Source organism: Myotis myotis, unplaced genomic scaffold, assembly GCF_014108235.1.
Source record: "Myotis myotis isolate mMyoMyo1 unplaced genomic scaffold, mMyoMyo1.p scaffold_m19_p_2, whole genome shotgun sequence".
Taxonomy (NCBI): domain Eukaryota; kingdom Metazoa; phylum Chordata; class Mammalia; order Chiroptera; family Vespertilionidae; genus Myotis; species Myotis myotis.
The window spans coordinates 20,257,998-20,315,281 of NW_023416324.1; the positions used below are offsets into that span (position 1 = coordinate 20,257,998).

The 57,284-nt window shown below is 44.0% G+C and overlaps 1 pseudogene; it reads left to right on the forward strand.

Annotated features, from left to right (window-relative positions):
* Window positions 1–21,227: 21,227 nt before the first annotated feature.
* LOC118675057 lies at window positions 21,228–47,380 on the forward strand (annotated as a pseudogene).
* Window positions 47,381–57,284: the final 9,904 nt, after the last annotated feature.

Consider the following 57,284-nt stretch of genomic DNA (forward strand, 5'->3'; position numbering starts at 1 on the left):
TGTTCATTCTGTTCAAGGAAGTAAACCCAGCAGAGGAGGCAGAACTCCTGGAATGGTCTTACTGGGATCATCTCTCACTCCATCCAGCCCTTTATCTGTGCGATGGAGATACTGAATATCAGAGAACTAATTATTTCTCCACATTTATACAGGCAGTTATTGAAAGAAATGGGAATAAAAATCTAGAGAGAACAGAATGAAAGGAAGAGGCCAATAAGGAGACAATAAAATAAACTGAAGTGTTTGTTTTGTTTTGAAAGCTGGAAGAGCTCGAATATGTTTGGAGTCTCTGTTTTCTTTATGAAGTACTTGCTGAGTGCTCTCCAATCTAAAGCTGAGTAGGGCATTAGGTTGAGCAATTTGGTTAAAATTGCAGGGTTTGGAGTGAGTCAGAAAGACTTGGGTTTATGTCCTGGCCCTGCCTTACTGGATGAGAAAGCTTGGCAAGTCACACTTTTCTGACCTCTGTCTCTTAACTCACAGATGTAAGAGTGTATGGATTGTGGGAGGATAAAGTAAACAATGATACCAGGTGCTCAGCAGAGCATCAGGTATAACGTGAGTGGAGGGCTCCATAAGCGCTGGCGGTTGTGTGGTTACGGAGACTGTCCCAGTGCTAAGAGGGCAGTCCTCTTCCAGTGTGGAAGCGGCAGTGCCCCTTGGCACCTTCTACCCCACTCATTAAGGAGGCCAGAGATTCTTCAGGACCATCCTCTGATCTGGATCAGAACTGGAAATCACACATCCCCTTGAGGCAATGACTGGCATTGGAGAGGGGCTGGGGAGGAAGAAGGGGTGGTGAGAAAGGCATACTCAGATTTGAGTTCGAGTCCCTTTCTTTTTCTTCTTTCATGTTGTTTCTAAAATCCACATTTCCATATATACACTTTCCCTCCTACCTATTCCTTCCTACATCAAAAACTACATTTATTGCCCTAACCAGTGTGGCTCAGTTGGTTGGAACAGTCTGGCCTCCCTTTACTGGAGGCGACTGGATGGGCCGATCAGGGGGACGGTGCCGGCCCCCCCTCCCCACCCATTGCTGTTCCCTCCCTCTACCCACTGGTACACACCTTGGATGGCCTGGCGCTGTCTGCTCGCCAACCCCACCCCCCACCAACTGGTCGGTCCACCGTTTGGTCAATTTGCATATTACTCTTTTATTATATAGGATACTCATGACCTCCCTTACAGGATAGGTATTATTATCTCAATTTTGTCAATGAAGCATCAAAGTAACTTATCTAACGTCATCCCAGAACTGGGATTCAAAACCAGGTCTGACGCCAAAGCCAGAACTCCTCCCAAACTATGCCTTCTGAAAGCCACCCATATACCTGCCTTGAGCCATTACTGTGATGACATTGGACCAAGTCCATACATATCAGAGCATACTAGGTTTTCAGAGGTGAAAAGGAACCAAATTACTGAATATAATCCCCTAATTATTAAGTAATGTCTATTAAATATTTTATACTGACAAAATAATATTTTATATATAATGTATACATAAAAGATAATAGACATGTGAATCTACCAGTTAGTTCAAGAAATCAAAAGTTAGCATTACCTCCCTTGTCTTTCCTATGCAAAAACTGACGTCCAGGTTTTGGGAAAGTGACTCACTCAAGGAGGTAAGGCTCCTTGGAGTCTCCTCCAGTAGCATGACCATGGGAGGCACCCTCCGGACACTGACTGGACTTGTGGTGGTGATTTAGTCAGCCAGAGGGTTGAAGTTTGCCCTGAGGAGGAAGGAATCTGAAGCTGCTATATGTCACTTTCTCATTGGTTTCCCAGGGGAAGGGAACTTGGGTAGAAAAAGACAAAAATTAGGTGGCATGGACCTATATAGTAGCTTCCAAGCCTTTTCTACTACAGTTCCTCTCTTTGAAGCCAAGCTTGTAGGGCCACCTTCCTCTGCATCAAAGCTCTGATCTGGGGGGAGGTTCAGAAGCCTCAGTGAGGGCTACTGAGGTATCTGTGGCCTCTCATGACACCCCAACCCTGTGGCCCCACATTAGAAAGTCTGAACCCTTAAACTCGGTATCTAGGCTTTAAGCATTTTACACACCCTTTTCAATTTCCTTTTAATTCCCACTCTTATTCCTCCCCTTTCCTCCTTCTAACTAGTTCCTTATTTCTCCCCCAAGGCCACCCATCCCTGTTGGCTCCCACTATGAACCACAGCCAGATCTGATTAATGGCTCACATCCAGAACTGGAAGTCTGCTTTTCTCCGGTTTCCAACTCACTGTGTGGTTTTGGGTGAGCCCGAGCTCTGAAGGCTGGGATTCTTACGTTAGTCAATTCCCCCTCCCAATCACAGGGGACCACTTGGAATGATGTGCTGACTGTAACCAGCTTGGCTAGTGATCTTATTACAGGTCTCTGCCGCCCACGGGGCCTGTGACCAGCAGCTGGGGAAATGCTGATGGTCCTGCCCTCCCAGGAGCCGCCAAGTCTAGGGAACACTGGGCCTTTGTCCCAGGGTCAGGGAAATCCATTTGCTGCGGATTACAGCTGTGACAGAGGTTCCAGGGATATCGAGGGGAAAGATACTGAGAACAGCTCTCCAACTGGAGCTGAAAGCCCTGGAGTAAAGTGGGCTGGGTTTTCCTCATGCAATCGGAAACCAGCAGGAAATGAGAGGTCTAGTCTGCCCACAAAGGCTGCTGGTGTCATCATTCCTGCAGTGGCTTGTGTATGGAGACTCTGAAAAGGCGGGATGATGGGGCTCCTTTGCTATGGCTCTGCCTCTCCTCTGAGGTCGCTTCTCCGTCCAAGGTATAAGTCAGTAATAGCAGTGTTCAGGCTCTCTAGACTTTGGGGCCAGAGGGCAGACCACCTTACACCCCCATTTGCCGCACACACTTAAGTATCCTGATTTGCACCAGTCCAATTGCGCCTTTGGCAGCTGTCTGAGGCTACTGATACATTGGAAATAGTCCAAATGGATTCAGCTCAAGCCCCCTCAAAAAGTTCTCCCTCCCCCCAATCCTCTGCTTGTTGCCCCCTTCAGTGTCACTAGAAACCAAAGTAAGTAAATGAGGGCCAACAAAGATAGAAATAAAGGACGAGAAGTTAAAACTGACCGTGCAGTCTTAGACAGCAAAATAGTCTGATTTCACTGTGAAATAGACCCCGTACGTTTACATGGATATACTTTTTCTGAAACCTCCTTATTTTCTTCATAATTTATAGGAGGCAGATTGTGTCAAGTGTTTCTATAAGCTGGTTGCTGGTTGTTTGAAGAATATGGAGAGGAAAGGGGGGGATATGGGCACCTTTGGAAGGCACATCTAGTTAAAGCCATGTGGTGCCAATGTGGTGTTTAGGGAGTGAGACTCAGCAGCGTTAGTCTCCCTACTCTGAGACACGTCAACTATTCAGCCTGCAACTTTCTCTGTAAGGGGCCAGATAGTCAATATTTTAGGCTTTGCCAGCATATGGTCTCTGCCATGACTACTCAACTCTGCTGGGCAAACACAGCCGTAGACAAGTTGTAAGTGGAGTGTGACTGTGTTTCAATAAAATATGAGTGACAAAAATATGTGGTGGGCTATTTTTGGCCTGGGGGCTGTAGTTTACAGGATCCCTGTCTGTGGCAAACCCGTTTTTATAGATCAGTGTTTTTATATATGGCAGACAGTGTACCTGCAGCCTGTTGGTTAGCAGCACAGGCTTTTGTGTTGTTAAGACCTGGGTTCAATTTCTAACCACCAGCCCAGTATCCTCGGCAGCTTACATTCTTTTGGGCCTCAGTTTCTTCAGCAGTAGAATGAGGTCGCATTTCCCTCATGCGGTGGTTCTGTGGATTAAATGAGATGTCTGCAGAGCGCCGAGGACAATACTCAGCAATGATACATGTGATAAACGGCAAGGATGCGAGTCCGATTTGGGATTTGGAAAGTGACTCTTCTACCACAGTAAATAGTGAGGATCCCCTAAGTTATTTTTCATCATTGGTCATAGTCACACTTAAAAATCTCTTTATACAGAACCATGGTCTGTTTTCCCTATCTAAATTTTGGCCTTTTTATTTTTTTATTTTTATTTATTTATTTATTTTTTTAGGGCAGCTTTTTCAGAAGGCCCTTTAGGGACTTAAGATTTAAAGAGTCAGTCTCTAGAGCAGTGGTTCTCAACCTTCTGGCCCTTTAAATACAGTGCCTCATGTTGTGACCCAACCATAAAATTATTTTTGTTGCTACTTCATCACTAATGTGGCTACTGTTATGAATCGTAATGTAAATATCTGATATGCAGGATGGTCTTAGGCGACCCCTGTGAAAGGGTCCTTCCACCGCCAAAGGGGTCGCGACCCACAGGTTGAGAACCGCTGCTCTAGACAGTGATGAAAAATGGATGCTCTAGAGCCAAACTGCCTGGGCTCAAACTTCAACTTCCTAGTTTCGTGACTCCGAGCGAGTTACTAAATGTCTTGGCTTCAGTCTCCTTAACTGTAAAACTGGGACAATAATACCACTTTGTAGGGTTCTTTTATTAGATGAGTTAATATATGTAAAGCAGTTAGAAAAATGCCTGGCACTTGGCAAACACTTAATAAATGTTAGCTGCTATTATTATGATGATAATAATTATTATTGACATTATTAAGGATTCTGTAGAAAGAACTTTTACTTTGGGGCTTAAAGAGGGATGCTATGCTACTGGTTGCCCAGAGGACAATTACATACACAAACTTGGATCCAATCACTACGTTAAGTTGGTGCCTAACTTTAAGACATCCATTGCCTCAGTCTCCCAGCTGGTCATCACACACTATGTCCAGGTCTTTTTTCTTCCACTTCAAATACTGCCTGTTATGGACTAAGCTGTGTTCCCTCAAAAAGATGTTAAAGTCCTAACACCCAGTACCTCAGACTGTGACTTCATTTGGATAGAGGGTCATTGCAGATGTAATTAGTTAAGATGAGATCACCCTTGAGCAGGTTGGGCCTCTAATCCAATATGACTGATATCCTTATAAAAGAACGTCATGTGAAGAGACACATACACTGAGAGAAGACAGCTCTGTGGAGATGGGGCAGGGATTGGAATTATGTTTTCATGAGCCAAGGAACGTGGTGCTAGAAGCTAGGAAGAGACCAGGAAAGATTTCAGAGGGAGCATGGCCCTGCTCACACTGAATTTCAGACTTCCAGTCTCCAGAACATTTCTTAAGCCACCCAGTTTGTGGCACAGACTGGAAAGAGAGTAGGTTGGGGCGGAAGAAGAATTAAGTTCCAGAGAATAACCTCAAAGTTAGAAAAATATTTTTAAAAAACCTAATGACAGTAAATTCTTCGCAGTATGGTTTCAGTCAGTTCTTCCTGGTTTATTTTTAGTAGAGCTATGTATTCCTGGATTTGTACATAGTAATCTCAGTAGCCAAGACTAAGAAAAAGATCTCTATGAAAATATCTCCAAAGGCACAAACTTCAAGTTAAACAAATAAAACAAATAAGTCCGGGGGATATATGGTGACTGTATTTGAAAGTTGGCAAGAGAGTAAATCTTAAAATTTCTCACCACAAGAAAAAAATTCTGTAACTATGTGTGGTGATGGTTGTTACCTAGACTTATTGTGGTGATCATTTTTCAATATATACAAATAATGAATCATTATATTGTATACCTAAAACTAATTACTGTTGTTCATTAATTATAGCTCCATAAAAACTTTCTGCATACTACGTCTCTCCACAAAGCATGCCTGTTCACATGTGCACACATACACATACACTCACCCTCTTTTACCCCGTCCCCTAACACCCCCACCCCTCTGGCAACTACCGGTCTTTTTTTGTGTCTATGAGTCTGTTTCGATTTTGTTCACTTATTTTGTTCTTTAGACTCTACAGATAAGTGAAATCATATGGTATTTGCCTTTCTCAGAATGACTTATTTCACTGAGCAGAATACCCTCTAGGTCCCTCTATGCTGCTGCAAATAAGATTTCATCCTTTCTTATGACTGAGCAGTGTGCCATCGTGTGTTAAGTGCCACAACTCTTTTATCCACTTGTCTATTGATGGGCTGCTTCCATATCTTGGCTACTGTAAATGCTGCTGCAACGAACAAAGGATTGTATATATTCTTTTAAATTAGTGTTTTGGGTTTCTTTGAATAAATCCCCACAAGTGGAATTGCTAGGTAATAGAGCATTTAAAAAATATATATATGTGTGTGTATATGTATATGTATATGTATATGTATATGTATATGTATATGTATGGGGCAAATGAGGGAAAGAAGGCCCCAGAGCTGGGCCTCGGAGACTCGGGAATTGTTTTGTGATCCCAAAGCTCTGAAACAGCCGCCTTGACAAGTTGCTTGGGCGGAAGTGGAGCAGGAGGAAGCCTCTTAGGAATGGCAGAGTCCTCTAACGGTGGACTCTGTATATATATATTGATTTCAGAGAGGAAGGGAGAGGGAGAGAGAGAGAGATAGAAACATCAATGATGAGAGAGAATCATTGATAGGCTGTCTCCTGCATGCCCCACACTGTAGATCAAGCCCGCAACCCAGGCACGTGTCCTGACCAGCAATCAAATCATGACCTTCTGGTTCATAGGTTGATGCTCAACCACTGAGCCACGCCGGCCAGGCAAAGCAGTTTTATTTTTACTTTTTGAGGAATCTCCACACCGTTTTCCATAGAGCCTGCACCAATCTGCATTCCCACCAACAGTGCTTGAGAGTTCTCTTTTCTCCACACCCTTGCCAACATGTGATTTGTGGATTTATTGATAGCCATTTTGATATCTCATTGTGATTTTAATTTGCATTTCTCTGACAATTAGTGACTCTGAGCACCTTTTCATATGTCTATTGGTCAGCTGCATGTCCTTTTTGGAGAAGTGTCTTTTCAGGTCCTCTGAACGCATTTTAATTGGATTGTTGTGTTTGTGGGTTTTTTTCGGTGTTGAGTAATATTGAGTTCTTTATAAATTTTGGATATTAACTCCTAGTATTTTCACATATGTACATACATGGTTGGTCCTGTCAGCAGGGTCTATAAAAGAATTTTTAACTATTTAATTGAAAAGGAAAACAAGTCGAAAGCAACTGCCTCAGAGACCTTTGGAGAGAAGGGATGAGGACACCTACCTTTCCTGAAAGCTTGCCATGTGCTGAGCACAGTCTCGGGGAGGCAGCATAATTTAAAAGGAAGAGGAGAGCTTTGTATTCAGAGAAAGCTATTTGGATTCCTGCCTCTGCCCCAGTTGGGAGATCTTAGGCAGGTTACTTAACCTCTGTGGCCCTCGGTTTCCTTATCTGTAAACAGGGTTAATGCTAAAGATTTTTAAGAGTTATTGGAAAAAGTAAATAAGAGAATGCAAAAACACTTAGCACTGTGTGCAGCACAGAATAGGCATTTAATAATTACCACCCTCCCTTTGCCTGATCAATCCTCCTAGCATTATTTTGGAGCAATAATTATTGATGATGAAATGGGTTCTGAGTGGTAACCTGCCCAAGATCATAAGCTATTAAGTGCCATAAACCAGAAGAGTCTGAATCTAGAACTCATGTCCCAGTTGTAATATGGGAGTGCCTTGAGTGTGGAGAAGGGAAGACTAAAAATTTGAGCTTTTAATCCTTATGATTATTAAACAGGCTTGATTATAAGCTTTTTACCAGAGTTTAAAAAGTTCCATTCTCAAATCTTAGAAATTCTTCTAAGAAAAGAAAAACAAACAAACTACCTACAGGTATAACTGGGAGAAGCGATAACCAGAATAGACTTAGCCACAGAGTGTGTGTGTGTGGGGGGGGGGGGGGGGAGGTGGGAGAGGGTGTTTAGACAAGTGCACTCTTATATTTATGACTGTTGGGAAGGGAGAGGGAAAGCAAGAAACTAGAAGCTAGTTAGCGACTACTATTACTAGATTAAATTCCTCATTTAACTCCAAGCTCTGTAAAAATGCTTTAGAAATCCAGAAAGTAAGTGATCAACAAACATTCTTCCTGGAGCTATTTTCATGTATTAATTGATTCATCAGTTCTCAAGGTACTGTCTTTGGGTTAATATTAGGACATTACATGGTAAACAGGCGTACAGCTTGAGATTTCGGCTTCCTCTCCCCACCTCCTCCTCCCACCTCCTTGGGCCCTCGCTGCTTTGGCCCAGTCCACCGTTAGAGGACTCTGCCATTCCTAAGAGGCTTCCTCCTGCTCCACTTCTGCCCTAGCAACTTGTCAAGGCGGCTGTTTCAGAGCTTTGGGATCACAAAACAATTCCAGAGCCTCCGAGGCCCAGCTCTGGGGCCTTCTTTCCCTCATTTGCCCCAAATAATGGCCTCTAATTGTGATTAACATTCCTCTGTGGCAGAAACACGCTGCATGTCTGTGGTCGGCCTCTGATCTGCTGTGACCACCAGCCTTTTGCTTCCCACTGTGTTTGGAATGCTATGTTCAATTCCATTGGATACCCTACATTTGCTTGTCCTCTCTCAGCATACCTGTTGGCTTTTAACTTCTTGCGTTTCTAACCCATTCTGTTACTCTTTGCAAGGCAAAACTATCTAAATGGGGTAGATCCCCTTAAATCTTCCACTCTTTCCAGGCAAGTATAAGTTTACGCTACGTATTTTCTCATATTTATAACAATTAATTTTGATAGCTAGAATAGGCTTAAGTGGGACTTCGGAGTGGAAATTGTAAGGAGATAGATTTCAACTAAAAAAGAAAAAGAAGTACTTACTAACAAGTGGAGTTGTTGAAAAGTGGAGTGGGCTGCTTTGTGAGGTGAGTTTCATGTCAGTGGAGCCATCTGAGCAGAGGCCGAGCAGCCGCGTGGCAGGCGTGACTCATGTGGCATTGCCTCCACCCCGGGGTCTCTTTAACACGAGTTGTGAGTAGTTCCATGAAACTATTTTACTGAATGTTGGAAATTCAACTGAGATTTTAAGCTTTTGTTTATTTTTAAACGAATACATTTAAACGTTCTAAATGCTAATCTTGTTTTTCAAGCTGTAGCACAGCTCCTAATGTCTTCGTCATTCTAGTTACTAACAAAAAAAGCAGATTCAATTAGTATGAACTTCCTGATTCTCATCATGGAAAAACTACTGTTCTTACTTCCTGTATGGAGCAGCTACAAAGCGACAAGGTGTTTGGACTCTCAGAAGACTGGTTAACCTCACAAATAGCTCACCATCCACCCACCCACCCACTCACCACCCAGCCATTCATCTATCCATCCATCTGTCCATCCGTCCATCATCCTTTCCATATTTATTGAACAATTATTGTGCTTGGCATTGAATGGAATACAAAAATGATTCCGATATTAACTCTGTTCTTAAGCAGTTAACAGTTTAAGAGGAGAAATAAGAAAAGTACACAAATAAATATGACAGGAGTCGGCAAACTTTTTCTGTAAAAGCCAAATAGTAGGTCATTCAGGCTTTGCAAAGCACATATGGTCTCTGTTGCATATTCTTAGTTGACCCTCCCCCTCCAAATCATTTACAAATAAAAAAGCTATCCGTTCCAGGACTTTACATAAACAGCTATGGGCTGGACTTAGCCTTTGGGCCCTAGTTCGCTGAGCCCTGAAAATGTAATAAGGTATAAAGAGATAACCTTCAGTTGAATCAGCTGGAAGTATCATTAGAGGTGGGTCTTTAAAGATGAGTTTGACTAGGACTTTGGAAATGGGGGGGAGTATTCTAGGTGGAAGGAGGACAATTATACATTGTCCTCCATTTTCTATTCTTAGAGCAGAGGTTTTCAAAGGGTGGTATCACCTGGGAACTTATTAAAGACTAGAGGCCTGGTGCACCAGATTCATGCACTGGGAGGGGGTGGTCCCTCAGACTGGCTTGTGCCCTCTTGCAATCCAGGACCCCTCGGGGAATGTCCGCCTGCTGGCTTAGGCCCGATACCCCAGGGGATTGGCCTAAGCTGGCAGTCAGACATCCCTCTCGCAGTCTGGGGCTCTTGCAGTTGACCCTCACTTCTTAGTGCCTGCCTGCAGAGGCTCCCACCACTGCTGCTGCACTCGCCAGCCAGTCGTGAGCCCAGCTTGCTGCTCCTTAGCGCTGTCTTGAAGGCGGGATGCTGCTGTGAACCCAGCTTCTGACTGAGTGGCACTTCCCCTGTGGGGACTCACTGATCACCAGGGGGTAGCTCCTGCGTTGAGTGTTTGCCCCCTGGTGGTCAGTGCACGTCATAGCGACCGGTTGTCCACCATTTAGTCTATTTGCATATTACGCTTTTATTATATAGGATACAAATTCTCAGATCTACAGTGGTTCTCAAACGTTAGCATACATGAGAATCACCTGGAGGTTTTGGCAAAACATTGCTGGGCCCCGCCCACAGATTTCTGACGCTGCTAGTCCAGGGACCACACTCTGAAACCCCTGTCTTGAAAAATCTGTTATATCTGCACACAGGGCATGATACTTAGCAGAGTACCAGCTTCATTCCATTTAGTGTAGGTGCTCAGAAAGGGACTTTGAGCCGTTGTAAACTGGTGATGACTTTTTTCTCTGGGGCAAGAGCCTGTTAGGCTCACCTATGGAGGCAGCAAGTCCCTGTGATGGCTGTATGGTTGGGAGGAGATTCCCTTCTGAGTCCTGTTTCCTGGCACACATTCTGTCTTGCTCCTGATACCTCCATACACATTCATTTATTCCTCCTCACTTGGATTCACTCTCATATATGAATTACTATGCCTTGTTCTGGTATATATTTTTGCCACTGCTACAAAATGGTCCCTCTGCATGATGCCAGGGACTACCTTCTTTAATTAGTGGAGGCAAAAGACAGTGTTGCTATTTTACCTTTTGAATTAAATGACTTCTAAAAGTCAGATGTGGAGCTCAGAGAGGCTGAGTGGAGGAGGGAGTAGAAGAGAGAGAGGACATAGAGGAACCTCAGAGGAGGCTACAGGCAACCAGACACAGGAGGAGTCATTAATCTGGCAGACAATGAAGGGCAAAAGGCAATTAGCTCGCCGGGGGTTGTAGCAAGCCAATGAAGGTGCAGTATGGTAACTGAGGGTAGTGTAAAGGCAAGGTCATTACTAGGGAACTCAAAAGGAGGACAAGGTAAAGGAGGTTAGAGGTAGGAAAGCCATCTGGTCCAACAGGAAGGGAACGGAAAGGGCTCCTGGTCGCATGGATATTAATGATCCAGTGGGAGTGTTCAGGTGTAGCTGTACACTTGTCAGGGTTCTACATACAATCTTGAAAACGAACTACTTCACCTCTCTCTTTCACTCTTAATCCCCCTGCCAAGTCTAACCAGGCAGAAAGTCTGAAGATCGGCTGGCTGAATAATAGAAGGACCACATGCCCAAACATGGGCAGTTTTCACAGACACAATTCTAAACTTCAGTTTGGGGGCTCCCTTCCACATTTCAAAGCATGCTTGTTTTCTCTCTGTCACACAACTCATTCCCATGAGCATTCTCACATTCTGTTCCTCTCAGGCACTCTGCAGGCATTCGAATGGATTCCTCTCTGCCTCTACATGTTCTCCAGACACCTTTACTTATCCTCACTTGGGGTAATTCTCGTATATTAAGCACTACCTCCTGCTTCTAAAAATCACTTCAAATGTCAAAGTTGCTTCCATAGCTTCTATTCCTGCTGTCTGCAGGAACTGCTAGCTTTGTCATTCTTATAAAAAAGGAAAAGGTACCAATATTGGCTTGACTGCATAAAGAGCCCAACCCAAAGCAGATTGTCCTACCGTGGGATGCAGGTTTGTGTCTGTGGCGTCCCCGCCTTCAAGGCCATCCCATTTATCTCTCTTTGTTCCACTCCCTCTCTCTTCCTGCACAACGCTGCGATCACACACATACTCTGGGTTGGGGAAAAAAAAGGACAGCCTAATTTCCTGATGATTATGTTGTTACCTAGCAACAGCCAATCAGAGACTGAGCTTTTTGCCTGCAGTATTTCATGCAAATAGTTTGGAGAAATTGCAGGGTAACCCAGACTGCTTACTCTGTCTTCCCAAGGGACATATTACAGAATAAAATCAACCCAAGAGGGGACTATTGGAGCCAGGCCCATGCCTCCGAAGCAGGCCATCTGATCCCTTTCCTCACCCCTTCTGCCCTGTGCCTCCCTAACAAAAGCATGGAGTTCCACAGACACTCAGGGAGGCCAGGAAGTTATGAAGAGGCTCAGCAGCAGCCATTCTCTGCCCTGATCTCTGTACTGATAACTGGAGCCCAGAGCAACCTCTGATACTCTGGAAATCCTACCTTCCCGGGAAGGCGAAGAACCCTGCATTCTCAGTAGCTGTCTGTGGAGGACATGGAGGAGAATCCTCCACAGCCATTCTATTCAGAAAGAAGCTAAAACCTGGCACTTCTAGCCTGATTCAAGAGCCTCATCTATGCCCCTGCTGGCCGGTCTCACAAGGGGAAACCCATTGTTTACAACTGCATTCCTCCTGCAAATCCTAATTCTAATGGTTGAAAAATGAGAGAAGACCCCTTAAAGAGATGTTGTTTTCCCAACAAGCACTGAGCATTTGATGTAACACACTGGCAGGAGCCACACATACCAACTCTCTGCAGGCCCAGGGGGCAGTTCACTCAGATCTGGACTGATACCATAAAAGGTAGACTCAGAAGACCAAGGGTTCAGGCCTGTCTCCTCTCTGGGCCTGGCCAGGCTTCGGATTGTAGGAATCAGATTTCAGTAGTTTGCTTTGTTGTTGTTGACTCCTTGCTCGGTAATCCAGCATGAAGGCAAGAAAAACTGTGGCCTCAGCTGCTGGATAGCTCCTCACTGTTTCTTAATATGGACTCTAGCCAGCAGTTTTGCAAAGGTGTGTTTTGGCTACACAGGAACAGTGAATAGGCCCCTATCCTATTAACTTGCAATTTTTACATATTTGTAAGACAAGAAATAATTATAGGAAGGTGACAGCTCTTCAGCCTCTGACATTCACAGTTTAGCCATCCAGAGCCGTATTATGGAAACTAAGAAAGGAGCTGTCAATCTGCTTTGTTCAGAAAGGCGGAGCTAAGGAATTCTACCCATCTGGAGGGCTGCATGCCTCCATCCCCACCCTGGTCCTATGGTAAATTCATAAAATTCATGGAGTTAGGCACTCTTTCCTCATAACCTTGGAATGCATATTATAAACCTCATTTTACAGAAGAGAAACTGGTGAGTGATGTGGCAAAGTGGCAAAACTGGGGTTAAAAAGCAAGTCTTTTCACTCTAAAGTCTGTATTGTGATGTCCAGATCATTCTAGATTGTGCCCCAATCTTTTTTTTTTTTTAAATATATTTTATTGATTTTTTACAGAGAGGAAGGGAGAGAGATAGAGAGTTAGAAACATCGATGAGAGAGAAACATCGATCAGCTGCCTCCTGCACATCTCCTACTGGGGATGTGCCTGCAACCCAGGTACATGCCCTTGACCGGAATCGAACCTGGGACCCTTGAGTCCGCAGGCCTACGCTCCATCCACTGAGCCAAACCGGTTTTGGCTTTTATTGTGCCCAAGTCTTTAGAGCAGTAAAAATGAGACAACAGAAAGCCACTTTTACAGTAAAAAAAAAAATAAAAAAAAATCCATCTTTTGCATTTATTATTGGTATCCAAAGATCTTTCATCTGTAGTTAAATGTTAAACCTTGAGTGGTGACTCTTACCTCTGGCCGCACATTAGAGCCACCAGACAAGCATGTCAGAAATATTCATGCTGAGTCCCACTCCAGACCAATTACTTAATTAGAAATTTCTGGGGGCAAGCAGAGAGGCAGTGTTTTTCTACCCCCCGCTATATTGTTCTTTTTTTTCTTTTCTAATACTCACCCAAGGATATTTTTCTTTTTTTGTTAATCCTCAGCCGAGGATATTTTCCATTGATTTTTAGAGAGAGTGGGAAAGAGAGGGAAAGACAGAAAGCAATATCGATGTGAAAGAAACACATCGGTTGGTTGCCTCCAGCATTCGCCCTGACCAGGGCCGGGGCTGGGGGGGGGGGGGGGCCTGCAACTAAGGTACATGTGCCCTTGACTGGAATCGAACCAGGGACCCTTCGGTCCACAGACCGACGCTCTATGCACTGAGCCAAACCAACTAGGGCAACATTTTTCTATTTTTAAAAATATATGTCTTCATTGATTTTAGAGAGAGGGGAATGGTGAAGGAGAGATAGAAACATTGATGAGAGAGAAACATTGATTGGCTGCCTTCTGCACACTCCTCCTTCCCCAACTTCCCCAACCCCCCACTGGAACTGAGCCTGCAACCTGGGCATGTGCCCTGACTGGGAATCCAACCAACGACCTTTTTGATGCATGGGACGATGCTCAACCACCTGAGCCACACTGGCAAGGACAAAGCAGTGTTTTTAAAAGCTTCTGAGGCCTAGCCAGTTTGGCTCAGTGGATAGAGCATTGGCCTGCAGATCGAAGGGTCTCAGGTTTGATTCCAGTCAAGGGCCCTGGTCAGGGCTCGTGCAGAAGGCAACCAATGTGTTTCTCTCACATTGATATTTCTCTGTGTCTTTCCCTTTCTCTTCCACTCTAAAATTCAATGGGAAAAATATCCTAGGGTAAGGATTTAAAAAATAAAAAAATAAAGCTTCTGAGGAAGAACACAAGAACTTTCTTATAAAGCTAAACATACACCTACCCTAGAACTCAGAAATTTCATCCCTAGGAATTTCTTCAGGTGAAATGAAAACATAGGTCCATAAAAAGTCTTGTACAGCCCCAGCCGGTTTGGCTCAGTGCATAGAGTGTCAGCCTGCGGACTGAAAGGGTCCTGGGTTCAATTCCAGTCAAGGGCACATGCCCGGGTTGCAGGCTCGATCCCCAGTAGGGGGTGTGCAGAAGGCAGCCAAAGAGGATTCTTTCTCATCATTGATGTTTCTCTCTCTCTCTCCCTCTCCCTTCCTCTTTGAAAAAAAAAAAAAAAAAAAAAGAGTCTAGAAAACAACAACACTGAAACCCTGGAATAAATGTCCATGCTGAAATAAAATTTCCTAGAGTCCGGCTAAATCTCATGGCCACACTGTGGCAGACGTCACACTGGATTTAAATAGGACCCATCATTTGACATATGGTCTGATGGGACAAAATATTTGAAATCAGGACAGTTCTGGAAAATCTGGGCATTATGGTCATTATACAATAGTCTTCTCAGACTCTGTAATTTTCTTTAGCTCCGTTTCCCCCTGGCAGACCACAAATCCACAAGGATAATGCAAGTCTTTAACTATGTAGAGAAAGAAGCTGGTGTGTGGTACCCCAAAGGATCTGAATGGACAATTGATTTCAAGGTGGTGGGGAAAGAGTGAGGGGAGGAGTGAAAGGGGGAAATAATGCAGTCAAGTGCAATATGGAGCCCCTATTCCCTGAGCTGCCCATTTATTCTGCATAATTGCTTCATTTCCACTGGCAGTGGATCTCAAAATGAATTTCATTACTGGTGCCTTGGATATCATATTGATTACCAGTTTCATCGATTCTTATCTTGCTAATTAGCATATAAATTAGACATTTGGGGGAGGCATTAGGCAAAATTGAATTTTCTCCTTAATCTTCTTTCAGAAGGTAAATGAAAATGGATGTGGACTGTGAAGGCCCATGGCCTTCCTAGGACACAATCTAAGTGCTGTTCACATCCAAGGAACCCTCTTGCTGTTAGACTGGTGGCAGTTTTAGAGTCTGAAAATATCAAACATTGGGGAGGATTTGGAGCAATGGTCACTCTCATAAGAGACAGCAGAAGTGTAAATTTATATAACCACTTCAGAAAACAGTTTGGCACTTCACAAGAAAGTTGAGCATATCCTTATTCTATGACCCAGCAATTCTATTCCTATGTATACACCCATCCTAGAAAAACTCTTACATAAGTTAATGAGGCAACTTATATGTTATGGTGGTATTGCTTGTTGAGCCAAAACCTGGAAATGTCCAAGTGACCATCAAAAGTAGAATGTAAAAATAAATGGTAGTATAGTTCAATAGAATACTATACAACAGTGAAAATGAATGATGTACAGTCACATGTATCACCACAGACAATTCTGAAAAACAGAATGTTGAGTAGCAGAAAGACCCAGGAGAACGAATACAGTATGATTCTATTCATACAGAATTTAAAAAGTCAAAACTGAAAAATATATTGTAAAAATAATAGTATATTGTTTATGGAATTACTTATATCTGGTAAAACTATAGAGAAAAGCAAGAGAGTACTTATCACAACAGAAGATACCACTGGATGGATGAAGAAGGTAGATGCAACTAGGGAGATGATCAGTAAACACTGTTCACTTCATAATTATTCCTTAAGTTATATTCATACATATTACACATTCTTATGCATAAACATTTCACAGTAAAACCAACAAAAAAACATATCAAGTGTCTACTGACACAAAGGCACTGTAGATGCAAAGCTGAGACTGACTCATAGCTATCCCTATTCTGCTTAAATGACTTACACTGAGGTCAAAGACTGTAATGTCACTAAATCTAACACACATTTTATTTTATTTGATTTATTTTTTAAAAAATACATTTTATTGATTTTTTACAGAGAGGAAGGGAGAGAGATAGAGAGTTAGAAACATCGATGAGAGAGAAACATCGATCAGCTGCCTCCTGCACACCCCCCACTGGGGATGTGCCCGCAACCCAGGTACATGCCCTTGACCGGAATCGAACCTGGGACCCTTCAGTCAGCAGGCCGACGCTCTATCCACTGAGCCAAACCGGTTTCGGCCTAACACACATTTTAATTCCCTTTTTCCTTGACATCTCATCAGCAGCATTCAACACTGCTGACCATCCTCTCTCCTTGAGAAAGTGTTTTACTTCGGCTTTCATGAAACCATATTCTCCTGGCCATTCCTTCTCAATCCTCTCAAAGGATTGTCTCTCACCACCTAACCATTAAATGTTGGAGTTTCTCAAGATTCATCCCCAGAATCTGTTTTTTTCATATTCTATTCTCCCTCCTTAGACATTGACACCCATGCCCATGACTTCAATTACCATCTATACACCAAATATTAGGTCTCCTGCTCAGACCTCTCCTCTGAGCTCTAGGCTGATGTATACCATTATCTAGTCAAGATTTCTACTTGGATGTTTCAAAAGCCTCTAAATCTTAACCTGTTAAAAATGAAACTCATGATTTCCCTCCAAAATGGGTTTTCTGATATTCTCTCTCAGTGAATGGCACTACCAGTAGTCTTAGACAAATATTACTCCAAGCAAATAGCATCCCCCCTCTTTTTTTACAGAATGAAAGAACTCACTCTCTTTTCTTCCTAGAAAAAGGTTAAAAGCAAGAACAACTATTATGGTTATAGCTCCATGTAGGAATGAAACCTTTTAAAATACCAACATCATCTGGCAATTTGGGCTTCTTACATAGAAGGAGCTCAATAAAGTTAGTTCCTTTCCCTCTAATAAAGAGTTTTGCTGAACCACAATACACTATTATATAGTTACTAGAGGCCCGGTGGATTAAATTCGTGAATGGGTAGGGTCCCTAGGCTTGGCCGGTAATCAGGGCTGATCGGGGCATTCTGGCTGCTGGTTGGGGCCTTCCTTTGTTTTGCGCTGCCCCCTGGTGATCAGCGCACATCATAGCAAGTGATCAAACTCCCCATCTCCTGGTTGAACTCCCAAGGGGACACTTTGCATATTAGCCTTTTATATATAGATATTCCTCTCATTTCCTTTTAACCCACTGTACACATTTTCTTCCCCCCTCCCCTCTTTTTAAAAAAATATGTTTTATTGACTTTTTACAGAGAGGAAGGGAGAGAGATAGAGTTAGAAACATCAATGAGAGAGAAACATCAATCAGCTGCTTCCTACACACCCCCTACTGGGGATGCGCCCGCAACCAAGGTACATGCCCTTGACCAGAATCGAACCTGGGACCCTTCAGTCCACAGGCCGATGCTCTATCCACTGAGCCAAACCAGCCAGGGATCCCCCCTTTTTATATTATATTTTTTGTACACAATAGGTTTTTAAATAGTTTTATTTTTCTTCATTTTCTGTTTTTCTCCTTATTTCCATCACTTCACCTCTCCATGACTCACTCTGAAGATGGTATTTCAATCAACAAGTATTTATTGAGCACCACGGTGTGCACCCTGGGACAGAGTCTTGAGCAAGACAGAGTTCCCATTCTCATGTGAAGACAATAAAAAAGTCAGATAGTTGCCCTAGCCGGTTTGGCTCAGTGGATAGAGCATCGGCCTGTGGACTGAGAGGTCCCGGGTTTGATTCTGGTCAAGGGTATGTGCCTTGGTTGCAGGCACATCCCCAGTAGGAGGTGTGCAGGAGGCAGCTGATTGATGTTTCTCACTCTCTATATCTCTCCCTTCCTCTCTGTAAAAAATCAATGAAATATTTTTTAAAAAGTCAGATAGTCAAATGTGCTAATTAGGGAATGAAAATTGGGAAAGTGATAGAGAATGACTGGTGGCTACTTTAGATTGGTGGTCAGGAAAGGCCTGCTGAGGATGCTATGGTTAAAACTGAGATCAAGCTACAAGGACACAGTCATTGCATCCCAGAAAAACAGAGTGAAAGGGAGGGAGGAGGGGGGAGAGAGAGAGAAACATCCATGTGTGAAAGACACATCGATTGGTTGCTTCCTGCATGTGTCCTGACCTGCCCCAACCAGGACTGGGAATCGAACCTGCAACTGAGGTACATGCCCTTGACTGGGAATCAAACCTGAGACCCTTTGGTCCTTGGGACGATTCTCTAACCACTGAGTAAAACTGGCCAGCATGAAGTAACCCCTTTTATCTATAGAAATGTTTTCTGAATTAAGATAGTTCTGCCTATCATTCACATAGCTACACCAGCTTTCTTTTGGTGTGTATTTTCATGGTATTTCTTTTTTCACAATTTTTTTAAAAAAAATTTCAGATATTCTGTTTACTTATATCAGAGTTTCTCTACCTTGGCACTATTGACATTTTGGGCCAGATATTTCTCTGTTGTAGGGGGCAGTCCTGTGCATTGTAGTTTAGCAGCATCCCAGGTTACCAGATGTCAACAGTACACCCCACACCCCAGGTTATGACAATCTAAAAATCTTCAGACACAGTCAAATGTTCCTTTGGGAGCAAAATCACCCCCAGTTGACAACCATTGGCTTATATTTTAGGGGTGTTTTCTGTAAATAGCAGACAAGTGAATTATTATGCATTGTGACAATCTTTGTCTTTTAATGGAAATATGAAATTTATTCACACTTTATATGACAAATTCTCTCAGTGTTTGCTTGCCTCAAAATGGCTTTCATTTCCCTTCTGCGATGTTCATCTAAGCTCAGTGTTCCTCTAACTGGGCACACTGATGGGAAGAACAGAAAGAATGTAAAACTTCAAAACTAGTAGAGACACACTGAAGCCATCTTACTCTTTTCTACATAAGTGTTCCTAGCTTGTCTGGTTATGTCAAGCAAGTTAAAACAGGGCACCATCTCTGAGCAGATGCTGCTCCACGGGCCCATGTCTTTGCAAGTGGAAAAGATCTTTTGTGGGAATCAGAAAAAGGCACTGCTTTCTCTAGGTAGAAGCAGCCCTGAGCCAGTCATAGGTTCTGGCAACTGGACTAGGTTTGGGTTCCACTCACCCCTTGGCGGGAGGTCCTTGTAAAACAGATAATCAGCAGAAAAAAAAATTGTGGAAGCCTTGATCTTTCAGTTTCCATTGTTATTATTGAGAAGTTAGCCACCAGCCTGTGTGCTTCTTCTTCGAAGGTAACCTGTTCATTAAATATTTATCTGTCGTTTCACTATGATGTGTGGATTTCTTTTCACTTACCATGTTGAGTCTGTGGATGTTTTTGTATGTTTGAAAAATTCTCAGCCATCATCTCTTCAAATATGCCTCAGTCATAAACTAATTCTCTTCACCTGCTGGGACTCTCATTAAAAGCTTGCCAGGCCTTCTCTATCCTACACGTCTGCTATCCTGTCTTATAGATGTCCTATCATTTTAGCTCCTTGGCTGCGTTCTGGACAATTTCCTTCAACTCGATCTTTCAGTTCAGCCATGTATAACCTGCTAATAAGTGTGTTCACTGAGTTCTTAAATTGGGTTATTGTATTTTTCAGTTTTAGAAGTCCTATTTGGTTCTTTTAAAAATGTTACACTTTTTATAGATTTCTGTTCCTGCATATATTTTCAAGCTCATTAAAGAAAACCTCCTTAAATGTAGTCAGCACAGCTGTTTTATAGTCTGTCTAATAATTGCAATATGTGAAGTTCTTGTGGGACTCTGTGTTTTCTGCTGTGTCTGTTGGTTATTACTCAGGGTATCTTGTTATTTTGTAGAACTGGTTATCTTTGATTGATTCCTGTCTCCTTTGCTCTGTAAGGCCACCAGAAACTCAGTTTAATTTCACAGGCATTTCTTCCAGACTAGCAAATATCTTTAGAGAAAAAGGGGCTTTGGGTGCTCAGCTTACGCTCTGAGTTCTTGCTTTACCCTAGATTTTGGCCCAGTACTATCTTACTGTTTTGTTAGCTCCTCAACACATTTAAGAAAATTAAAAAGAATATGTCTCTCCACTTTTCTAGCTGTCCTCAATGGTCCTTATTAGCCCACTATTACCAGAAATAAAAGTTCCTAGATTAAGTGTGATGGGAAGCCTATGATGACTTTGAAACAGGGGTGAGAAGTAATCAACTAGTCTATTCTGGCCACATTCTGCCAGACTCTGTTGACAAGTAAAGGGATAACCTTTAAAACAGTGACCAAAAAGAAAATAATAGTTTGAATTATGTGGATTTGTTTTGTGCATGATGTCTGCTTTACAGATATGTGTTTGTTCTCCTGCTCTCTCCCTGATAGACAATAAGCTCCTGAAGATTAGAGACCAAGAGATTAAAATGCCTGCCTTGGCTCCGTGGTTAGTGCGTCGGCCTACGGATGGAAGGGTAGCGGGTTGATTCCTAGTCAAGGGCACGTATCTCCTACGCTGGTTGTAGGTTCACTGGGGACTCCTGTGGGAGGTAACCAATGAACGTCTCTCTCGCATCAATATTTCTCTCTCCCCCGCTCTTTCCTCTCTTCCTCTCTCTCGCTTTCTCTCTTAAAATCAATGGAGGAGCTAGCCTCAGGTGAGGATTTTTTAAAAAAAGAAGAAGCTCGTCTTGCAGTGTTGGTCATCATCCTGGGGCTTCAGGCACCTGGGGAGAACCAGTTCTCAGGAGTTCCACCCCTTCCCTCATGGTGGTATGGCACCGCCTGAACACCGAGAGCAAAGAAAACTACTCCACGTCAAGTTTGAGGATTTAATCAGAGTGCCAGGACCTACGGGCAGGTAAGCACAAATACAGAGTGCGATACTATTCAACAACGTCCAGCTTAGGAGTCAAACGCTCCTCATCCACCCACTGCTGACAGACGTATGAATTGGGGGGAAATTAGAAAAGTATGCATCAAGAGCCATAGCATTTTATACACCTTTTGTTCTAGTAATATTTATGAATTTGTCTTAAAAGTAATCCTGGGTGCCCGCAAAGATTCAGCTACCTAAATGGTCATCATAAGAAGGAAAATTGAAAACTTAAATTCCATCAGAGGGGACTTGTGACTGTACCTTCATATAGAATACTGTAATTAATGACACAAAAATGTTCACAATATGGTGATAAAAGCAGTTTATAAAAGAACGTATGTGGCAAGATCCTTTAAAAAAAAAACCACACACACCAACATATGTACTCATAAAAACTAGAAGAATCTAAAACAAAATGTTAGCAGCATTACTTTGAGGTGGTTGGATGTTTCCCCCCCTTAGCTTTAATACTTCCTCACCACCAAATCTTCTATAATATATTATTTGTATAACAAGAAAAAAAAATGGGTTATTATAAAATAGTGGATATATCTGATCGGCCATCTCAGACCAGCCATTCTAGGTTCAATCCATCTATCACTGATTAGCAGAGAAGTCTATATTCTCCTAATTCCATTCTCCTCTCCACACTGGGTCCATACACAGCTTTTCTCAGTTTTTTTGGCCAGCTTGAATACAGTAACGTTCATCCATTAGCAGTATGAGTAGGAGGCTCATAATATATATTTGTTGAACTGAACTTATGGCTAAAAGCCAAAAATTTAATGGCAACAGAATGTTACATACTTAAAATGTGATTGTTTTCTGTTAGATAATCTCCATTTAAACTATCCTTATGGCATTACAGTATCTCTCACAACCAAACTAAATAAAAGTATTTTGAGAGAATACCCAAAGGGGAAGTTATTATTACTGACTCCATGTCTTTTCCAGGAAGGTCTGTCTGGTGTATATTTAGTAGTTCTGCACAGTGCTGGTCAATAAGGCTTAATAGTGCCTCTGCCTCTGAATTGTCTCTATTGCATGGAGAGAATCTAACCTGCCCCCACTCCTTTACACAAAAAATAAATGCCTGGAATGAGCTGGAATTTCCAGGAAAAACATAGCTGCTCAATTGAAGTCCCTGTGGGATTACTGCACTGATGTCATTTTTAATATGCCTTACTCTTCCCTTCTGGCTGGCACGATTCTGCATCTGCTTCCTCACTGGTTCACTGCTTTTCCTTAGAGAGCAGGCTGTCTTTGTGAATGACTACCTCAGGGAGCATGTGCAGGACGAACCCAGAGCCTCACTCCATGGGATCCTGAGAGAAGATAAAAAACGGGCTGAGAGCGGCAGCTGAATGGGGCAGGGCATGCTGCTTCTCGAAGCTGAAAAGCGCAGCTCTGTAAAAGAGTAGATGAGAGCACCTAATTGGGTTTGACCCCACAGGCTGTGTGTGCACAGGGAGGGCTGGGAAATGCAGCTTTGCACTTGAGAAGGGCAGTGAGATTCCAGGACCGCTATTCAGACACACTTATTCACTCAGCTGCTTGATTCAATTTTATTTGTACAAAAGGTCTGTGGGGGCAACGGGCAGACTAAGCCTTGAGAGATCGTGGGCTATGCAAATAGAACCTTAATGGAAGGTTAAATCGGCGGATGTTCCCGCAGCGCTGTTTCCATTTGTAGGGCTGGAACTGGCAATAGGGAGGATGAATCACTCTTACTATATTTACACGCCTCTTGACAAAAATGCAGTCACTATAATAAAACAGGCCCAGTAATACTTAGTAACTAACAATAAAAATACCTTCCTATAAAGAGAATGAATGTCATATTATGGTCATCATAATTATGGCTGAATAGCCAGCATGATAAACCAAGGCACCAACGACGGGATGCCTCCTTTTTTAATTTTTTTTTCTTTTTCTTTTCTTTTTTTTTTCTTTCTTTTTTTTATTTTTTGTTAAGGTATTACAAATGTGTCCTCATTCCCCCCTCCTTTTTTAAAATTTTTATCACCAGAGGAAGAACCAAGCCTTTCTTTACCTGGTAGCTTCTGCTTATTAGGATTACTACTCCAAAATAATTTCTAAACATGCAGTGAACAATTATGTATTACCTATTTAAATTAACTATCTAGTACATTCATTTCTTAAACATTAAGATCTCAAAAAAAATGATTTTTTTTTGTGTACTATGGAAAAAGTAAACGATAAGGAAGCTGAGCAGAGATGAGAGTGATGCAGCCACAGCAAAGGAATGTTGGCAGCCACCAGGACACAGAAGAATCCAGGAACGGATTCTAGAGGGAATGCAGCCTTGCCGACCCCAGCCCAGTGAAACTGATAGTGAACTTCTGGCCTCCAGGACTGTGAGAGAATAAATTTCTGCTGTTTTTAGCCATGAAGTTTGTGGTTATTTGTTATGCTAGCCACAGAGAATTAATACATTGAGCATAGTCATTTCTTATACTGCTTAGTTCATTTTGATGACAAGTATCATGACTTAATAAAGGTGACAACTAGTATGTCATGTATACCAGTAATAATAATTTCAGCGAGCACTTGTGTAGTGCTTACAATGTGCCAGGCACTAGGAAGCATTTGAAATGTATTTACTAATTCAGTCTTCATAATGAGGGCGTTCTATTATTATCTTCACTTGTAAGTGGGAACTTTGAAGCACAGAGAAGTTAGGTAACTTAGCCAAAGCCAGGTAACTAGTAAGTCGTGGGGCCAGGACCTGAACCCAGACAGCCTGGCTCCAAAAGTCAATGCTATTAAACACGATGCCACATAGGGCTTTGCACCTATGAGAGATTCAACAAAGAACACTGTGACAATGTCTAAAGTCCTTTCAAGCCTCTGGCCACTTCCTCTTCTCCATGTTTCCTGCTGTGTTCACTGTCTTCCAGTGAAAGTCACCATGCACAATACAAAATTCCAGTACATTAGAGCATACTAGTAAAAAGAGACACTGGCTGGTGGGTATCAGATGTGGGCCAATGTTACACATTTCAATCCAGAGCATTTTACAGCCAAGATTTTATTTATTTTTTATTTTTTGTTAATCTTCACTGGTGAATAATTTCCCCACTGATTTTTAGGGAGAGTGGAAGAGAGAGGGAAAGACCGATGTGAGAAACACATCAATTGATTGCCTCCTGCATGAGCCCCGACCAGGGCCCGGGCTGGGAGGAGCCTGCAACCAAGGCATGTGCCCTTGATCTGAATCAAACCCAAGACCCCTTGATCCGCAGGCTGATGCTCCATCCGCTGAGCCAGCTAGCTAGGGCTCAAGATTTTAGATCTCATATCATCCATCATTTATAGCTAAAATATGAAGGCTCTCTTATGATATCTCTGACATCAATAAAATATATATTAAAAAAGAAAGAGAACAGAGAAAAGGCAGGTTGCATTGTTTTCTTGGGTCTGTATAATTCCTGTGAGGTTCTCTCTTCTGTCAGGAAAAGTTTTCCTGGCAACCATATTTACAAACTCACTTAATTCTCTCCCTTCCTTTGATTTGCCGGTTGGTATAAAAATTAGTTTGCATTGAATTGCGGAAGCTTACAAATTAATCAGTTTAAGACTCAAAATTTTAGAACTTGGTTTCTGGCCAAAATTCACTTCTTAAAGGGCCTGTCCCCTTTCTTTTGCAATTTGAATCTAATTCTCTTCAGTTAAAATGTTTTAAAGACACATTTAATATGTATGCTGGATGTTCTTAGCTATAGGTAGAAAAAAGAATATTCTCCTAAGGGCATCTGGCCTTCTTAGTTAGGAAGATTAATAGCAAGGAGGTACCTTAGTTCTGAGCAAGCAAGGAGTGAAATTCCCCAAGATGAGCCATGAAAAAGCTAGAAGAGTCAAAGACTAAGACAAAAAGTCTGGGCAGCATGAAATGATGAACTCAGGCTTAAGATTCTGGGTGGTCAGAGCTCGGGACCTGAATAACAGATATGGGACATGAATATCAAGAATGGAGTGTCTGCCCTAGCTGGTTTTTTCAGTGGTTAGAGCGTTGGACAGCGGTCTGAAGGGTCGCAGGTTTGATTTTGGTCAAGAACACGTACCTTGGTTTCAGGCTTGATCCTCGGCCCCAGTTGGGGTGTGTGTAGGAGGCAACCAATCAATGTATCTCTCTCACATTGATGTTTCTCTCTTGTCTCTATTCCTCCCTTCCACTCTCTCTAAAAATCAATGGGAAAAATATCCTTAGGTGAGGATTAACGAACAAAAAAGAATGGAGTGTCATTAATTAATTCACCAAATGTCTATTAAGCATTTAATGGTGCTTGGTGCTGGGATAATATGGCAGTGTATAAGACAGACCCAACTCCTCCCTTCATAAAGATTATAGTCAAATATTTAAATAGTGAACCAATGCTGGCTTTGTTATTGAACCATGTATCTTTGGGCTAGAGGCTCATTATATGATTTCCTACAAGAGCCAGAACTGGTTTCAGAGCATGGTGAAGCAGAGACTTATAGACAGAAACTATAGCTATTCTTAAACATATTTATCAGAGAAAAGTCAGGTTACATTGCTTTCTTGGGTCTGTATAAATTAACTAGAGGCCCAGTGCACGAAATTCATGTACTGGTAGGGTCCCTAGTGGCTCCCTCCCTTCCCGTGGCCAGCAACGCCCTTTGGTCAAACTCCCAGATGGTAGAGGGAACAAGTTGCATACTATGCTTTTATTATGTAGGATGAGCCTCCTATCTACTATGTTCAAGGAGTGGTTTGAGGAATTGAAGCTATGGATATAAAAAATACATGGCCTCTAGCAATTACAACAATGTTGTAAGTGCTATAATGAGATGTTAAAGTACAAAGGAAGGTCAGAGAGGAAATACACTAATTCATTAAAAGCAAGTTGGGAAATGCTTGAAGAGAATCTTAAAAGATAGAGAAGTCTGTCGTTTCAAGCTGATACATTTGGGGGTAATTTATTATACAACAGACGATTGCTACAGTGCCTATGGAGACTATACTACCTACCAGCACAAACAGGCAGCCATGGAGAACGCCTGATCATTTAAACTTTGTTTCGTGACATGTACCACAGATTATGCTCTAAATCTCTTCACATGTTTAATCTCACGCATTCTTTGGCTCCCTTGGTCCACGTTGGGCGTGGAAAGTGAAAACAAGCATTCTGAATGGGAATGACACAGATATCGGAGGAAGCAACACAGTCCAGTCTTGTCCGATGTCCTCCACAAAGGAATCCAGGTTGGCTGGTGTTAGGACTTGATCAAATGGCCAACTAGTATCAAGTGGTGTCAGGACTTGGTTGTACCTGGTCAAAGGGTTACTCAGAGGGACGAGGAGTAAGAGGAGCAAGAGGATGAGTAAAAGTTGTTTTTGAGAGAGCAGTAACCATGAAAACCAGAAAAACTTATTTTTTTTTTTTTGCCAGTTACACATAGTAATAATAAAGCCAAAAAATGAGACAACATAAAAAATTAAGTTTTTCTGGTTTTCATGATTCATACGGATAGATTAAGGAATAAAGCAGGAAACAAAGGCAAGAGTGGAATATGAGCATTCAAAGCAAATGTGATAAAGATGGCCACATGGTTCAAAGCTGCTGGATGGTCCCTGATATGGGGGTGAAGGGGTGGCATCAGCCTGCTAAAAAGGCATCAGAGCAGGGCAGACAAGATGTGTTATACCTGTTCAACCCCACGTTCTGTTTCAGTAGGTTGAAAATGGTCTCCGTAGCTTCTCATAAGCAAATGGGAATATATGACTACAAAAGGAATAAAAATGAACTCATTTCTTATTTAAATTGGGAATAACAACAGATCAGGCCTGTAATTCTATCAATAATACTCTCAAGATATGATGCATGTGTTTCTGGAAGTCATTCTGGGTAAATAATTCCTTGCCCCAGCCCAGCTGGCATGTTTCAGTAGTTGAGCATTGACTTATGAACCAGGGGACACGGTTCAATTCCCGGTCAGGGCACATGCCCAGGGTTGCAGGCTCAATCCTCAGTATGGGAAATATAGGAGGTAGCCAATCAATGATTCTCTCACATCATTGATGTTTCTCTCTCTCTCTCTCTCTCTCTCTCTCTCTCTCTCTCTCTCTCTCCTTTTCCCCTTCCTCTCTGAAATCAATAAAGATATTTTAAAAAATAATAATTCCTTACCTCTTTATTCTCTTCATACTGGCTATCTACTTGACCTTCAAATTATCCCTCTTTTGCCCTTTATACCAGGAGTCCAAAATGAGAGGACTACAGGAAAATGTAACTGTGTACCATGACACAGCAAGGACATAGAGCTATGCAACCAAAACAAAGGATACAGCACTTTCCCAGCTTCAGGAGGCAATACTGATACCTTTAGGCAGAACCAGTTCCATATTTGTGGGGACCAGTGCAAAATGAAAATACAAATCCCTTGTTAAAAAATTATTCAGAATATCAAGATAGCAACAATGGAGCATTAAACCAAGTATGGGGCCCTCATATACGCGGGGCTCTGGACATTGAACAGGTCACATGGCCCTGAAGCTGGTCCTGTTCTAGGGACAGTATAGCATGGTCCTTTAGAAGAGCTTTAGAATCAACACTGGAGCTAAATCCCATCTTTGCCGCTCATTAATCATGTGATTTTGGGCAATTTACTTAGTCTCTCCATGCTTCTAAGAGGTTGTATGATTGTAATCCAGTATTGTGAGGATTAAGTGGGATAATGAATAGATGTATAGAAAGTGTTTAGCACAAGGTTAGCAATAAATGGAAGCTGTACTATTATTGTTCAATGAAATGCACAGGTAATTATCAAAGCAGTACGTTTAAGAACTGAATTGATGAACTGCTACTCAGGATATGAAAGAATGAGAATGATATTTTAGGATAATTAAAATAATGAAGCAGGCAGGGAAGATCAAATCTTCCACCTTCTCTAACCACTTTCCTATTTCTCTTTTTCCTTTTATTGCCAAACATACAAAGGGTGACCTACATGCTTTCTTCATTTCTTATCAGCATCTCCTGCCACAATCCTCTTTAATCAGGAGTTCAGTATCTCCACTGCCATCCCCTGCTGAATTTAAACTATTCTTTTCAAAAAGTTACAATGACTCCCTGTTTACTAAATATAATTAACCTCTCCCACTTTTTCTGTACAGTTTCATACTGCTGACCAATTCCTCCAGCTTGAAACCATTTCTTCTTTTGACTGCAGAGGTACTACACCTTCATGGCTAATAGCATGTCTAATCAGGTACCCAAATGGTCATGAAGAGAATGCATTTGTTGGGTGAATAAATTATTCTATGGCTTCTCTGATTCCTTATTTTCTATCGTACTGACCCCATTCCTCCTCCCTATCTCGCTAAATAAATGTGGGAAATCTCCAAACTTCAGCCCTTGGTCCCCTATACTATTGGTTCTATTTCTATGCCGTTACCACTGTTGAACTAAGCTAATCATATGGCTTCAATGATCACCTTCTGAATATAAGACCCCCTGACTTCTCTCCTTTGAACACTAGCCCCCACTTCCAAATACTTACGGGATGTGTCCACCTACAATTTCCTGTGTCACCTCAAGATATCTAGCACTTACTCCTCCATTTCTCCCCCAAATTGGCTTTCCTTTCTGTCTGTCCTATTTCTGTTAATCTTGTCACCCGTGTTCAAGGCTATATTTGATTCTTCCTTATTTCTTGTGCTCCATAACCAGTTAGTTACGCTTCCTTTATAATATTTGTTAAACCCATCCTTTTTTATTTTCACAGACATCACTCTAATTCAATTCCATATCCCCTCATACCAGACTATTTTAACAACTACTAACTGATTGTACAGTTCTCTTTCTATCCCTACTAAAGTTTATTCTCCACACTGTTGAGAATCTTCTTAAAATACTACTTCCATGACCTCACATTTTCCTAACCAATCATCTTTAGACTTCCCATCATACAGGATAAAGTCCTAACTCTTTAGTTTGGTACCGATGCCTATTAAAATCTGGCTTCAACCAACCCTTCCAATCCTACAACTACTTAAACTTTCTGATCTTGTCAGATTGGTCAGTCAGATCAATTGGCCTCTGAAAACTTTCTTCCACATCCTGGCCCTATGTTTTATGAGTGTTATTTTCCCTGTCTGAAATCCCATCCACATTCATTCTCTTTATATAACAAAATTCACCATGTTGGTAGAAAAAGTCTTCCTTGAGAATCAGAGACCATAATGACCTTTCTCTTTTTACAACTCCTATAATACCACAGTTAGCACTTTGAAAATGTACTTCATTTCTGCTTTACCTGTGTGATTTCATTCAATCTTCACAACTATATGAAAGGTAGGTAGCATTAGTACATATGAAAAAATGAAGTCCAATAACTTGCCCAAGTCACATAGCAGGTAACTGGTAGGACTGGGATCTGAACCCTCATTTAGCTCTCTCATTTTCCTGTCTCTTCCAGAGCACGGATACGGCACAGTATTTGCACACAAGCAGCAACTTGGTAAATAAGTTGATTGAGAAGACTGTTTAAATAGCAACACTGGTGACAGAATTGTCCATCTTAGCAGTGCACATTAGGTGTTACTGCCCCAAGGTCACCTTCTTTATACGGCTTGATCTGTAGTATAGTTCAAGACAGGGATTTGCCAAAAATTCACCACAATCCATTCTAAAAATAAATTTTGGTTTGAGCAAAGCTAAAAAAGTCCTTGATCTGATCCAAACAGGTGAGTTTGGGGGATGAGGTCCACTTTACTTCCTCGGGATCCATCCATGTTGTTTGCAAATGATCAGAAAGTAAAAACAGGCCAGCTAGTTGATGGCTTAGAGGGTAAAATGGACCACTTATAGTTCTAGAGGTGGATACTAAGACAGTAGAACAGGATTTTCTTGGCTCAGATGGCGAAAGACCTCAGTAAAACAAGCTCAATAAAAGTGAATCATGGGTGGAAACAGGTCAAAAGAGGGTAACAGTAAGGAGGGAGAGAGAACAGAAAAGAGAAGTACTGAAAATACTCCTAGAGATGGTGCTGTCCTTTTCCACAGTTGCCGGAAGCTGTCAGAGCCAGCCCGGCCCTGCACGGCTGCTGCCATGTAACAGCAGGCTCTATCATTTCTGCCTGGTTCCTGGTGTCAGTTCTCAGCTGCTTGCCCTGACCCACATCACAGTCCAGACCTTCTCTTGCCTCAGATCCTTTTAGCTTCTGATCTAATCACTCATTTCCCCAGGTCTCACAATTTGACCAAATGCAGATTTCACATTCAGCACTGCCTCCCTAGTCATGACCTTTATTTTCCTCTTACTGTATGAGTTAGACTGCCCTCCCAGATGATGCCTGTAATGCCACACATTCTGCCCAGTTTTCCAGCGCTCTTCCTTGGAGCTACTGCACACTGTTCCTTGCCCACGCCCATATGTTGGCTCCTTACTTGGGAAGATAGGAGAGAGGCTCAGAAAAACTGATGAGGGGGAAGAGCAATAAGAAGGAAAACACCACTGGAAAACTGTGATGGGAATTAGAAATTCTAGGTTACTTTTGGAAAGTTCCTTTATCAAGAAAGGAAAAGGGCCGTGGCTGCAATCTAATGCCATTGCCTAGAGATACCACACTTTTTAAGTCTCTGAAAGGCAAACTCCTATTCATCCTGCAAGACCTTGTTTAATCGTGTTCTTCTCTGGAAAGCCTTCCTGGACCCTCTCCGACAGCTACATGTTCCTTCCTCTCTGCTCCTACAGCTCTTCACACACACACACATCTATATTCTGCTGTCATTGCTTTTGCAGGCAATTGTACTTGTCTCCCCCATGATTTCTTTGAAGACAAGGACCGATTATCTTGTTCATCTTTGCATCCCCAAGCCATAGAGTGCCTGGCATTTACGTAGTGGTGGTTGTGTGATCACAGAGCGACATGAAAGTGCAATTTGCACTTCACCTGCAAAACTCAAATTGGTTCCTGGTCCTTTTCATGTGTGACCACGTTTTTCCTTGATTTAGAAGAAATGGCTTCAGACTCAGAGAAAACTCTATTGATATCGCTGGCACATTAGCCAGGTTTTCATCTGCACTTGTGATAGAAACATCCTCCCCCCCCCCCCCCCCCACACACACACTTCGGAGAGGCTCTCAGAGCAAGCTTAGTATTAGTGGCACGCGGCTATCCCACCATCTCTAGTGCAGAGAAAGCGACATTACACTGGGCGCCTAAAGCTGCCACCAGGCTCCGTGAGCTGGTGATGGTGGTGGCAGCCGTGGTGGGCAGAGGGGGCATAATTAAAACAACACACTTCCGTAGCAGACCTAAGAGGAAAGCGAGGGAGGAAGGTGAATTTAAACCTTCCTTTATTTAAAAAACACACAAAAAAACAACTGTTAGAAACTCACGCAAAACAGATGCTTCCTCTGGACATGACAGCCCCGATCCACGTGTCCAGCAGTGACTTTCCCCCATGAGTGTCAGGTCCGCACCCAGCACGGAACAGAAGCCAGAGCCTTTGGGGGGCATATTCCCCCCCAAACCGGGCACACCTCGGGGCCTGCTTCTCCTTCAGGGGACTGTCCTCTCCTTCCAGCAACGACAAACCCCAGTTCCCTGGGCTGGTGCTCCCCCCTCCTCCCACTCCCACCCCAGCACCAGCCCTGCCTCCTCCCACGGGGGCCCCAGCGTGACTCCGGGTCAAAAGTGCCAGCGGCTGCGGGTCAGGCCCGACCCCGGGTTCCCCGCGCTCTGCGGGGCGAGCGGAGAGGCGCAGGCCGCGCAGGCCACGGGCGGCTGAGGCGCGGGCCTCTGCGAGACGGGGGCTCGGTGCCCCCGGGGGAGCTGTGCGAGTAGCGGTACTGCAGCCGGTTCCCCGCAGCCTCCCGCACGCAAGTCTCGGCCCCGGAGCCAACCCCGAACCCCCGTCGCCACCGGGTCCCCGCCCGGGCGCAGCGCGGCCAGTCGGCCCGCCGGCCAGGACTGCACGGTCCCCGCGCGGGCTGCACGCCACGGCCCCCGGGTCCGGCCGCCCGCCCCCTGCTTGCCCGTGTCTACGGCAAAGTCCCGCCCCGCGCGGCCCGGCGGGGTCATCCAGCCCGGCCCGGCCGTGACAGCTGGGTGCCTAAAGGGTTAAGCCGGCAGCGCGGCGGCCCGAGTGCCCCGCACGCAGCCGGAGCGCCGCGAGCCTGCCCCAGCGCGCACGCGCCCGCCCGTTACCTGCGGCCGCGTTCGCGCTCCTCCTCCACCTGGCCGCTCTCTCCCGGGGGCCGCCCCTCAGCCCGCCCCTCGGCTCGGCGCCGCGCACCCTGCTGGCTACTCGGACACTGCCCGGGGGGGAGGGGCGTTGGGCAATTAGCATATATTAGCATACCAGGGGGTGTCACGTGGCTTATCCAACCAATGGCCACTCTGGAGAGGCGGGGCTTGGTCTGAACACGCCTAGGTGCTGCTCCGAGCCTGAACCGGTGGCCATGGCAACGGTTGAGGGTGCGGGGGAGTGGGGAGGCACTGAAGCCGCGTGGAGCATCTCCCCTACCTGACTGAGCTCCACGCGGAGACACCGCGGGCTTTTCCCATCCGTGGAGGATGAGGGACTGAGCTCAGAAAGATTCAGATTCAGCAAACACTTATTGAGCGCTCCACGTACCTAACACTTTTCTGCACAATATGATTCTCTGGATAACCCAGTGATGTCGGAACTGTTAACCCCATTTGATAGAAGGGGAAGTGGAGGCGCAGAGAGGTTAGGTCACTCACCCAAAGTCACACAGCCACGCTAAAGGGCAATGTGGAAATCTGCGCCCATTTCTGAGTTCTGGCTCAGGACTCCCCTGAGTTATTTTCTCCAGCAGGGGTCTCCAAGCACCTCCCCACCATTCCAGGTGTACCAAGCAGCTGAGAAAATCTTCATGCAAACTTTGTGCTGTGCTGTAGTGTTTCTTTACAATGACCTTTGTGATTAGTAGGCAGAAAAGTTATGCAGGTGAGGAGAAATGAGGCTCAGAGAAATGATGTGACCTGCTTTAGGTTAAATAGCTACTAAGAGCTAGTGCTTAATAACTATAATTTACATATATTCAAGCTTGCTACTTTATAAACTTTTAAAATTAATCTTCTCAACATGGTGGTATTGATATGACCATTTTACAGATTAAGAAACCAAGGCTTTGGGAACTTAAGCAAATTGTCCAGTTATACAGCTAGTAAGTAGCAGATTTAGGGTTCAAATCCAGGTTTATCTGGCTCCAAAGCTAGTCTCATGGCATCTCGTTGTACCAGGTTCATTTAATTTAGACTTGGAATATAGGACCCCTTCTCTAACAGGAATTTCTCTCCTCCTCTCTTAAGATGTAAATATGTTTTCTCTTAATTCAGCAAAATACCACATGACAAAGTGATATGTGTTAAAGTGACAGAGGCTAACTACTAAAAGGAGAATAGTCATCCCTGCAGGTGGGTAAGGACATCTTATAATTCTCTGCCCCTTTATTTCACTTCTTAGGGATTTGATAGTTCTCTTGGCGGTAGAGTAGTTTAAAAGCATAAGCATCTGCATATGGGCTTTCCTTCTGCTCTTTTCTTTAGTTTAGCTCAGTGGTTCTCTAAGTATTGGACAAGACCATATGCCTCAAACCAAATGTACTAAGATTTTGGGTATTTTAAGGGATTATCAAAGGTAATTTTGAATATATGTACATTTTAATGTACTGGGTTGATTTAAAATCCTGTTTCCACCTAAGCTCTGTTTGGTGTTCAAGATTACAAACATGGAGGCAGAACTACTTGGGTTAAAATCCTGACTTGACTACTCACTAATGTGTGACCTTGGGCAAGTTAACTTCTCTGTGCCTCAATTTCCTCATTTGTAAAATCGGATAGGAATGGTGTGAGAATGAAATTAACATATACAAAGCATTTAACACAGCCCTGGCTCAGAGGTAAAACCTCCTTAACCGGTAGCTGTTATTGGCCAGGGAGCTTTCATAGGAACAGACAACTTACAGGTTCAGAATCTCTCAAGAGTTCCTAGCTGGCTTTGGAATTCTGAAGCTGCCTCCCATCCCTCGTGGCATATTAAACAGCCTGTTGTGCTGGTGAAGGCTTGTTATCTCTCCAAATGACATTCACTCTTCTTAGGATCATAAATAATTCCTGGACTCAAAGGAGTTGGTTTCCCCTGCATGTCTCCTCGCACCAAATTACCAGAGTGCCTCCTTGCAGAAGGGCATCTTGACAAACAGAGGAGCCATAATTCAGGCTCCTTGAAACACTTTTATGAGCGTCTTAATGAGGGAGATGAGCTGTCATCAGGAACTCCTCCCGTCCTTCCCGGCCACAGGAAATGAGCTCTTTGTGCTCAAAGAGTTTCCAAAGCTGAGGCGCAAAGAGTTTTCAGGAAGTGGCCCGGGGATGAGAAGCTGTTGACTCAGAGACTCCCAGGCCTGAACAGCCCCTATCCTGCCATTCTCCTTACAGGGTCGAATTCCTCATAGTCTTATTGCAGCAATTGCACCAAAGGGTGGCTTGCGTGTGGGGTAGTAACCCTCTTTCCTTCCCCTATGCATACATGTCAGCAGTGCCTCCCCCCCACCCAAGATAATGCTGTATAGAACAGTGACTAAGAGCGTTGTCTATGGAGCCAAGTAAGCAAGTGTGAATCCTGCTTCCACTACTATCTGTGACCTTGGGGAAGTTGCTTAACCTCGCTGCGTCGCAATTTCCACATCTGTGAAATGGGAATAACACAGTGTCCATCTTATAGGCTCCTGTGAAGATAAATGAGTTGCTAACATAAAGTGCTTAGAACACCCTATAGTAAGCACTAGATATGCATTAAACAAACACATAAGTCCAATACAGTGTACTTCCTATAGAGGTAACCACAGCCTTAAGAGAAATGCTTTAGGCCCCCTCCTAGTCATATGCTGCTCCCAGCCCACTCTGACTTACAAATACTGTAAGTCAGTATTGCCCAGAAATAGGAAGAATGCATGCTTGGGAGCTCTAGTTTGAACGCTGCCTCTCACAAGGGTTCTGAGAGCTTGGCCAAGTTATTTTACACCCCTGAACCACACTTACATTATTCGCAAAATGAGACTAGTTTCCTCCTGGAGTTGTTCTAAGCATTTCATCAGCGTCCAGCAAGAGGTGTTGAGGGCCTGAACTGGACAGAGGTCCTGTTTGATCAAAATCACCTTGCTCTTTTACTGAGCTGTTTCTGGTGAACATTAATGAAAATAACATTTATTGAGCACTTACTCTGGCCCTGTGCTGAATACTAGTACATCATCTTATCTAAATACTCGCAATAAGATGAAGGCTCAGAGGGATTAGGTAACTTTTCCAAGATCACAGTGGAAGTCCGTGTCAGAGCCAGGATTTAAACCAGGACGGTCTGATTCCCAAGTCCATGCTAATTGGCCCACCATGCCACAGGGCTCCAACTCCAGCTTGGTTCATAGAACTCAGGGAATGTGTGTTTATTTCTTTAGCATTTCTCCCCCATCCATATACCCACGCTCTCCACCAGCACCCAGCAGCGCCCAGCACAGTAAATGCGGCACATGTATTTACTGAATGAGTGAAAGTAAGAGATGGTGATAGCCTATCAGAGTGATGAAAGCCCCCTTTTTTTCTTGGGCTGTCCCCAGTTGGGAATTAAAGCAGCTGGTCACCCTCCTCCCCACCCCCCTAGCATCCTCTTCCTGCTAAATGACCACGTGGAAGGCCTTCCTCCTTTCCGATGGGAGAGTCAGGCTTCTTCGTTTCAGAGATCCGCAATGAGCACAGCAATGACTCAGCCTCAGTGAACATTTGGGGAGATGTCAGGGGCACTGGTGCTGTGTAGAGCTCTGTTAACCTGCATCAGTGGGGTGATTTCCCAATAATGGCCTTGGATAGGTATGCAGTTGACTCTTCAACAATGCGGTTTGAACAGTGCCAATCCACTTTTTCCATGTGTAAGTTCAAAGGTCAACTGTATTTTCCATCCTCTGTTGGGAATCGGCACATGCAGAGGACTGACTTACATTATTTGTGGATTTTCAACTGTGCGGGTGATCAGTGCCCTTAACCCCCACACTGTTCAAGATTCACTTGTATTAGTTTCATGGGGCTGCTATAACAAAATACCACAAACGGGGGGGCTTAAAACTACACAGATTTATTCTCTCATAATTCAGGGGGCCTGACATCCAAAATCAAGGTGTTGGGAAGGTTGGTTCCTTCTTGGGGGCTCAGAGGGGAAATATGTTCAGTGCCTCTCTTCTGGCTTCCAGTGGTTGCCAGCAGTCTTTGGCACTCCTTGGCTGTGGCAGCATCACTCTAGTCTCTGCCTCCCTCATCCCATGGCATCCTCCTTGTGTGTATGTGTTCAGATTCCCCTCTTCTTAGAGGGACAGGAGTCCTGATAGAGTGGGGCTCACTCTAATCCAGTAGGACCTCTTCTTAACTTGAGTACATCTCCAGAGACCCTATTTCCAAATAAGATCACATCCACAAGTCCTGGAGGTTAGGACTTGAACATATCTTTCCTGGGGGGACACAATGCAACCCACAATAATATGTTTGGGGTAGAAGGGAGTGCAGAGGAGATGGAAAACGAAGCAAGGTGTTGAGAGAAAGGAGAGGTGATCCATAAGGGGCAGATCATATTTGCATAGTAGAGTGTGACGCAGGGTCCCATGGGAGTGGGACTAAACCTTTTCTTTCTGTCCAATCCCATTCTTTCCCAAAGATGTTCCGGGCTCACAGACTCACACTATCAGACCTGGAAGGGACTTCAGAGGTTCATTCACTCATTCAACAAACATTTATCAAACACTCTTTGAGGAGCTGAGCATTCAAAAGGAAAAAAAAAAAATGGTCTGAGGAAACTGAGGCCCAGAGAGGGAAGGTAAATTGTCTAAAATGATACACCAAATGAGAATATAGGCAGAGACAAAGTGAGGAATGGGATATCCCAACCCTGAGCCCTTTCGATGCCTACCAGGAAGGCTCAGGCTTGAATTTCTGGTGCACAGACAGATCTAGGTGTTTTTTGTTTTTTTTTAAAGGTGTTTGTGTCCCAAGGCTCATTACCAGCTCCCCCAACCTTCTATAGACCAGTCCAGGATTTGAGGGACTTTGGAATCTCAGACAAAGCTAGAATCATCTCCCCTCTGAAAATGCAATCCTGCAGCCCGTCTTCTCTGTGGTCCAATTCATTGGCTAATCTTTGAAGCACCTTCTTCCAGGTGCCACAGCAGCACTGGGCGTGAGGGAACTCCTTGGGGGCAGAGACAACGTCTTGTTCATCTTTTTTGCCCTCGATGCTAACACAGAAACCATCATGGCATCGGGCTATTTATTTCTCACTGTTTCTAAATCCCACATTCTGGGATGCTTGCAGAGCTGGTTTCAGATACCTGAACTCTACTCTGGAAGTCACAGGTCTTTTGACACGTCCATTTGTCACTACATTATTAGAAGAGATGTCTTGCGCCCATTATCACGGGCTGATCCCAGTACTGTCCTGCCTGGAGCTGTCATCATGTGAGATATCAGCCTGGAGCAGTGAGGCTGAAAACTGGGGCAGGCTGGGGTCAGAGATGGGGTCAACCCAGCAGGAGTTGCCAGATCAGAGCAGGGGTGAGAAGGAGGTCAGATGGGAGATCAAAGTCCAGGAAGTAAGCAGGTACACAGTCCAGGCTCTCCCCAGAACAGTGGCCTGCGGCAGGACTCCCGTAGGCGAATGTCTCAGAGGCAGATCCCCTGAGCTGGCCCTCTGCTAGCAGGTCCCCAGAGGGTTCTTTGTAACTGATCTGAGTTTGAGTTTCCTCCTCACAAAGAGGATACAATTAGTCAATATTATTTGGGAGGCCTTATGTTTACACGATCAGATCAATTTTAAAATCCTGGAAGCAGCCTTATTCTAGTAGCCCCAGGCTTACCGCTACTTTTTAGACTCCCAGTTTTAGGTCTAGTTCTGGCTGTGCATCAGAATCACCTGTGAAACTTGTTCACATACAGACTCCAGGGTCCCACCCCCAGAGATTCCAATTCTCTTAAGTCAGCATGGGCTGCCGATGACAGAGGCTGTCTGGTGCAGTGGTCGAGTGTGGGCGCCTTAGAGCCAGGCTGCTTAGATTTGCAATAGTTTTGCCACTAACCCAGTGAACTTGGGCAACATTTTTAACTTTTCTGTGCTTCAGTATCTTACCTATAAAAGGCAATAGTAATATTCAGTACATTGATTTGATTAGCGATTTAATACATACAAAATCTTAGAATACTAAGTGCTCCATAAATGTTACTTATCGTTATCTTTCTTTTTACCAAACCCTATAAGGGATTTAGAAGCATATTCATTCATTCATTCATTCATTCATTCATTCATTCAATAATTACCAGGTACTCCATTTCCCAGGACCCATACTTAGACACACATAGTCCTCCCAACTTATAGTCCAGGGTCATGGAGATAGGATGTGATTGGCTCAGCTTGGGTCAGGTGCCTGCCCTGACCAATCATCTGTGGCATAGGGGTGGGGAGAGTTACTGGTGTGTTGGGCTCTTGTCCTGGCCCTGTGGATACAAGAGGGACAGGGCCATCTCTAGAACTGAGATACTGGGCTGGCAGTAAAGAGAAGAAATCTCCTATATGTGATTTGTCCAGTGTCACTCAGCTAGAAAATGGCATGCCAAGTCCAACGACGCCTATGTTTTTTCCGTTTTGCTCCATTTCAGGATCATAAAATTGTGGTCATTGTGTTAGACTCTAGCAAGCATGTCAAACTCAAAGGCTAACACGGACCAAATAAATGAGGCATGCGGCCCGCGGGCCGTGAGTTTGACATGCTTGTGTTAGAGGGACACTAGAGGTGCAGCCCAGAGCCTCAGACTCCAATGAGCATTGGAAGAGCTGAAGGCAGTGAGTAGAACAATGTTTCCCAATCCTGGCTTCGCTGCTAAACTGTAAGCCTGTATGAGCCACCAAGGAATGATGCCTTTTCCCTTTCACTATTCGGAAGTCCCCTGTGCATTTCATCATGGCACATGGCCACCTGGCTAGAAACTACTTTCCCAGCCTCCTGTTTTAGCTATGGCCTCCTGTTTTAGATCTGGTCAATGGACTGTGAGTGGTGTGGGCAAGGTCTCTGCACAACCTGAAAAGGAACACTGGCTGTCCCTCCTCTCTCTCCTCTTTCCTGCAGGCTAGGATGTGGACATGGTGCAGATGAGGACACCACAGAGGAGAGCAGGAGCAACAAATTGGAAGGAACCTAGACTTTTGGGCAACCTCATGGAGCTGAACTGCCTAACACCCTGCATCCGCCACTTGCCTCTGCACTGTTTTCTGAGAGTGTATCTTCATTAAGACTTTTATTTTGGAGTCTCTTTATTATGGCAGCTTCCCCTGACCACTAACTAACGCTTAGCCCTAAGATGACCTGGGATTTGATGCATTTTGTGGATATCCTTACCACAAAACCCATCCTCCCCTTCAAGGTGTCCCAAATGAGTCTGTCTATATCATCAGCAAAAGATTATTAGTCAGCATAGGCCAGCAGAAATCACTCCTATAATCTCAACAGCTGCCAACACTCCAACAACAAAGGTTTATTTCTCACTCATGTTAAATGGCAGCTGCAGGTTACTTGAGGTTCTGTTCTGTCTTCTCTGTCTATCTCAGACTGAAGGAGCAGCCCTTGTGTCATTCTAGAGACGGAAGGAAAAATGGTTGAACCTTGCAATGACTCCTAAAACTTCTGCTGGGTTGTGGCATAGGTCACTTATATTTACATTCCATTGGCCAAAGGAAAACAATGACCTAGGCCCGTGGTCGGCAAACTGCAGCTCGCGAGCCACATTCGGCTCTTTGGCCCCTTGAGTGTGGCTCTTCCACAAAATACCACGTGCGGGCACGTGTACAATGCAATTGAAACTTCGTGGCCCATGCACAGAAGTCGGTTTTCAGCCTGGGCGAGTCTATTTTGAAGAAGTACTGTTGATATTTGGCTCTGTTGACTAATGAGTTTGCCGACCACTGACCTAGGGGAATTTTGCTCATGACACCATTACCAAGATGAGTCCCTTTATACTCTTAATATGTCATTACCCCAAAACTTAAAAAGGAGACATTCCCAGCCTCCAAAATGGCCCCCAATGCCTCCTGAGTAGATACGCCATTCTGAACAGGGCTGACCTATGTAACCAATAGGACTGTATGAAAATGATGGAGAGACACTTCTGAAGCCAGATCATAAGACATTGTTGCTACCTTGCTTGTCTTGGATAGTTTGCTCTGGAGGAAGCCAGCTACTCATGCAGCCCTGGGGAGAGGTGTGTGTGGTAAGGACTGAGGCCTCCAACCAACAGCCAGCATTCACTTGCCGTGTATATTACTCACCCGTCTGGGAAACACATTCTCTAACCCCCTCAGATAACTGCAGCCCTGGCCAACAGTTTGACCTTTTGAGACACCCCACCTCAAAATTAAGCAGTTCCTTCCTACTCAAAAATACAAAAATCACTAAGCTGCTCCCAAGTTCCTGATCCACAGACACCGTGAGATAATAAACATTGATTGTCATGTTAAGCCTCTAAATTTGGGGTTAATTTGTTATGTTAATAGATAATAAGGAATGGTCCTGTTAGCCCACCTCCCTGAATGGAAATCATATCAGCATCTAATCTTCAAGCCTACAGCTCCTAGAACAGTGATGGCGAACCTTTTGAGCTTGGCATGTCGGCATTTTGAAAAACCCTAACTTAACTCTGGTACTGTGTCACATATAGAAATTTTTTGATATTTGTAACCATAGTAAAACAAAGATTTATATTTTTTGATATTTATTTATTTATTTTTTGTTTTTTGTTTTTTAATATATTTTTTATTGATTAAGATATTACATATGTGTCCTTATCCCCACGTTACCTCCCCCCCCCCCCCCCCCGGGCTCATGCCCTCACCCCCCCGTTGTCTGTGTCCATTGGTTAGGCCTATATGCTTGCATATAAGTCCTTTGGTTGATCTTTCCCCCTTACCCCCACCCTCCCCTACGTTCCCTCCAAGGCCGGACAGTCCAATCAATGCCTCTCCATCTCTGGATCAGTCCTTGTTCATCAGTTTATGTTGTTCATTATATTCCACAAATGAGTGAGATCATGTGGTATTTATCTGCTCTCCAGTTCCATCCATGGTGTGGCAAATGGTAAGAGTTCCTTTTTCTTCTTCCTCTTCTTAAAGAATACCTTTCAGCATTTCATATAATCCTGGTTTGGTGGTGATGAACTCCTTTAGCTTTTTCTTATCCGTGAAGCTCTTTATCTGACCTTCTATTCTGAATGATAGCTTTGCTGGATAAAGTAATCTTGGTTGTAGGTTCTTGGCATTCATCACTTTGAATATTTCTTGCCACTCTCTTCTGGCTTGCATGGTTTCTGTTGAGAAATCAGCTGACAGTTGTATGGGTATTCCCTTGTAGGTAACTGACTGTCTTCTCTTGCTGCTTTTAAGATTCTCTATCTTTTGCTCTTGGCATTTTAATTATGATGTGTCTTGGTGTGGTCCTCTTTGGGTTCCTTTTGTTTGGGATTCTCTGCACTTCCTGGACTTGTAAGTCTATTTCTTTGACCAGGTAGGGGAAGTTTTCTGTCATTATTTCTTCAAATAGGTTTTCAATATCTTGCCCTCTCTCTTCTTCTGGTACCCCTATAATTCTGATGTTGGTACGCTTGAAGTTGTCCCAGAGGCTCCTTACACTATCTTCATATTTTTGGAATCTTTTTTCTTTTTTCTTTTTCGGTTGGGTATTTTTTGTTTCTTTGTATTTCAAATCTTTGACTTGATTCTTGGGATCCTCTAGTCTGCTGTTGGATCTCTGTATATTATTCTTTATTTCAGTCAGTGTATGCTTAATTTCTAGTTGGTCTTTTTTCATATCCTCCAGGGTCTCACTAAATTTATCGGCGGTTTCCATAAAATTCTTGAAAAACCTTATAAACGTGGCCTTGAACTCTATATCCAGTCGTTTGCTTTCCTCCATTTCTGTCATTTGTGACCTGTTTCTTTGTCTCCGCATTTTTTATGCTTCCCTGTGTTGGTAGAGTGGTTTTGTGTGCTAGATGTCCTGTAGGGGCCAGTGGCTCAGCCTCCCCAGTTACCTGAGGTGGACACTCTTGGTGTACCCCCTTGTGGGCTTTGTGCACAGTCTTGTTGTAGTTATGCCTTGATTGTTGTAGGATCACTGGGAGGAATTGACCTCCAGGCCAATTGGCAGTGAGAATCAGCTGCGTCTGCAGTGGGAGAACTTCTGTGCTGAAGACGCCCTTCTGGGGAAAGACTTGCTTCAGTGGGGCTTTGGTGCTCACTGAGTCTGCGCCCTGAGTGTGTCCCTTATGGATCTGAGGAGTTGCAATCTGGATGGTCCCCCTCTGACCACTGGGTACACTGGCTCTTGGATCTAAGGAGGTGCTAATTTAGCCTCTGCCTGAGGCTACCCAGCAGGAGCTATGAAGAGAACTGCAGATTCCCCTTCCTTTTTTGGAGTTTGGAGGTGCCCTGATGAGGCCCAGCTGTGAAGCAATGCAAGCCGCTGTGGGACCTTGGGCCTTCTCTTGGAAGTTCTGGGTCTGTCTGGCCCAGCTGCAGTTTGTTAGGTAATTTCCAGGTTGCAAAGGGCCAGGACATTCATATGCAAAAGCCTTAGCCTGGGTGGGGCGGTGTCTCAGGGAATCAAAGGGCAGAGCAAGCAGCTATGGCTGGTCCTCAGCCCTGCCCTAAGGGGCCGTGCATTTCAGTGTCCCGGTAATTGCTGCAAGCACCTCTGAGGGAACGCTGCCCTCAAGTTCAGAGTTCTGCCTGCTGCCAGACAGACCAGTTTCTCCCCGTATGAGTCCTGGGTCCCCAGAGACTTCCTGGAACCGGAGTTCAGAGCAGTCGGGAGCTTGTGACTCCCTCCTGATTCAAAAAGACAGCCGTGTCCTCAGGTGCCAGCCCCTTTCCGCACATGCTCGAGCCTCCGTACCTCTGCACTTTACTTCCGCAGCTCCTCTGAGTCTCAGTGTGCTTTTCTCTTTCCTTCTAGTTGTAGAATTTCCACTCAGCCAGCCTTCCTGTAGTTCTGGATGATGTCCGTTTTGTCTTTTTGTTGTATTTTTGAAGTTGTTGTGGGAGGCAGCAATTTCCCAGTGTTTACCTATTCCGCCATCTTAGTTTCTCCTGATATTTATTTTATATATTTAAATGCCATTTAACAAAGAAAAATCAACCAAAAAAATGAGTTCGCGTGTCACCTCTGACATGCTTGTCATAGGTTCACCATCACTGTCCTATAACCTCCACTCAGGTGACCACACCATTTTGCTTGGATTGAACTGTTTATGACTTCATCTCATCCTGAATATTCCTATCCTATCTGTTTGGTCCACAGTGGTACAGAAAACTTTAGGGCATATCTAAATCTGTGTGTCATAAGCCTATTCCTGACTCTACTATCCCAATTTCAAGGAGGTGCATCTGCCACCACCTAGCATCACAGCACTGAGAGCTCATATTTTGACAATAAACGTTGGAAGCATCTTTTCCGAAAATGTATGGCTAAGGTGTCCACAAAGTCTGATAAACGCTCAGTCTTACCATGGATAGCAAAGAACTCTCGACTTTCCTCTCCCAGCCTCCTCTTCCCTGTCTTCCATGGTTCCACAAAGGACATTGCCACCCATCCAGTGCCGGTACCAAGCCTAAGCATCATTCTGGATTTCTCTCTCCTTCTCACACGACCAACAACCTTAGACTCCACCTCCAGAGCATACTATGTATTTGTTAACTACTCATCTCCATTCCCATCAGCCAGGACATTGCAAATAGCCTCCTGACTGTAACCCCTGTTGCCTCTCTCTGTAAACATTCACATACACGTCTTCATGTGACATATTTCATTGCTTCTGGGTAAACACTTAGAAGAGAGCTTGCTGAGTCATATGGTAAGTACCTGTTTAATTTTACAAGAAACTGCCAAGCTATATTCCATGTTGCATTCCCACCAGCAATCCACGAGAGTCCCACTGGTTCCACATCCTCTTCAGCACTTGGGTATTGGGTTTTGCTTTTAAAGCCATTCTAGTAGGTGTGTGGCAGTCTTTTTGTTTTGTTTTGTTTTTTAATTGAGACAAACTTCACATAACCATGAAATGTACAGATCCTACGTGTACAATTCAGTGAGTTTTGGTAAATGTGCACAGCCATGTAAAACATGCTTGTTACCCTACTATATTCCCTAGGAACCCCCTTCCAGTAAGTTGCTACCCTAAAGGCGGCCACTTCTGGTTGCTATAACTATAGATAAGTCTTCCTTTTCCTTAAACCTCTAAAGCAGCGGTTCTCAACCACTTTGGGAGTCGAACGACCCTTTCACAGGGGTCGCCTAAGACCATCCGAAAACACATATATAATTACATATTGTTTTTGTGATTAATCACTATGCTTTAATTATGTTCAATTTGTAACAATGAAAATACATCCTGCATATTAGATATTTATATTATGATTCATAACGGTAGCAAAATTACAGTTATGAAGTAGCAACGAAAATAATTTTATGGTTGGGGGTCACCACAACATGAGGAACTATATTAAAGGGTTGCAGCATTAGGAAGGTTGAGAACCACTGCTCTAAAGGAATAGCATAGTATATACTATTCTTTGTCTGGCTGGTAGCCCTAGCCCTGGCCCTGGCCCTAGCCAAGAAGAGACAACAGTTCTGAAACTTAAGACAAAAATGGCTGATAAAGAAAATGTTCATAGACCTACATGGAGCAAAAATAGTGTAACAATGGGGAAAAATTGTATTCCATTAAAACCTTCTAATGAATTAACCAATTCAACAATAGTCACTGATACATATAACTTGAAGATAATAATCAAACTCTGCAGTTGTTACCAATTACAAATGATCGCCAAGGTCAACATATGACATTAAGCCAAGCATTTCACATTAAAAACAATAATAAAAAGAAACAAGTGACTACAGAAAAACCAAAGCAAGATGCTAACGTGCTCAAGAAACCTGTGCTTGGATCTTATCGTGGCCAAATTGTTCAATCTAAGGTTAATTCATTTAGAAAACCTGTACAAGTCAAAGATGAGCATTCTGCAATAACAAAGAAACTTTCAACTCCTATCTCTAAGGCCACAAAACCTCAGCCTATAAACACCAGCAGTGTAACAGCAAAAAGTCACAGAGCCTCAAATATGATGACTACGACTAAATTTGTGAGGGCTACATCGCAGAAGGAACATGTTTTACATCCTCCTATTAGAAGTCACCACAGTAATACTCATAATACCCAGGACTCCCTGAAACAAGGCATTGCCAATGTTACAGTTTGGAAAGGGTCTCATGAGAAAGAATTACTACAATTAAATACAGTTTTATCTAGTGTCAAACCCATTTCTTTTCAGGAAGTAAAAAGAAATAAGACAGTATCAAGAAGCATCACATCTGAAATGATAGCCAGGCCTGCTTCATCTTCTAATATCAAACAGATAGAATAGTCAAAAACCATTGACCAGTGCAGGCATACTATAGCAAAAGCAACTATTAACAATAGAAGGGCTCAGCCCAAAGAAACCATAGAATAAAGAAAAGCTCGTCTTGTTACAGAAAAACCGGAGAAGAACCAAGCAACGCTCTGAGAGTTTGGAGTTACATTTTATTCACCACAGTGGGCTTAGGGAAATGAATCCAAATTCTAAGCAAAGCTACGAGCAGAACTTCCCTTTTTATGGAAGAGCCAGCCCTTTGTGCACTTAGTGGTTATCTTGCTGGCGGCCTTGAAACTATACAGTTCTCAGTTCTCACGGCCTTGGGCGTATCTAGTCTCTGGCCTACAAGGTCAGACAGCTACGTTTATCTTCCTCATTATTCAAGCAGGCTAAAGCGGGCTAGAAAGCAAAGTTATTTTTTCAGAATAAGAGGCCATCTAAAGAATAGCAGAGAATTCCAAACAGTAGTTTTACAAAATAGGGGTTTGCCTTCTCAGTCTGAGTGAGTGGAGAGCTAGCAAAGGAAAAATGTTGACAAGGCCTCCTAGCTCAGTAATAACCCGCCTGAACCTGAAGGACAGAATGAAAAACCAGTTGGGTCATTCTGGACTGCCATGGCAGAAGAAGAGGAGCAAAGATTATTTACTGAAAAGTAAACAAGACATTTTCTGAATGCCTAAACCTGATTAATGATGGATGCCCCAAAGAAGGCGTATTAAACACACTGAATGACTTGATTAAAAATATTCCAGATGCCAGAAAACTTGTTGAGTATTTGATAGGCCTTGCACGTGTCAAACCACTCACAAGTTCTATTGAAAATATTATCTCAGTCTTTGAGAAGGCCATTCTGGCAGGAACTCAGCCTATTGAAGAGACGCGACATGCAATTGCGGATATTCTAACAATGAAGAGTCAAGAAAAAGTTAAATTTGGAGAAAATCTTGAGGAGGCTTTGCAACCAAGGAAAAAAACCAAGAAGTCATCATTGAAGATATGGGTGTTAATTGAGAGTCAGGAAAACCTGAAATGGAAAATAAACATCTGGTATTTCAAGATTGCAAAAAAGAGCAAGTACACAAAACAAAAGATCAAACCGACGACGTTAAAACCCCCAACACAGAAACTAGGGAGGGTTGCTTAATTCAATGCAATGTGTCTACTACACCATACTTGCAGTTTGATGAAATAAATTCTACATTTAAAGAGCCCAAACCATTGCAACAAAAAAATAAAGATACCTAAGAATAAACTTAACTAAGGAGGTAAAAGACCTGTACTTGGAAAACTATAGGACATTGAAAAAAGATATAGAAAAAAAAAATAAAGAGCTCAAGTGTCTAATACCAGTTAGACGTTCTCAGCGACTTCAAGACAAGACGTCTAAATTGCCCGATACGTTAAAAGACCATTATCCTGGTGTGTCTTCATGGGAACAGTTAACAGAGTTGGGGGATGAAACGGATGCTTTTACCTGCCGCCCTAATGCAGCATGTGCCGGATGTGTTTGGAGACTGGAACAACAGGAGAGAAATAAAGCTATGATAAGAAATACGGATTTTATTATTCCCGGGGTGTTTGTTTGTTGTGGCGTCATACGTCTTAGTCCAGGAGTTGGCTAAGTTACCTAAGTATTCATGGGAGTAAACTCTTTTACAATATTCACATAATAGATGTTGCCTTCTGCTTGTCAGAAAGCTAGATCCTATATTGTCTATCTCAACAGATTAAGATTTTCTCTAAGGTAGCTAAATTTTGTCAACTAGTTTACTATGTTCTTTTAGTATAATTAATGTCATTCTATTTCCAGTGGTATTTCTATAATAATAATACTTAAACTTGTTTTGTAATATAAAAGCTTAACTGTTAAATAATGCCCCCTGAAACATGATAGTTACATACAACAAACAGTTCTCTTCTTCCCACACACATAAATATCATAAAATTATGTCTTTGAACTGATATTTAATAGCATTTATCCTCTACCAGGTCCATGTTTTCAAATCAGTAATTGGCCATTGTAAGAGCTTAGATGATTTTAAAACTGTAATATGAATGTGGTTGAAAATCACATGCTTGAGCTCATTTATGTTCATATATTCCATTTGTATAACAGTACCTTCCATTGTCTTCTCATGTTCTAGAGAGCAGGATTTTTATTCTTTCATTAAAACTGCCTAATATGTAAACAATAAATTAACATATCTACATAAAAAAAAGCCCTAGCCCTAAGCCCTAAGCCCTAAGCCCTAGCCCTAGCCCTGTGATCAGCAAACTGTGGCTCTCCAGCCACATGCGGCTCTGTGGCCACTTAAGTGTGGCTTTTCCACAAAATACCACGTGCGGGCGCACACGTACAGTGGGATTGTAACTTCGTGGTCCATGTGCAGAAGTCGGTATTTTGTGGAAGAGCCACACTTAAGGGGCCAAAGAGCCACATGTGGTTCGCAAGCCGCAGTTTGCCGACCACTGCTAGCCCTAGCCCGCGCCCGAGCCCTAAGTAGAAATAACTGAGTTTCTTAGCATTTGCTTGCTGCTTTTGCTTTAGGTCAGTGGTCGGCAAACTGAGGCTCAAGAGTCCATGCGGCTCTTTGGCCCCTTGAGTGTGGCTCTTCCACAAAATACCAACTTCTGCACATCGGCCACAAAGTTTCAATCGCACTGTACGTGCACGCCCGCACGTGGTATTTTGTGGAAAAGCCACACTCAAGGGGCCAAAGAGCCGCATGTGGCTCGTGAGCTACAGTTTGCTGACCACGGCTTTAGGGCATAAGATAGTTCATTTCACAGTTTTCCTACTTCAAAGCTTGCTTTCAAACATGTTTTACACATGTTTCTGAGGAAAATACATATTTTCACACAGTGAACCAGTATACACAAATATATACATATCTGAAACAAAATTTTACAAAATAGTATTGACTGGCCACAACACATGAATCATGCTAACATTTCCAGTCTATTTCTTTTGTTTTTTATGCCAGTAAAAACCCACTAAATTTATTTCACAATCTAACAGGTCAGGACCCACAGTTGAAAATCTCTGTTCTAGGGTAGATGCAAAATTCTACAAATCCATGAGAACCACCCCTCAAAAGAAATAAGTTAGGTTCCTCTTACCTTAAACTTTCAAAGACAGAGCAAGGAGAAAAAACTGTACTTATTCGGTAGGCAGCCCAGGTTCCAACAACCCACACAGCGCCAGGAAATGTGTTTAAGTACCTAGTCTGAGCCACCTGTATAACTTCCACCTGTGCCTGCCCTGGCCTTGGTGGAAACAGAAAAGCCGTGGCCAATTTCATGATCCAGATCAGCTCTGACCAATGGAACTTCTATCAAGAATGGAAGTGTTTGTACCTGTGCTGTTCAATGCAATCACCATCAGCCTCCTGGGATTACTGGTCATTTAAAACAGTGGCTCTCAACCTTGGCTGCACATTAGAATCACCTGGGAATCTTGTTAAAATCCTGATTCCTGGGCCTCGTCTTCCAGAAATTCTGTTTCTTTGTTACTAATGACGAGGCCAGAAATCAGGATTTTAACAAGATTCCCAGGTGATTCTAATGTTCAGCCAAGGTTGAGAACCACTGATTTAAAATGTGGCTAGTGTGACTGAGAACCCGAGTTTTTTATTTTAACTAATTTAATTTAGGCTTAAATAGACACAAGTCTAGCGGCTTCCAAAGTGGGCAGAACAGGTCCAGATTCTCAAAGTATTTGCCACATCTCTGTAGTGTAGATTTCTGCCAGGCAAATTAACATTGAACATTCTGTCCTCCTAGTAACCTGAAAGGGTTGTTTACCTAGGATTCTACTTCTCTCCGTTTAGGACTCGCGAAGGCAGGGATTGTGGAGTTTTCTTCCGAAACGGAAGGACATGCCTCCTCGACCACTCTGTTCTCCACAGCGAGAAGCTTGAGCTAACGCATGGGAAGGTCTTGCCCTTCTGGTCTACGTCTACTCCAGCCCCAGGAGGCCCTCACTCGCCCCCTGACTCTCACACAGGCTGATGGCCCTGGGACACTTGACTTCTATGTTCCTCCGACCTTTCACCTGGTTTGCTCCTTTTAGCAACTTGGGGAAGAGCAAACACAAGCTAGGGCAGTGGTTCTCAACGTTGGCTGCCCATTAGAATCACCTGGGAAGCTTGTTAAAATCCTGATTCCTGGGCCTCATTCTGCTTCCTGGCCGTACCTATGGCCCCTTGTCCACATTATCTGGGGAAAGAACAAAGGGAGCTGAGTACCTTTTAGGTCTACATCCCTCTCCTGTCATTCCTTCGTGGGTCCCTGTCCTGGGGGCCTAAGTCTTGTGTGGACGGTAAGTGTGTCCCTGAAGACATGACATATGTGCTGAGACCGGCGGAAAGGATCTGAGTTCCTCAGAAGAGGAAGGCGAGGCAGGCGAAGGCCTTGCAGGCAGAGGGGGCTGCTTGGGAGAGGAGAGGTGAGGGCTCTGAGAGTAGGTTGTGTGGGGAGAATGCACGGCAGGGATGGGGAGCGGGGTGACTGGGAGGAGCAGGCCAGGAGCAGCTGTCCTCAAGCAAAGCACATATTTTGTATTTTCCCAGACAACTTCCCAGGACCAAGTGAGATCCAAGGCCCTTTCTAGAGGCCCCTCAAATGCATTCACTGGGGCCCTCAGGGGCCACATCTCGCCACATGTCTTCATGGAAGTCCCACGGGGTATAAGTGGCTCCCTCATGCTTCCTCATCCAATGCTATGCTACTGTCCTCTCACGGGTTGGAAAATTAAAGCTTGACTTCTCTGAGCCTTCATCTCTTCAGCTCTGAACAGAGGAAACAACGCTCACCTCTTCGAGTGCCCAAGAGCATCTATGTACATTGCCTGGTGGCAGCAGGAACTCACCCACGGTCATTTCTTTGTGGCCTGGGTTGAGGACTAGGAAGTGGTAAGAAATCAAACCCAGGCGTCCTGCCCATTAGCTCACACCTGCTCAGGGGCGTCACTGGACCGCCAGGCACACCCAGCAGACAAAGGACACCTCATAAGCCCAGCTGAGCTGCCACCATGTTTGCAATGTGAGGCTGGGAGGCATATGTCCCTCACCCTTCAACAGCCACCAACCTCAACAAACCCTGGCCCTGCCAGAAGGGATTCCCTTCCCAACCCGCACACTCCGCCTGCAGGAGCAGAGAGGGGAACCAGCCCAACTGGCAAGTCCAGGGAAAGAGATTACCCCAAGGGAGGCCTCAGCCATGACATAAATTGGGAGGGGAAAGTAATGAAAAGTGACACTAAAAAAAAAAATGGTTTTTTAAAGATGTTTTTACTTGTCTTAAAAAATAAATTACAAAGGCAAATCAGATAACCAAAGAATGCATGGTCTGTGAGGGAGAAAAGTAGGGCATTGAGTTAGAAAAGGGAAGGGGCTGATCAAACACCACTTTGAAAATAGAGATGCTTCTAAATCAATGGGCCCTAAGGACGTGTTTCCTGAGATACTTGTAGCCAAACACACTCCTTTCACTGAGAATCAACGTACGAGTGGAACCTTAAAACCTGACTTACTGTTTCCTCTGCACAAACTCCCTGACTTACTGTTTCCTCTGCACAAACTCCCTGACTTACTGTTTCCTCTGCACAAACTCCCTGACTTACTGTTTCCTCTGCACAAACTCCCTGACTTACTGTTTCCTCTGCACAAACTCCCTGACTTACTGTTTCCTCTGCACAAACTCCCTGACTTACTGTTTCCTCTGCACAAACTCCCTGACTTACTGTTTCCTCTGCACAAACTTCGTGCCTGGTTCCAGGGTCTATGGGCCGCATTCTGCCTCCCAGGAAGAGGAGGTGAAATGCATGGGCCCAAGTGGTGCCCCGCTTCCCTGCCCACCTCGACATAGAGTTTGAAAAAGCAAGTTGCCCAAGATTCAGTGCAGGTAAGCCAGATACCCAACGACTCGGGCTCTGAACTGTGTTTTTCTTCAATGTCTGTCTGATCCATCCCACACACAGCACTCACAGGTGTTTGTTCATGAAGGCGCTCACACTACGTCCCTGCTTCCGTGACTTCCCAGGCCGCCCAGGAGGAAACCCACACTCTACCAGGTGCTACGAGGCCCTGCCCTGCCTGTCTCCGAGCCACCTCACCTCACTCATGTTGTGTCGCTCCTCACCGTGACTAGGCCGCAGCCGTGTTTGCGTTCTGACAGTCTGTAAGTGACATTCTCTTCTGTGGCACCAGCTCACTGTCCATGCAGAGGTTACTCCCTCTGCCTGGGATCTCTTCCCTCGACTCTGCCTAGTGGTGCACAGGCCAAATGTCAGCATTACTATCTCTTTTTACAGAGTCCTTCCCTATGTCCTGATCCAAATTAGGTCCACCCCTACTATACGCACACAATAGTTCAGTCTCCCATTGACACATTAGAATGTATGGAGTGCCAGCCGGCGAGGCTCAGTGATTGAGGGTCGACCTGTGAACCAGGAGGTCACAGCTCAATTCCCGGTCAGGGCACATGCTCAATCCCCAGTGTGGGTTGTGCAGGAGGCAGCCGATCAGTGATTCTCTCTCATCATTGATGTTTCTATCCCTCTCTCCCTCTCCCTTCCTCTCTGAAATGAATAAAAATACATATTTTTAAAAAAATGTGTGGAGTTGTTTAATGTCTATTAGATGGGAGCACTGACCACATGTATTTTATGTGCATTGTATACCAAGAAGGTAGCATCGCTCCTGGCTCAGCACAGTGAGTGACAAGTGGTTTGGAGAATCAATGAATGGCTGGCCTGAAGAGAGCTGCCAGATTATTTACTGCAACCGCCGGAGCTGAAAGAGTAAAGGTAACTTCTGATCAAAATCGCCTCACAGTGAGGTAGCAGATCATTAAAGGTACCTAAGACCAATTGAATGAGAGGCAAATGGTAGGTTAGCAGAGTATCTTCTCCTTCTGGCCAAGGAACTGAGTTAAAGGGCCACTGGCTTGAAAAGCGAGGAAGAACTTTGAGGAAAATAAGGTTAACTTTTCAAAACAAGGAAGCCTCTAATCAGAAGTCTCCTGGGGAAGCTGGCCACTCACATACCTAGTCATACAGTCACTTGTGGAAACGCAGAATTTAAAGTGGACACTTGAAAGGGAAGCAGCTGGACCCTGCAGCCCCTTGCTCACATGGTGTAGTGTTTTCCAGTGTTATCCTGAGAAGCGCAGCTGTTCCCATAACTCAAGGCATCTTCCAGTCATTCCTTTGGTTTTCTACTGATTATCAGATATTCTCATAAAGGCATTGCATGTCAAGCCACGGCCATTTACGAAAGCCAGGACACTTCCAGGGAAGAGTAGACAGAGAAACCCATGACTCATGTCTGTCTCCCTCCCCTGAACCAGCACTAGCAGCGTCTTCAAGGCAGAAACTGGATGCTGCGTGTCCTGTTTTCCTGGAGCCCAGAGCAGTGCTGAGCACAGAGCTAATGAGCAACCAAGGCATTGAATGTACACATGAGTAATGGGTGGATGAGAGTGTGTAACCTCGCCAAGCCTCGGTTTCCTTATTGCCAAGTGATTCGTGGAGTTTTCTTTTCACTAAAATGAAGTTGTCCCTCCAGGCCAGGGGTCCTCAAACTTTTTAAACAGGGGGCCGGTTCACTGTCCCTTAGACCGTTGGAGGGCTGGACTATAGTTTAAAAAAAAAAACTATGAACAAATTCCTATGCACACTGCACATATCTTATTTTGAAGTAAAAAAACAAAACGGGAACAAATACAATATTTGTATTTGCATGTGGCCCATGGGCCGTAGTTTGAGGACCCCTGCTCCAGGCATTCATTTAAGAAGATACTGTGCTTTTAACCAGACAACCTGTGCTCAGAACCTATGGGGACATTCCTTACAATCACCAGAGCCCGGCTCTCTCTCTTTTTTTCTTTTTAATCCTCACCTGAGGATATTTTTCCATTGATTTTTGGCTCAGTGGATAGAGTGTCGGCCTGCGGACTGAAGGGTCCCAGGTTCGATCCCAGTCAAGGGCATGTACTCTAGGAGAGTCTTTCTAATTACCTTTCCTGTCTGTGCGAGGTACCTCCCCGGGGGCCCAGTGCTCTCCTGCGCTTCTCTCTGTCAGGGTCCTAGTCACATTGGACGGAAATAGTCACTCCGATCCTCTTTTCTAATCAGATTGTGGACTCCTCAAGGACAGGAAGGTCTCTTACTCATTTTTTTAAAAATATATTTTTTATTGATTTCAGAGAGGAAGGGAGAGAGAGAGAGAGAGAGATAGAAACATCAGTGATAAGAATCATTGATTGGCTGCCTCCTGCATGCCCTCTACTGGGGATCGAGCCTGCAACCCAGGCATGTGGGTTTCACTCCCCTATCTACTCTTAAGCACCTTTAATATTTTAAGTATATATTTTTCTTATTCAAATATAAGAGAAGTTGGCCCTGGCTGGTGTGGCCCAGTTGGTTGGGAATCATCCCATGCACCTAAAGGTTGATGCTTCAATTCCCTATCAGGGCACATGCCCCTGTTGTGGGTTCAATCCCTGGTTGGGGGTGTGCAGGAGGCGGTTGATTGATGTTTCACTGCCACATCAATGTCTCTCTCTCTCTCTCTCTCTCTCTCTCTTTCTCCCTTTCATGCTAAAAGTCAATAAAATATCGTGTGTGTTTTTTTAAATTAGAGAAGTTGCAAAAACTTTAGATCAAGCACCCCTAAACATGAGTTTCAGGGAGTGCTAGTTCTGCAAGTTGCCTTGGGATAAAAGTTTACAGTTCAAGTTTGGGAAGCTCGAATTTCTTTATCACCTCTTGAAGAGCCATGATCAATATTAGCATATTAAAACTCTTAAATTCCTGTAACAAAGAAAACATGTTTAACTACAGTTAAATGAAGATTTTCCAAATTTATTTTATCATATATTTTAGTTTTTCTCTCAAAGGTGACCTAAGATAAGGACTTGAGTACAGTTAGTTTGTTGAGAGACAATTTCAGAAAACGAAAGTGAGGGGCTGGGAAAAGTGAGGCAAGTTAGGAAAGAAAGACAATCCAGAGGTATTAATGAACTCATTACAGCTATAAACAATCGGGGTTTAGTTTTGCTAAGAACTCTCTAACGATTCATGTAGAATGCACCACAGAGTTGTCGAGCTTGAGGATAGGAAAGATTCAGCATTCATCCACTGACTCGCATCCCTTATTGTTTGGGAGTTGCTCTAAGGCAGTGGTCAGCAAACCGCGGCTTGCGAGCCACATGCAGCTCTTTGGCCCCTTGAGTGTGGCTCTGCCACAAAATGCCACGTGCGGGCGCGCACATACAGTGCGATTGAAACTTCGTGGCCCATGCGCAGAAGTCAGTTTTCGGCCTGGGCGAGTCTATTTTGAAGAAGTGGCGTTAGAAGAAGTGGGGGGTGTCGGTTGGTCGGGCAGGCGGCCGCGGGATACGCAGCGCGGGGGAGGTACACTGTTTTGAGGTACATTTGTTGAGGTCGACCCCTTCCAACTCTCCCATCCACACTCGTCTATCTGAAGCAAGTATACAAGACGAGTGTGGATGGGAGGGTTGGAAGGGGTTTACCTTAGCGAACGTACCTCAATCAGACTGAGGACGTTTTTAGCAAAGGCCAGCTTAGGAGTGCCCTAATTAAGTTAATAACAATGTACCTACCTATATAGTTTAAGTTTAAAAAATTTGGCTCTCAAAAGAAATTTCAATTGTTGTACTGTTGATATTTGGCTCTGTTGACTAATGAGTTTGCCGACCACTGACCTAGGCCAGTGGTCGGCAAACTCATTAGTTAACAGCGCCAAATATCAACAGTACTTCTTCAAAATAGACTCGCCCAGGCTGAAAACCGACTTCTGCGCACGGGCCACGAAGTTTCAATCGCACTGGACATGCGCGCCCACACGTGGTATTTTGTGGCAGAGCCACACTCAAGGGGCCAAAGAGCCGCATGTGGCTCGCGAGCCGCAGTTTGCCGACCACAGACCTAGGCTGACACCAAGCGGGCAGTGAGGTGCCCTCCCCCCGCCCTTCCCAGAGAGGCACTGCCAGTCTCAATGCAACAGGCAGAGATGAGAAGCTCCGCAAATGGTTGGAATAATAACACCAGCTACCACAAGAGCCTAAAGAGAAAAACAGGTATCATGTCAGGGCAGGTGCTATTATTGCTCTAATTAAGCTGATGAGGAAACTGAGGCTTAGAGAGGATAAGGACCACGCAGTCATATAGTCTACATTTGCTCTTAGAACTGGAAATTTGAGACGCTGACTCAGTTTTTCTTTGAATCATGTTGTTGTTAATAAAACTTTAGCCCTGACCGGTTTGGCTCAGTGGATAGAGCATCGGCTTGCGGACTGAAGGGTCGCAGGTTCGATTCCAGTCAAGGGCATGTGCCTTGGTTGTGGACACATCCCCAGTAGGGGGTGTGCAGGAGGCAGCTGATCGATGTTTCTCTCTCATCAATGCTTCTAACTCTCTATCCCTCTCTCTTCCTCTCTGTAAAAAAAAAAATCAATAAAATATATTTAAAGACAAAACAAAACAAAAACTTTATAGATAGTCTAGAATACCCTCTGCCTGCTATAGTCTATTTTTAGAGGCCAAGCTCGGGAACCTTCGAGGAGCTTGCTTAAGCTCAGCATGTACAGGGAGAGGAAAAGGCTCCAGACTATAATGTTAGGAGGTTTGGAGGCCAGTCCAGAGGCTCTGCAACTAAATCACTGTTCAACTTCAGAAAGTTATCTAACCTCTTTCCGTCTAAGTCATCTAAGACTCTGAGAGATCAGAGTCTGCAATTAATATGGTTATTCTGGCTCTAAGATGCTAACATCTAACTTTACTATTCCTAGTGGAACTTGAGGTGTCCCTCTTAGAAGCCCTGTTCTTTGTTTAAAAATTTCCCTGAAAGAGACCCATTTATGTTCATTTACATATTCATTCATTCATCCATTCATTCATCAAAGTTTTATGGAACGCCCTTGGCACCAGGCTCTGCTCTAGACATCGGAGGTGCGGAGATGAATCAGGCCCACTGTTTGGTCTCTAAGTTCATGATCTATTGGAGGAGACAGACCGAGACGCAGATAATGATAAAACCTGTGGGAAGTTGTCCCAATTACAAAACAGAGTGTACAAAGGAGGTATACAAAGATGCTGCACCAGGCCAGGGAGGAAGTGGCAGAGAAGAGAGAACAGCATGAGTTCAGCTGCGGGCCTATGGGATATGCAGGAGGAAGCAACCAGGAGCCCATTGGGTAGCGGGGTCTGAGGCTGGGGGAGCTGTAGGTTCAGGATGTGGGTTGGAGTCATTCACAGCAGATGATCACTGAAGCCCGGAGCCCACATGCTATTGTGATTTCCCTTCCGCACGCTGTCCCCGAACCCCCAGTGGCCTGACCGCACTGGGTGGTCACACACACCCTCCTTTCCCAGGAAGGGTCCTGCGGGGATTGACCTAAGCTGGGTGCAACAGTGT